The 56,064-nt window shown below is 54.0% G+C and overlaps 1 protein-coding gene and 1 long non-coding RNA gene across 2 annotated transcripts; one reads left to right on the plus strand and one right to left on the minus strand.

Annotated features, from left to right (window-relative positions):
- Positions 1 to 1,272: 1,272 nt before the first annotated feature.
- LOC132336285 (uncharacterized) lies at positions 1,273 to 6,380 on the plus strand. The gene is made up of 2 exons (XR_009488846.1): positions 1,273 to 1,708; positions 2,399 to 6,380. It is a non-coding gene; the product is annotated as an uncharacterized LOC132336285 (long non-coding RNA).
- SRRM4 (serine/arginine repetitive matrix 4) lies at positions 1,634 to 43,160 on the minus strand. Its single transcript, XM_059863617.1, has 13 exons — positions 43,030 to 43,160; positions 24,106 to 24,249; positions 21,833 to 21,913; positions 20,558 to 20,629; positions 18,921 to 18,947; positions 18,409 to 18,459; positions 15,699 to 15,791; positions 14,551 to 14,713; positions 5,934 to 6,271; positions 4,143 to 4,355; positions 3,798 to 3,908; positions 2,616 to 2,762; positions 1,634 to 2,027 (listed from the first exon to the last, which is right to left on the minus strand). The coding sequence occupies exons 1-13, from the start codon at positions 43,158 to 43,160 to the stop codon at positions 1,787 to 1,789; spliced, it is 1,812 nt and encodes a 603-aa protein (XP_059719600.1). The 3' UTR covers positions 1,634 to 1,786.
- Positions 43,161 to 56,064: the final 12,904 nt, after the last annotated feature.

The raw sequence follows: 56,064 nt of genomic DNA on the forward strand, positions 1-56,064 counted from the left end.
GGGGGACCAGCACCAGGAAAGCTCCTGGGAAAGAGTCCCTGACATAAAACTTCCTCCTGTACCACCCAGATGGAATCCCTGCCTGCACTGCTGTACTTTCCAACAGATAACAGATTTATAGGCTTGCTGAGGCGATCATCCAGTTCCACCACAGCAGCTCCTGGCACTCAGCCTTCCTCCCCTTGTTGCTTTGTCCCTTTTCCAGCTGCCAGGGGCCTGTAGGTAATTCTGTAGATGGGGGTTGGGGGGTGGGTTGCATTCCTTTCTAGCCCCTCTCCTCCTGCAGATGGTGGCTGCACTCAGCCCTTTTCTGTAACACTTAAACAACACACACCTCCTTGACTCATTAAGCCCAAACTCGTTAATAATCATGCAGGATGGAAGGGGAGGGGATGGAAAAAGGGAGGGAGGGAAGTCTTAAGCCCAAATTAGCGTCTCTAAGCACCCAGGTGTTGTAAGAGAAATAAACTCCTCAGCACCAGCTCAGCCTGTGCTGGGAGAAGCCTTTGTTACCCGGCAAAACACAGTAATTGCGCAGGCAGCTGGGCTGGCAGGGAGACAAAACCCCAGGGCCCAGGGCAGCCTGTGGCTCCCTGGCAAAACAGGCAATTAGTGGGGGGCCCTTCCTGTTCCCCTGCAGTGCTCCAGCCTCCCAGTAACAAACTGGGGCACCAGTGCATCCTGCTGCAGCCCGGCACTGGCCCTGCAACTGTGCTGCTGATCCTGCCCCAAGGCAGCCAGAGGGGCTCAAGGAGGAATGATTGCCTGGAATCCTGCCTCAAATTGCTGCGTGTTTTGAGGAAGGGGAATTGGGGTCCCCTGGCTCTTGCAATGCCCTTTAACCCTGGGTGTTCTGACTGCACCCCACAACTGCTATCTCTGCACCTCCCTCTGGTCCCACCAGCAACACACTCCAAGGGCAATGCTCCCTGAAGAACCTAAACCCAACCTGTTCTCCAAGAGGAGAAGCCCATGGCCCCTGTCTCCCCTGCATGGCCTGGCCCTCAGAGCACAGCACGGCACCATCTCCCCTCTGCCTTGTACCCCACCAGCCCCAGGTCTGCTTCAGACCTCAGCAGGTGGTTTGCAAGCAATTCAGTGCTGGGGGGATAAAACAACGCTGCTACCTGGTGGGAAAGGGCAGGAGAAAGAGCAAACAGCCTTTTTTCCCCCAGGAAGTACATTGGGAGGGATTTCTAGCCTTCTATTTATAGCAGGGACTGGCTGACTGGCAAAAAATAAATATTTTCTCTGCAGAGTGGGCAGCAGCTCTGGAGGAGAGACCCAAAGGACCTGGTATTTGCCTTGGTGGAGACAGCCATCCCCCCACCTGTCACCGAAGCTTTCCAGCAAACTCCTCCCCAGCTGGGTCTGTCTCTCCAGCAGAAGTTATTTGTTGGTTCCTGGTTTGTCAGAAGAGCAAGGAGCAGAGTTCTTTCCTTTGGACCCGCTGGTAGTACTTTGGAGAGCAGTAGCAATGGGGAGATGGGAGCATCGGGGAGGACGGAGCAGGTCTGTCGTGACAGACCCTCTCTAAAGCACCGACCCTTCTTCCAGCCTGGCCTGGGGAGCTGGGACTGACCCACCCGCTCCGCGCTGGGGCGGAGGGGCTGCACCAGGCGCTCCAGGGCTCTTACTCCGAACCGGGGAAGGGGCACCCGGCAATGCCACCGCGTCAGTATCGGGGATGATTGCTATCGATGGCCAGGTAGGTGGGAAAGAAGCGGAGAATGCCAGGAATGTGGCGGTGACGCCGACACCCGGTGTCAGCCAGCAGTGGCACTCCCTAACGACGCAGGCTGTCGGAGCTGGCTCCTGAGTCATAGCTCCTGCTCCTGCTGCGGCTGCTCCTGGGGCCCGAGCTCCGGCTGCTGCTCCAGCTTCGGCTCCGGCTCGTCCGGTAGCTGGAGTAGCTGCGGCTGCGGCTCGGGGAGCGGCTGAAGCTGCTGTACCAGGAGGAATAGCTGCCGGCGCTGCTGGAGGAGGAGGGGCTGGGACGGTAGTAGGGGATGGGGCGTTTGCGGGCACTGTGGGGAGAGAGAGATGCGGGTTACCAGCAGCACAAGGACAGACTTACTGCCAAAATCTCCAAAAAGCACTGTTCACTCTGGACAATACTCCCAAAAATGTGATTCTGTTTGTTTAAAAGGAAAAAGAGATCAGGTAGCTGACGGGCCTTGGGATTCAACCCACCCACCCCCACAGCCCTGGGGAAATCTCAGTCTGCTGGGCTCTGCTTGATGTTCCAGAGAGCCCTCTGCATGAAGGGTAAAGTCAATAGTTGACTCTCTCCATTGTGGGACATCTACCACAGGGCAGGGTGAAATAAGAAGCCTGTGAGGGAATGCTCTTGGCACCTGAGTCCCTACTCTGACTTCATCTTCTTTTTTCCCTGCAGCTATTGTAAATTGAGACCCTCTCCATCCTCCCTCTGCCTCCAGCGGGAAATCCCCAAGCTCTAGAGGAGGGGTGGAAGGGCCTGCTGATCAGGCTCAGAGATCCAGGTCTCCTGGAGAAACCTCCTCTGGCAAGGGCTGGGACCCAAGGACAGCCCCCACCCCCCCGGGGAGTGCCAGCTGAGCCTGTCTCCAAAGGACGGGACAGCACCCCCTTGCCTTGTGATGCGCCGAGCTTCGAGGTGGCTGGGAGAGTCTCTCCGGCGTTTCCTTAGGGGGGAATAGGAGCGGCGCCGCCGCTGCCGCTGCCGCTCCCGGTGCGACTCCTTCTCGCTGGAGCTGTACTTGTGCTCCCGCTCGCGGTCCCTGCGGAGGCACAGCGGGGGGACTGTCACTGCAGGGGCTTGGGCATGGGTCAGGGATGGACAGACAACGACCTACGAAGGCACAGATGGGCAGAGGATGCTCAGCTCCAAAAGGGACAACTCTAAGCGCTCTGGTGGCGTCACCTCTGAGAGCTCACACAGCTGGACAAAGAGACTGGCACCACTAATTGTGTCCAGGGGTTCCAGTGGCTTTGCACTGCCAAGCTAAGATGGCTTCCAGGGACCTGTGGCAGTGGGTGCAGTCTGTATTTAGCTCTTGCTGGCCGTGCTGCTGGAGCTGGCAGGAACAGCCATGCCAGCAGGCCCCACGTGAGCTGAGGGCCTGGTAGCCCTGCAGGGCTCTGCAAGCCACGCCAGAAGGAGTGCCGGTGTTGCTATGGTTTTCTCTTTTGTTAAATTCCCATACGCGTCAGCACAGGCCCTTCTGTGCAGCGTGGCTGATTTCATACACCCTGCTCAGTGCCATCTGCAAAGCAACACGCTACAGGTCAAGGGCCTGCCTGATCCCTGCATGCAGGAAGTGTTCTCCTCACCAGCACAGGGATTGTCAAAGCCTGCAAGAATCGACCCTGGCAATGTACGATTTTGGGCTGCAAAACGTTCATAGCAGCACAGGTGCTACCAGGAAAATCTGCCAAAGGCATCTCTAGGGTTGAACTGTGAGACTGTTTCCTATGGTGTGTGGAGGGAGTAGAGGTGCCTGGACTTCATTTCTCTCTGCCCTGCAAGGCTGTGAGAACCAGCCTCAGGGTATCTGGCATCTGCCCTCGCAGCAGGGGCCCTTCCCCGGGCCTGACAGCTCTTTGTAAGAGCTGTGACTCTCAAAAGTAGAGTTGTCTTTCCCTGCTGCAACCAGATCCTTGTCTGACAGGGGCTGCAGCCCTGATGCAGGGGCCAGCTGGAGCCTCGGGCTCTGCCCCCCACTCACAGCAGCATGACAGTGATGGAGGCAGGGGAAGTGTGGGGCAGCAGGTACCAATGAGTGGACAGCAGGTGCCACAAGTAGACACTGTACCTGCTACGGCTGTAGCGGGAGTAACTGGGGCTCCGGCGAGGCCTTGAACTTCTACTCCCAGGACTTTTTTTGCAGGATTTGGAGGAATAGCTGGGGGAACGTGAGGAAGACCTGAAGACAGGAAAGAAACATAAAAGAGTTAAAGATGCTGGAGGGTGAGGCTGTACCAGACCACTCCAAATGATGAGGAGGAAGAGATGTCCCATTCTCCAGGGTCTCAGCCCAGCTCTGCGTGGCCAGTTGTGGATCCCAAACTCTTACACCTCCCCCTGCAAGGAGCCTGCCGGCTGGCAAGAACTAGCCACTGCCCCGGGTCACAGAGACAGCCGTTCCAGCTGGCCTTACCTCTTTCCCGAGGAGCAGGACCTGCTTCGGGAGGAGCTGGGCGAGGCCCTGTGGTGCGAGGAGCGGGAGCGGCTGGAGCCGGGGGAGGAGCGGCCCGTGCTGCTGCGGGACGCGCTGCGGGAGCCGGGCCTGCGCGGGGAGCTGCGCGCTGCCGAGGGCAGCAAGGCTCGCTTCTTCTCCTCTGAGGGGCCCAGACATGAGGGTAGGCACGCTCTGTCAACAGACATTTGGATACTTCTTGAAGCTGTGGCTGAACCCCCTGGCCGAGGAGAGCAGCATGCTCCAGCAAATAAATATTCCCATCCTTCCATTCCCTATCTGGAGGTGAAAAGGACCTCTCAGCTTCCCAGGTTGCTGTTGCAGAAGACCCCATGTGAGTGTGTCAGAATCCAAGAGCTCACCCTCCAGGCTCTACCAGGGAGGTGTGGAAGAGCACTGTGGCAACAAGCAGCAGCTCATCTGCCCCATGGCCAACACACCAGAGGCGTCAGGCTGGCAGAGCCTGGTTGGGCCAGCAAGCAGTGCTGCTCCTGGGCAGGGGGTGAAGTAAAAAGTTCTGGAGCCTGGGAAAGGCAGAGCATGGCAGGGCAACGGCTGTGCTCCAGCCTGGCTGTGGAGCAGCATGAGTGGGCACTGAGCAGGCATGTCCTGTTGCCTTTGGACAGCGCTGTGTGAATTCCTCCTCTTCCAGAAGTGCTCTGGAATGAACTGGGGTCAGAGCCCAACAGCCAGGCAGCCTCCCAGCAGCCAGGGCCAGCTGCAATCCCAGCTCCACCCATGTGAAGGCAGAGTTACCCCACTGGAGTCACCATGTGAAAAGTACAGACAGACCTAAAATTTTACCCTCTGACTGAAAAATGAGGCTTGTTCTTACTAAAACCCATTACCTTCACTGCCTCCTGTCACATTCAGTGCTCCAAACCATGTCCTGGCTCTAACTTTCAGCCTTTAGGACCCAAGGGCCTTAGCTGGAAAAGCTCCCTACAACCACTGCCTGAGCACAGCCCTGGGTACCAGCCACCACACTTCAGTGCCCTCATTCCCAACATCCCCTGGCAAAAACCCAGGAATGGGAGGTGGTGACGGAGGCTGGCAGCTACTCCCCTCTCCTGAAGATGACCTGTGGCACTGGGTGGTGGTTGGATGCCCTGTGGCCCCATTGCTGAGCTGCTGCTGTGTTATCCTGCAGCCAGCCAAGTCCTTGCCCCTCCCTTTGCTCCCCACTGGCGGGAAATGCTCTCTTGTCACCCTGCAGCTGTGCTGGATGAGCTGGGAAGAGGAAGAGACATGCTGGATTTGGCTCATTGGACAGGTGAAAGAACAGCCCATAATGATGTTAATGGAAACAAGCCCCGCTTCCCTTCCCCACAGTAGGCAGAGAGGAAGAATTAGCATGGCAACCCCCAGATGCTCCTTTCAGATTGTGCCCAGAAGGGCCAGAGACTTTTTTTTTGACATGGCCATGCCCAGGTGAGCAGGGATGTGCTGTGACCACAGCCTGACCCAGGCCCAAACTCTGCATGAGCCACAGCAATGCCAAAGTACTGACACAAGCAATGTCCAGGGATGTGATGGCTGGGTTTTATCTTCCTCCTCAGGCTACAGTACTGGTCCTTGCTGAGTTCTGGACTCCAGACTGGCAAGACCGTGGGTCTGGTTGGTACCTGCCTGCCTCCAGAGCACAGAAAGCTCCCTGCCAGCTCACCACGGCAACTGGCGAGCGGGCAGGAGACACAGAGCAACAACGTACCAGGCATGGGCTGCCTGCAGCAGCTACTGGTAATCACTGACCTTCGGTCTTGTCCCTGGGCATCTGGAGACAGATTTTCCAAAGCTGTTCCCTTGGTCTGGGAAAAGCAACTGGTGAAGGAATTTCCTGAATCAGAGCTGTTATCGCTGTTGGCCAGTTTGGGCTTCCCGGACGAGAAGGCATGGCCAAAGCCATCATGGACTAGACTTCTTTTCTCCTGGCTGTCCTTTGACCTGGATGAGCTCGTTTGAGTGGAGGGAGGGGAGGAAGTATCGTTTCCTGAGTCATATTCATGATACTCTCCATTCTGGCTGGCTAGGTTGCCAGGCGGGCAGTCTGTTTTGGTAAAGAGGTCAGCAGAAGACCCTGACTGAGAGATCTGAAAGCAAAAAAGCCATTTGGCATTGTTTGAATGGTTTTTGGGGGGTTGTTTTTGGTTTTACTTTGCTTTTTTTTTTTTCCAAATAAACCCAGAAATTTTACCATCATGATGCACTGAAACAAAAGGAAAGGAAAGAAAAGAAACAAAGTAAGAAAGAAAGAAAAAAAAGAAGAAAGGAGAAGAAAACAAAAGCACATATCCCTAAAAGAAATCCACAGTAAGAAGAAACTTATTTTCCCCCTGCTATAATAACGGGAAGATTTAGAGATCATGCAAAGAGTATCAGCATGCGGTTCATGTTAAACAAAAGAGTTCAACAAAGTAAGTGGGCAACCAAAGAATTAAAATAACTAACTAAATTAAAAAATGTAACAGAGGACAAAGCCCTTATTTAACCTTAAAGAGGGGAGGAAAATAAAGGGGGTATATACATATAAAAAACGTACGTAATTCTTGCAAAGAAAACAAAAATGAAACAAAATCTTAGATGAGTGAATTTATTTAAGCTTCCTTAATAAAGTGGCTGAACCAATGTCACTAAAATAAGCAACAAAAAACCAAATCAAATCAAATTAAGGGCTTCTGTACAAAGCAAAAACTGGCAAATAAACAAGCTTATCACTTTGAAATTAAAAAAAAAAAAAGAAAAAAAGAGAAAAAAGAGGGTGAGGGGAAAAAAGAAAAATCCCTTTGGAAATAAAAGGTATACAGATACTTCTTTGTGTGCTTTTTACCCCCTGAAGAAGATATAGCTAATGCGCTCAAGTGACCTCTAATAAATTCCCTGGTGTCTTGCGGATAGCATCCACTTACCCATCAAGAACTCCTCCTTTAGTAGGTAAGGTGTAAGAAAAAAGGAAGAGCGGGCAACATAAGTCCATCATTAGAGTCTCAAATTACATGAAAAAAACATAAACCCTCTCTTCAATCCACACTGCCAACTGTTTGCTGCCTCCTCTATGCAAATGTCATGACTGCTTTTTGTCTGCTCGACTGTCTTCCTTATTATACATTTTTGTTTCCTTCTGCTTTAAATTAGCCTGTCCAGCCTGTTCCTGGAGGCTGATGGCTTGTGCTGAAAGTTGCAGCTTGCACTGAATCCCCCTGAGTTGTATGGAAATGACAAAGGGAACTCAGTGAGGGAAGAAACAAAAGAATGGAGGAGGAAAAGTATCCCCACTGTGTGTCAGAGACCTGTGGGGAAGGAGACAGCAGCCCTGCTCCTGCCAGCCTCTGCAAGGGGTCCAGCCACACCCTGGCTGGGCTGCTGAGCACAACAAGGCAAGCAATGACCCAAACTCACACAGACTGACATGGACACGGCTATTCTCTGGGACCCTGAGCACCACCAAGGGGATTCACATAATTTCAGTATTTTATAGTTCAGTTTTAACTGCACTGGCATTTACCTGAGCCAGCTCAGCAATGTGGCAGCACTGGGAGTGAGGCTGTGTTAGTGCTAACATCTGCCCTCACAATGGGGTGAAAATTAGGGCCCAATGCACACGTCTGCACTCTCATGTGGCCTCCTCCTCTTTCACTCGGAGCCTCCACTCTCCTCAAACCCACCCATGAGGTTTGGTGCAGGGTTCTTAGAGTGTGGACACACAGGTTTGGCTCCCCCCACTCAGGACAGTCCTCCAAACACGTTCCCAGCAAACTGTGCTCCCTCAAACATGTGCATATGCCCTCATGCCATGCTCTGGGGCACACAATGCCCCCATCTATGCCATGCTCTCCACACCAGGGACCTGGGCCATGCCCTCTCCAATCTGGGGCCTTCTGAGCCAAAAAACCACACTGCAATGTTGGTACTATCTCAGGCAGCAGAGGAGACCTGGATCAGCTGTCACACAGCAGGCTCAAGGCCAGTCCTTTTGGAAAGTTTAGTTCTGGATTGGATGACTTTTTCATCCTCAGAGGGGCTGCAGACTCAGCCTGTGTCATGTTTCACATGGATCTCCTTCATCCTATCAGATGGTGCCTCCATATCTACGCTCCTGCCTGTGGCATTCAATCTGTGCCCCAGGGAGAGCTGCTCCCCACCCAGTTCAAGGTGCTAACTGGGACAGGGACAGCTGACTCGGACACAGGTGCTGAACCAGCAGTGACTGAAACCAGAGCAGAGCTACCAACACCCAGAGCAGCTCTCAGCACAGTCTGCACAAGGACGGCTGCCCACAACACTCTGCTGCTCTGAAAACACCTGGAGCTGGAGGATCTCCAAGGACTTTCTGTGTTGCCAGGGAGAGAAGCTTTACTGCTTCTACATAAGGGACTGGTTCATCCCAGCAAATCCATAATGGAGTTCCCCATCTCCACCCCACACTAACTTCTAATTGATGCTCAGTCCCAGCTCAGAGGAATCAGAAGCCCTGGCAGCAAACATGGGAAGTTAAGTGATCCTTCTTCAATAGCCAACTTGCACCTTCAATGCAGAAGCCCTGGTCAAAGCAGAAATGTCTCCCAAATGCTCCCAGCTCGGAATGAGTGGAGACACACATTGCAAATCCTCATTTCAGCATCTGGAACTGCTCCTTGCTTCTTCTCAGCTCTAGCAATTCTCTACTGGTCCTGGCTTACTCCAGCAGAAGCTGGAATGCCACAGGAGCCTAAGGGAGCCAAATAGCCAGCTCTGCTTTTCACCAGTTCTTTCTGAAACTCTGATGCCACATCCAGAGCCCTGAGAGATCTGACCTCTGTGCTATGGACCACTGCACTCTCCCCAGCCACATTCCAGAAGATACAGGATTGCACTTCCAAATAGGTTACCAGGTATTTTTCTTAAAAGATGGATTTGCATTTAAGCTGAATCCTAACCCAGAGACGACCAGCTTTATATCACCTTTACACTTACAGACATAAAAACAGCCTGTGAGGTACTCCCTGGCTGCAGGGGTAGGATGAGCCTGGAGTGGGCACAGGGCTGCTCCCAGGGACACCAACCCCAGCATCACATACAGAAATACCTTCCTTCTGTTCCTTCCCAGTTTAAACTGAAAGACTATTACTGCTGCCAAGAAATACAGCAGTTTCTTGGCATTTCTAAACCAGCTTTTCAGACTGACTCCAGGACCTGGCATCCTTGTTTCTGCTCTGCCTTGGCTGACATCTACCTTCAAAGCAGCAACTGTTGTCAGTATATCACAAAATCTGTCAAATGTCCGGGAGGATCAACAAGCTCCTCTGTAGTTCAACATCTGTGGCAGCAACACTCTGGGAAGAGGCAGTGTGGGTATCAGTGAAATATGGAGCTGACAGTCTGGGTGAGGGCTGGAGGGTCTGCATGGGGCAAGGGAGGTGCCGGGGGGGCACAGCAGCTTCTCAGCCCCATCATCCTGGGGCACCAGGCTGTAGCCACTGGCTTCCTGCAGGCTCTGGGGGAGGTTCTGCCCTGCAGCAAGAGCCAGGACAAGTCTCAGGGTGCTCAGCTTGCCTGCCTGTTCAGACCAATTCCCCATAGTCCCCACTGGATGATCTTGGCTTTGCTCGTGGTACCATTTTACTGTTTCTGAAAGTCTTGCCAGTCACCCAGGATGGAAACAGAGTACCACATCTAAAAACACTGCACGGAGCTCAATTGAATCACAGCATTCTGTGTGATTCTGAATTCTAATGGCTTTTTACTTTTCTAGGGTGGCTTAAAAGAGCCTGCTCTTTCACAAATCTAATTCTCTCTATATGAACATTTGGATTTCCCCCCCACACACAACCCCTAATAAGTAATCAAATAATCTCAGTGAACTTTGTTTCATCCAGCTTTCAGCAGGGAACATACTGCTGCCCTCAAGGGAACCCAGGATATGTATTTATTGGATATTTTTTGTTTCAAATCATTATTTAATCAAGATGAGGGGGGAGCAGAAATGAGGCACTCACTCATATTCCAGACTGTAATTCCAAGTACAATCCCAGACCAAGAAGCAGCACAGTCTAATAGGTTACAAAAATACAATCACTACTCTTCTTCCAATTAAACTGAACAGCTCCATTTACTGTGCCACAAACAGCCCCGGGGTGAGAGATGACAATGCTCAAAGTTGTCTCAGCTATGCAGGGACAGCAGCGTGGCACAGCCTCACTCAGAGCTGCAGGATTTCATCCGTGGGGCTTTTTTCTCTTGTTTTGCAACTCACTTCAAAGCAGAGTTAATTTCTCTTTCAGAGGGGCATAACGTCTGCTTTTCTCTCTTTTTCTAGGCGCTGTGCTAATGAAAGGAGTAAAACACTTGTGTCGGTGACCCCGGCGAGCCCAGGCGGCATCTGCCAGAGCCGCCGGCACGGGGCCAGCACCTGCTGGGGCTGCGGGGGCTCTGCGCCTGCCCTGGGGCTCCTCCAGCTGCCAGAGCTCGGGGGAAACAGCCTCACCTCTGCTGAGAGCCCACCCCAGCTGAAAAGCCAACTTCGGATTGAGTACAAAACCCAGAAGTTCTGTAGGAATTCAGTATTTTTGCGCAGTTATGAGTCCCTGACACAAGGAGCACTGAGTGGGAAGATCCCCTTTTTTTTGGCTGGATGGGGGAGTTCAGGGTGAGGATTTCTGTACCACAAGGGCTGAGTCCCAGAGCAGGGAGGCAGTGACACAGCTGTCCCTGCAAGCCCTGAGCTTGGGTCATTTGGGGCTGGATGGCAACACTGCTGAGCAGCCTGGCTCACCAAAACACTGATGGGGTAAACTCCAGAGAATGCCAAGCAAAGGTTTGTTTTTTTCAAGGATCTTTTTAGCCTGCTGGGGTGCTGGCATTGTATCCCCACCTCAGCCTGAGCCAGGCTAGCACTGCTTTGGAGCAAGGGTTTGTCTTCCACCACCTTTTTTTGGTACCTGGTGTACAGCCCAGCCCTTCCATGGATACAGGCAATGATCCTTTCCCCCCAGCTGCCTCTCCCAGCACTGAGCTGTGGATTTGTCACTTAATAACCAGGGGTAACCTCAGTCCCCCAGCTGGGATGGGAAAACAGGAAAAGAAAAAAAGAGTGCAACTTCCATATTTATGGAAGGTTTTGCCTTTCTGCTCCTGAAAGGCCCTGTCTGCTGTCAAAAACATGCTGCCTAGCCCTGAAAAGAATAGTTTTCCCTATGTAAGCCAAACCCAGGCTAGAAAACAGCAGCAGCAAGCCAATATGCAGGTCTGCCATAAGGTTTCCTCAGCCTTCCAGCACACTCTGTCCCAGTCCCTGCACAGCATTTCCCCATTCTACCTTCCTGCAGACACGAGCACAAAGACAAACAGCATCATTTGGACCAGCTGTACCCCACTGAGCTTCACTGGAAATCTGGCTCAGGCCTGTGATAATTTGTGGCATCACAAATGAGTTACAGTGAAAGCAAAGGAGCTGGCAAGGAAAGTGTATGCACGGTGCAGTTATCTTCATCAGCAACAACAAAGGCAATTAGATCCGTGCCCTGCAGGTATTTATATTGCACTGCTAAAGGAAAGCACAGTGGCACAGTCATCCATCTGTGTCGGTGGGGAATAAAGTGCCTGCAGCTGGGCAGGGGTATTCTGTACAGAAATAAATGCTGCACGTTACCCACAGCTTCTCTGTGCCTGCTGAGGCACAGGCCCACAGTCCTGCTCTCCCCAGGTGCCTCTTGCTGCTGCACGGGATTAAAGGAGAAGGAGAGGGAGAAGCTTGGAAATTCACTGCCATCAAGAAAAGTAGCAGGGAACTTTGAGGTGTTTCTGCATGTCTACATGCATGTGTGGGTGCAGCAGCTCTTGCACAAAGAGGGAAAGAAGCAGGAAGGTAGATGCATAGGCAGGGCACTGTTTTGTGTGCTTTATCCCCCAGCAGTTCCAGGCAGACCTAGTTAGAAATCATGGCTGTTTCATTACAAAGGAACGAAGACAAATAGGGTGGGGAGGATAGTAGAATTTACCACAAAGCACTTCAAATTTTCATAAGTAAAACAATGTAGAATAAAAAACATCTTGAAAAGCAAAACCTTTCTTTTGGAAGTGCTATAGCATTATCTCATATCTCCCTGTATCTCTGTGTATTTTACCCTGATCCTCCTTGGAGAGTCCCTTTCCTTTGGAGATATGACAGTGCATCTCCACAGGTAAGGATGGTTTGGATAGGGAGTGCAACATACCTACTCTCACAGAGGACTGAAACATGGCATTTTTGAATCCTAATTCTGAATTTTTTCACAAAGTCTTTTATTCTCCAGCTTTTTTTTTTTTTTTTTTTCAATATGTGATCAACATATTCTGCAAGAGCACATTTTCATTTCAGGCTGCTCTCAAAGTCTGACAGAACGAAGCTTATTCATAGAGCAACCATTTAACTCATGAAAAGGAAAGGCTTCAAAGGGTTGTGTATAGTCATTAATAAATGAGACTAAAGGTTCCCATTCCATTTTTCCCTTGCCAGTTTTGAGTAGATGATATTTAATGACCTTATTCAGCAAAATTTCAGGGGCAGCTCTTAACCAGGGGCTTCAATTGGAACAAGTGTTTAAATGTGCTCTTGAATGGTGTCCCAAGAGAACGTACTTCTTTTGGGGATAGGAGGACAGTAGTGGCTTTCATGAGTCATTATGCCTTTTAGTCTTTAAAATATTTGCCTAAGTTATTAACCCTTACTAGAAAGAACACAGGAGTATCCTGATGACTTTTACTTTGCATCCACCCCCTGCATCTGGAACTATCAAGCTCCTGTCTTTCCTTCCCTGCAGCTTTTCCATTTGCTTCACTCATTTACCTCGAGTGAAGCAAATGGAAAAACAAGTGCAGGATGCTTGAGTTTAGCTCATTTTAAAGCTTTTAAAATTTTAAATCAGAGTTTACTCTTTCTCAGGAAACAGAACAGCTGGCAGTTGGCCTCACAGGACTTAGGAAGCCTGGCTTCCGAGAGAGGAAACCTAGCACTAATTAAAAACTAGGCTTAGGCTCAAAAGCATTTATGAAAAATAAGCCGCTTGAACTCAACAACACCCTGGTGACATGATGCAGTCTTTGGCTGGCTGGTTCTTTTTGGGGGGAGGAGCTCTGAACTCAGCAACACCCCCAGCTCATGACAATGAGCTTCATACCTTGTTTTTCTTCCTCTGCGTGTGCGTGCACACATCAGCGTGTGGTGTGAGGTTCTGCTCTCCAGGCTGCCTTATAAGGCTTTACAAGCAGTGACTCACATGGCCCCACACGCTCTATAACGAGAGCAAATATGCATATCTATAATGCTGAGAGACAGCCTGTGCCTGTCTGTACCCACGTACAATCCCTGGGTATTTTGATCGGCACGCTGTCTGTGTGGGTGAGTGGGTAGAGTCTCTCCTCTTGCTGGCACCATCTCTCTCCTATCTGATGTAGCTCCTGCGTGTGGCTGAGCTATTTCCAACTGATGACTGGGCCTAAAGGAGAAAACAACTTTGGGGCTTGGAGGACTCTGCAGTCAAAACACCTCTAGCATTACACATCCACACGTGTGGCTATCAGATCCTGCACTACCTCCAGTCCTATGTAGCAATTTCTCTCTCCAGAGTGCCTATCTGATACCAACACCACAGTCAGGGCATCACACCTCTGCTTTACCGCTGCCAGGAACAAAGGGGAAGCATGCCACAGAAAAGGAAGACTGATATCAATCTCTGTCTAATATTTCTCTCCAACTTTTGCTCCCTCAATTCATGCATTATATCATCTCTTTCTGTGTATATGGAAAAACATCCCAAGGCACTGAGCCTGATTTTACCCTCAGATGCACATGCAGTTCCCATTAGCATCAATGAGGGCTGCTCATAACTTCCAAATTTGGCCCCTGGGCTTGTCAGTCCAGAGAAACAGTGATCCTAGAAGGATCCCAATAGTCAGAAAACATCCCATGCCAATAATCACCAGCTCATTAAATGTAAATGTTCCTTCTGTATATGTTTGATACCCTTTTCCAGCCTGAAGGACTAAACTTTTGAATGTAAAGACCAGTGAAAAAGTTCACATCCAGCTGAGCAAAGACTGCATAACAAACTCTTCCCTTTAACATATCGTTTCTGGAGGCCTTTTTTTTTTTTTTTTTTTTTAATGTCCTCAATTCATTATTCATAGGCTAAGGACTTTTCAAGTTTTCCCCCTCTCCAGCCCCACCCTTGGTGTGAAAGTGCTGAAGGAAGGAATGACTTTACATACATTGGAAAACAGCACCATGAATTAATAATACAGTTTAACCAAGTTCGTCTAACATCACTATAATTGAGTTATAAAAATTTCATATCAGAGTTCTTGCCCAGATTCCTCTGGCTAGTTCAAGCAAAGAAGGACCGTGTGTAATACTTACTACTTCCTTAGAAGACAGGAAGCTGTAGAGTGGGAGGGTTTGGCTGGCTTTTTGACTGGCCTGAACCTCTGCAGAGGAGCTTCTCTTTGCCGAGATCTTTGAATGGTGCCAGGAGTGTCTTCGCCGTGCTTTACGCCCTTCCTCCCGAGACCTGGCTCTGTGCCTCCAGGAGACAGGAACAGCCAAAATGTTATTCCTTAGGATTGCAGTAGTGGCCTTTCCCAGCTCCACACCAACCCTTGGCAGGTCTGTGCTAGGATTCTGTGTATGGGAGAATGTCCTTCCACATGACTGCTCTGTGGAGTCATGAGGGAGAGAAAAGGGATGTTTTGCTTTTCTACTTTAAAAGAAAAATAATAATTTTGCATCCAGGCTTTGGACCTTAACCTCAAATTTCAGCTCCAATGCATGATTTTATGGTGGCTCGAGGCAAGCCATGACCTTCCTGCACCATAGAATGTTCCTATGGTGACACACCTCCAAGAGAAAACACACTCTGCTCTTGCATGAGCACCCCTCCAATTACTGATTGCATTCCTCCCCCCACTGATCCTCAGCTTTTCATAAGAAAATTCCCAGTACTTAGGAGGAGTGAAGTAGGAGAGTGGGGGTGGGCTGTTCAAGTGCTTTCAGAGAACATGAAAAATGAAATTATTATGTGTATAAATGACTTGCTATTGCAGCAATGCTGGGTCTAGCACCAGCATCCACTTAGCCAGCCCCAGGACGCATCTGTCATCCAGAGGAGAGATTTTAATCAGGTCAAAGACAATGACTACAGATTGCCATGGGCAAATATATTTCCATTGCTAAGACCATGTTTAAGGGTTTCCTGGGACATCAGCAGTACAAAACCCTTGGGCTGGGGAAGGGACACTAGACTGGAATCAGCTGTCACGGGCTGAGCATCAGCCATGGGGATTAGAAGTGACTGTCAGATCAAAAAGCTGCAGCCACTGCTTCTTGAGGCAAAACCCTTCCATGGCTGAGACCACAAACAGCTCAGCCCCCAGTGTGTGACACTGCTGCTACCAGAATGGGAAGTGGCTGTGCACAGAGAGCCTGGGGGTCACACAGGCTGTGGCAGCCACATCCTTGAGCCCAGCAGGCAGTGCTGAGGACACTGAGCTTGGGAGCAGCGTTGTTACCTGCTCCGGCAGCTGGGGGAGTGGGAGTCGGAGCTCTCTGAGCGAGAGTGGCAGCGGCGATGCCGATGGGATTTCCGGCTGCGCCCACGAGAGCTTTAAGAAGCAGAAAGAAAACCAGCATTAGGTTAGCAAGTGGGGGGATGCAAGAGCCAGTAGCTGAAGGCTGAGGTCGATAATGTTCAAATCAGAAAAGAGGTATGCCTTTTAAACCGAAGAGATTGCTGTATGAAACATGGCACAGAACATCAAGGCATGAGAAATTCTCTGTCCCGTCATCGCTGCAGTGACATCTTCCTGAGATCTCTGCTACCATTTTACACACAAGCTATTAGGTTGGCTCTGTAGCATGCTGGGGGAAGATTTGTGGACAAGCATGTGGGAGTGCAGCAGCCATCACCAATCCTTTCAACACTTTAAAGAGCCATGTGCTTGCCTTTCATCCTGCAGCTTACCCTGTAACAGCCAGGCAACTGCCCAAGACCTTCCTGTTGCTGAGCCTTGAGGGAAGCACATCTCTGTGTGCAACCCATCACAAACCTCCAGCCCTCTCCCTAGTCCTTGTTAAAAAGCAGGTGCAGAAGGACAAGCTCCAAGTGACAGAGTACACTCAGCAGCAGCCAGCCTTCCCCACCCTCTCCAGGTGGGAGCACTTAGCCAGTCCTGTGGGCAGCTCTCCTAAGCACAGCCTGCCTTGTGCACAGTTCCTGCTTGAGAGACAGGACCAAATCCCTGGCTTCTGACAGCTGCCCAGTCACTGGTGCTGCCTTTTCTGACAGGGCCTGAGGACAGTCCTCAGAAAACTGTGTGTAGGGGACAGAGGGCCTGCTGCAGTTCCTTTGCACCACCAGGCTGTTTCTCATGGATCACCTGGCCCTGTTACCTAAGAGCTGTAGTTGTCCATGCCAACAGCTGAAGGCCTGGGTGCACAGAGCAGGGTGACAGGCTACCTGCCACCTTCTGTGCCCCATCCCTCCCATCTTTGTTCACCACAGCAGTTAATTTAGGTCTGGAAGCATTTCCATCTGCTCAGACTGGCATGGCTGTGCCAGCAGGCAAAGCTAACTGTGGGGTGAGCTGGTGGGAGCAGCCTGACTTCATGGCCACACTACACAGGCACTGACAGCACAAATAAAACCTGCTTGGACAGCATTTAGCAACTTGCTGGTATAAAACCTCAGCAAATAATTGCTTGAGAACAGCAACTCCTTTAAGACAAAAGGGCAACCTCCAGGGCAATTCCTTCAACTCTGCCTGGCTGTTTTCTTTGATGCTTTTCACATCCAATGATTCTGTTTTTCTTAATCTTCACATTTTGGGATCCTCCTTTCTTATTTCCATGCAGCTGAAAGCAGCACCGAACATCTTTCACTCATATGGTGGATTTGTGTGAAAATCCCTGAGTTTGCCCTTCACCCCCTGCACCAGTCCCTCCAATTTGTCTTCCCTTCCTGCAGAAAGGAAAGCTGGTCCTGTGTGATTTAGATAACCAGTTGCTCGATGCAAAGATAAGTCAAAGCAGTGTGATTATACAAAAATCCTCATGGGATCCATCTGATCCACGCCTGGGAGCAAAAGATTTGCAGAAACTGGGAGTGGCTGAGCTCTGATTTGCCAGCAGAAAAATGAAGCTAAAATGCCTTGTCTGGTTTATCCCCCAAGAGCAATTCCAGCAGCTCTGGTTCCCTGAGGTCAGGGCACACCAGCAGGACATGGATCTCAGCTTTAACTGCACTGTTAGGGTACTGCTGTGTTAGGCTGGGGAGATGCCTCCTTTTACAGATAACCTCGGAAGCCTCTCTTTTACCACCAAGGTTTCTAGGTGCAGGGCAGCCTCCCCAGTCTGAGGGGAAACTGAGCTGAAACTGTGCCACTTAATGTGCAGAAATCTTAGTGAAAAGGAGACTGGCTCTCTGCATGCAATGGAGATGGCCTGTGCAGGCAGTATCCCAAGGCCCAGCAAAGCTGACCAGGGGGTCAGTGCCAAGGTTCAGCCCCAGGACTGTTACCTTGCTCTGAAAGCAGGTCAGAAGTCACAAGTTCCAGTTCCCAGAAGACAGAGAATGAAGGGAAAAACAGAGGCAGCTTACAGTCCTGAGCAACAGTCCTTCCTTCATGAGGAACCCCATTTTATACCATGCCCCTCGATTATGTGTCCCACAGGACAAGGCTTGTGCTCTGCTAACACTCCAGGGCTGAACCTCAACAGCAGATTTTTGCAAACTCCATTCCCTCCAAGCAATCCCTTCTCTTCCCCTTGACCCCATTCAGATCCTTGGCTGTATTGTACCTCATGGGTAGGTCCTAAGGCAACCACCTAGAGCAGCAAACCAGGAGTTGCTGAGGCCCTCCCCAGTAAGGGTGTGCCAACCTGACCTGTTGGCAGGTCAGTGTTCAGCCTCTCACGCTTCCCCCACCAGAAAAGCTGGAGCCTTCTCTCTGGACTGTGTGAACAAGACTGTGCACATCCGTGCAAGATACACAAAGTACAGAAAGAGGTGTCACAAAAGAAAGGCAGAGGAAAGCTCTCCAGCCTCTACAAGCCCTCTTCCATTCCAGCAAAACCAGAATTGCTGGTTTTAGCTTCAAAATGCTCCTGAGAAATGCTCAGAGTTGTGCCGCAGGTGTTAGCTCCAGGGGCCCCACCACATCAAGCACTTCCTAGCCCCACACTGTGCAGGCAGGGCAGAGAACTCCATGAACCACTACTTACTGTTTTTTGTGTTTTCTTTCTTCCTTTCTCTTACTTTTGGGGCTTGAAGAACTAAATAAGAAATGGCTAATTAATTTGGAGATTTCTGTTCTGATAAAAAGCTGCACAATCACACACAATCAATGTTACAGCTCAGTTGCCCAAGAGCATGCAGTAGAAATGAAAGGGGTTCATGGTTGTCACAGCACAGGGGGTCTGAGTGCCTGCTGACAAATCTGCTTCATGGGCTTGGCCAAAACCCTCAAAGGGATCAGCCAACCTGGTGACTTTGCCTTTTTCCATAGAGAAAATTAGTACTTCTTGATAATGTATACACACATACTGGAATCAGAAGAGCTCTTCCAGTCCACACCTGGGGAGTCAGCAGACCCACATGGAATGGGGGGACCCAAGGGGATTTCACAAGGAAACACAGAAGAAATGTGTTCTGCCCCCAGTCAATGAACATCAACCTTGAAGAGACCATTAAACTCTTATTTCTAAGGGACCACCCACACTTGCTCAACTCTTACCTGTGCCTTCTCTTCTTTGACGACAACCTGCAAGACACAAATATGTACATTGAATATAGGGTCTCTCAAAATTGGAAATTTGAGTCCAAGACAATGTGTTTAGGCTCAGACTGAGCACTAGGAAAAGACCTCATGCAGCAGAATGGTCCTGCCTCTCCTTTAGCCAGCTGGTGAGGGAGCAGCTGAGAAATGCTGGTGTGGCAGAAGGGACCAGCACACCCTACAAGTAACTGAGAACATGGTCCTCAGGAGAAGTCTTTAGAGAGATCAGATACATCCCCTATCTCTGGTGGGTCCTTTTTCTCTGCTACTGCCTCCAGTTTTGCATTGCATGTAGAGGTGGGTCCATTCCCTGGTTTTCTGTATGAAAGACCAAATAGCAGTCAAGGGAAAAATCCTCTCTGTGTAACTCCAGAGCAGTCTCACAGCCAAACCAGCATTGTGGCCCTGTCTTACCTCCTGCAGCACCCCTGGGATGGCACAGGAGACACCTCTCTCATACAGAACACCCTGGTGGCATGGAGGACACATCCCTGCAGCAAGGCCTGGCCCCAGTGCACTGCACACCCCACTGTCTCTCCTCTCAGCCTGGAGCACAACACCCTGCAGAACACACGGCCTGAATTCCTGCCTGGAGGGGCTGTGAGTCTGGCACAGCCACTTGGGCTGTGTAGCTGAAATGCTACCAGGAGTCTGGAAACAACCTCCACTGGTCACTAATCCTGAATGGTTCATTTCATGCTGTCTTATGGGACCAGCTCCAGCTCATCCTTGGCTTGCAGGGGCATAAATGGCTACCAAAGGTTCTAAGTCAGAGTCTCTGACCCAGCACTTCCACCAGGAGATGGCATCCACAAAAGAGCATAAGAATTCCTCCTTGGGAAGGAAGTCTTTTAAAGAAGTTCCCATATGTTTCTCCTTCTCCCTTGCTCTTTGGAAATTCAAGCTCAACTTTTCACCTTTTCACCCTGTTATTCACTTTTGGTAGCTTCTCTCTTTGGTTCAATATATTATAAACACATGAACCTTCTAAGGGAGATGGAATCCACTGTTCTCATCAAATATTGGTTTAGCAGCTGAGAGAAAACAGTGAAATATTTGCAATTTTAAAATTTAATCATGCTCTTTGAATTAAAAATGGACTTCAGAAGGGGAAGGTGGAAACAGTCACTGGGGCTGGGAGAAGAGATTGGGATGGGTGTGGGGAGTTGGTCTGAACCTGTTTCTGGTCCTGACACTCTCTGTAGGCTGGGGAGGGCTGGGGAGGAAGGGATGGGGACCAGCACAAGCCCTGGGCACTGATCCCACTGGCATTCCAGAGGATGGACACACGTGAATAGAAGAGCAAGGACAGCAGGCTGAGGCTCCACAGACCTCTCAGTGATTTGGCTTGTCCCCCTCGGTGTCCCCACACCCCAACAGTTCCCCTTTCTCTGTTTGCACTGGTGGACACCCCATTCCATGCCCTCCCAGCCCAGAGGGACTCGGGCTATGCCTCCCCTTGGCAGTGCTCAGAGCCTCATACCTCTCAGCCCACTGGGACCAGCACCTGCCTGGGCAGCAGTGCCTTCACCCCTTCTCCAAACCCCCAACAGCCATTGCCAGCCGGGAATTACATCTTCAAGGAAAAAAAATACCTGTTTCTTTTTCGCTTCTTGGAGCTTTTCTTCTTCTTCTTCTTCACAGGTGAAGGGCTGTAGGAGGGAGACCTGCGGGGGGCAGAGGGGCATTAGGGACCACAGGGCTGCTCACAGCCATGCTGGGCACCCCAACACTCACCCCACCACCAGTGGCATCTCCAGCGTGGAAAGTGGCTGGGGCTCCTGGTAGGAGCAGGATGAGCCCAGGGATGGGCCCAGGGAGGAGCCTCAACCCAGCTCTGCTGCCCTGAGGGGAGGGCGAGAAGATGGGGGCACCTCCCTGGGCTGTGGAACCCCCAGGCCCTCACTCCTCCGTCTACACTGACCCTTTTCCCTCACACCCAGCTGAGAGCTGCCATCCCCTCCTGTCCCACACACCGCCATGGCCACCCTCACATCCTTCACTGACCCTTTTCGCCTCACACCCAGCCAAGGGCTGCCCTGCTTGGCCCCTCACACCACCATGGCTCCCTCATGACCCTCTCCCCTCACACCCAGCCAGGGGCTGCCCTTTCAGTCCCCTCATGGTGCCATGACTCTCTCATGATGCTCTCCCTTCACACTCAGCCAAGGGCTGCCCTGCCTGTCCCCTCACACCCGGCATGGCTCTGTCACACCCAGCCAGGGGCTGTCCCACCTGTCCCCTCACGCCGCCATGGCTCCCTCATGCCCCTCTCCCCTCACACCCAGCCAAGGGCTGTCCCACCTGTCCCCTCACACTGCCATGGCTCCCTCATGCCCCTCTCCCCTCACACCCAGCCAAGGGCTGCCCTTTCAGTCCCCTCACGCCGCCATGGCTCCCTCATGCCCCTCTCCCCTCACACCCAGCCAAGGGCTGTCCCACCTGTCCCCTCACGCCGCCATGGCTCCCTCATGACCCCCTCCTGTCACACCCAGCCAGGGGCTGCCCTTTCAGTCCCCTCACACTGCCATGGCTCCCTCATGCCCCTCTCCCCTCACACCCAGCCAGGGGCTGCCCTTTCAGTCCCCTCACGTCGCCATGGCTCTCTCATGACCCCCTCCTGTCACACCCAGCCAGGGGCTGCCCTTTCAGTCCCCTCACGCCGCCATGGCTCCCTCATGCCCCTCTCCCCTCACACCCAGCCAAGGGCTGTCCCACCTGTCCCCTCACACCACCATGGTTCCCTCATGACATTCTTCCCTCATACCCAGCCAAGATCTGTCCTGCCCATCCCTCACACCACCACGGCTCCCTCACACCCAGCCAAGGGCTGCCCTGCCTGGCCCCTCACGCCGCCATGGCTCCCTCACCTCCTTCTCTTCTTGCGGCCAGATTTCTTTTTCTTCTTCTTCCCCCGAGCCGGCAGCGGCCGCTCCCCATCACACGAAGGGCTGAGGATGGGGAACAAGACCCAATAACATTAAAAATAATAAAAATGAACCCTGAATGGGCTCACGTGGGACTCTGGCATCACCACCTCAGGGACATGGGGCAGCCAGGTCAGTGTTCATGGTGGGCCAAGGGTGAGGGTGTTGCCTCATTACCCTCTAACAAATTATTTAGTCACAGTTTAAACGAACTGTCTAATAGAGATATAACAAGACAGCTCCACCACAGCAATGCTGATTATTTAAAACATGTTTGCTGAGGTTAACGACTCCAAAACAGATTTATAGGTTTTGTTGCTCTTTGTAAATATGCTTTAAATAATTAATTGGCATTTAATTTGCATACAGTAATTATTGCAACCAGATGCATCTAACTATAATAAAGACTTGACACGTGTTAAGTAGCAATTGATTAGAAATATATATATATTTATTGAGACACTATGGTAATTGAAGGAGATATGCATCTCTTATACAGTTGTTAAACCTTGAAAATAAACCCTCCTGCAAATTAATTTCTTCTTTAAACATATGATGCTGAATCGTGTTATGTTTCAATGAAAAGCAAATACCGTGGTTAATTAATTCAGAGCACTGGGCTGAAAAAAATGACAGATACTCTGTGGCTACTCATTAACTAAAGCAAATGCTTGTAAAGACAGAGGCAGCTGGTGGCATCCCTAAATCAGCCCCAATCAGCCATGTGCATCTCCAAACAGATCCACAGGTCCCTCTGAATCCCCAAATGGATCCAGGACCAAGGTTTGTGGGGGCACAGCACACTCCCCAGTGCCTCTGAAAAATCACTGAGGGTGCTGGGTTTGTGCCTCAGTTTCCCCACTTCTCATCCTGCCCCTGGGAATAGCCAGGAGCAAGGAACGGGTGGAAGCAGCCCCATGGCTGGAGAATGCTGTGAGATCTTCACTACAAAGCTAAAAGGCTAAAAATTGAGCAGTTTTCTGCAGCAAGAACAAACATTATTGCTAATGAAAGTACTAATGCAGAGCAAACGACACTTTGGGGGGGACACTCAGACTCCACCACCCCTCAACACTTGATCATCCAGGGCTTGAATTACCACTGAAATTACACTATCATAAAAACTCAATTGCTTAGTGCTTTTCATACACTTTGGGAAAAAAAAAATAAAAGCTCTACAAAATGAAACTGCAGGCTAATGCTTCAGTTGTGAGCTGTGAATAATGAGTGCTTCTGGTGCAGTAAATCCAGCGTGCAAGCACAGCATGGCCCCATGGAGCACCCACATCCTCCTCCTCACTGCTCCTCCCAAGGATCTCACGGATCAGCAGCAGCACCGTGAGAAGGATGTGGCACACCTTGGTGGCCCTTCCACCTCAATGCAGACAGAAATGATGCATTTTCCAGGATGCCTCATTGTCACTGAGCTCGAACACCTGCCCAAAGACACCCAGGGACACGGCTGGGCACTGCCACAGCCACGGGAGAGCAGGGAGCAACATCAGAGCCTGCAGCCCCAGGCGCTTTCTGCAGAGCCCTTCTCCGCTCCCCAGATAAAGTCTTTTGTCTTTGATGTGGCAGCTTTCTCCCATGCACTGATCTGACTTCAATTGTTCCTCCGTGATAACAATCAAAGTCTAATTAAAAGTGTGCTTTAGATTATTGTTCTGGTTGGCCTGAAATCTGAAGATATGAAATGTGCTTTCTTGCTCTTTCTTTCCAGCATCTCTAACTGAACGGAGAGGCTTTAATCCCAGAGACGGCTGAGCAGGCAGGGCTCAGAGACCCCAGCTGCTTCATTTACAACGTTTCATTCATTTTTCTCCTCTCAAGTGGTCAGGGACTAACGACAAGCTGATAACGAGGCCGTGTCCTAATGAAGGCAGCGCTGCTGAGCTGATCTAGCCTGGGGAGAGGGGAATTGCTGAGGGCGATTCCCAGCAGACCTGGTAGGCAGAGGAGTGCTGGCAGGTCTTGGAAGGCTCTGAAGGAGGCTGTAGGAGCAAGCCCTGGAGTAGAAACGAACTGCAGGTTTGCCCCTGCAAACTCACACAGGGACTTCATGCGATTGCACGCATTTTCTGTGCGCACACACAGAGCCATTGAAGCCACCCCCAGCTCTCACAGACCACAGAGGGGCTGAGTAAACACCCACGGACACCTCCCCTGCCACCCCCGTGTCCCAGGGCGGCCCTGCTGACAGCCCTGGCTCGTACCTGCGTGACCTGCGGTGGGCATGGTCCCGTCTGTCCCTTCCCTTGGCACAGCCATTGGTGCTGGCGGGCTCCCTGACCACGCAGCTGCTCAGCTTCTCGGGCCGTCTGTCCTCCGCAGGGTACGGCAGGCAGCCGAGCGTCCCACTGCCGGGGCAAGAGGTGACAAAGAGCCATCAGGAGCTGTCCCTTCAGCTGGGGAATCTCCTTTCCCTTTCGCAGGCCGGAGCTGTGCAGCTGCGAAGGAGAGCTGCAGGCTGCTCTCAGTGCTCCCGCAGGGCTCTGGAATGCCCCGTTCCCAAGCCAAGCTGCACCCCAGCCCAGGCATGCTGTGCTCATTGTTCAGGCAGAGATGCCACGAGCATCGTGCAGCCAAGGAGCAGCTGGACAGCACAGGGCCAGATCCAATCCAGTGGGAGCAAAAATCAGGAGCCAGTCAGGACATCTTTGCCTTCATTGTGGGGTTTAGATCACCAGCTCTGCAGAGACAGCACAGATTTTGCACTCTGATAAGAAAAAAAAACCCAAAACCCTTTCCCATTTGAAATGTAGTTTTCCAAACCTGCTAATGCCTCAAAAAACACCTTAACTGGCAGCAAACTTCCTACAAATAAGATGCTGGGCTTGTGAACACACCTGGTCCTGCTGACAGCTCCACCTTGAGAACCTGGGACAGCCCAGCAGAGTTAACGGGAACCACCCGGGCCAGGTCAGTGCCGGCAAGAGCCCTGGGAGCTGGCAAGGAGCAGAGCAAAGGCAGGGAAAGCATGGAGGGAGTGGTTTCTAAGAAACAATGGGGCTTGTGCAAGCTGAAATGGAGAAAAGAAGCCTCTGAATGGAGAAAACAAACCCAAACAAGTCTGCGTGCAGACACTCAGGAGGAAACTAAATAGGTTTCTAGGCCCTGCAGATATTTATTTCAAAGAACGAAAAGATTAATGAAAAGCCATAAACCATCCCCAGCAGGGGTGCTGAAAACGATGGGGTTTAGTGTCATCCAGAGCATTATGGAACAGATAAAGCAAACTTGGGCATGTCCAGGCCCAGCCAGGCTGTGGGGTGATACCCAGGGTAGGCTGGGCTCAGCTGGCACTAAGAGTGTCCCCATTTCTTCCCATTACCATTTTAAAGCCGATCCCAGCACTGGGCTGTGGGTGCCACTTTAGGGCCAGCTCAGCAAAATCCTGTGGCTGTGTCGGTCACCAGGCCTCCCTCCTCTCCTTGGGGAGCAACACCCTGGAGCCCTCAGGCCATGTGGATCCCAGCAGAGCAGGAGGAGGCTGGGATGTCCCCCTGCCAGCCCTGCAGCCACAGTGACAGGTGCTTTGGCTGCAGAGATCACCACAGCCATCACACATGAGCTGTGGAGACAGGAACAAGGGCCAGGGCCAGGTGTGTGCTGCACATCTGGGCATTAAGTGGGGGCAAGAGGGTGGTTAAAGAGCCATGGCACGTTAAAAAAGCTCCAATTAGGCATGGCCAGAGCCTTGCATGCCCCAGGGAACATCCTGCTGCCTGCCCCAGCCATGAATAACACTCCTTGGGGTTGGAGTTGGCACAGGAACTCCTGCAGAAGGGTCACCCCTCTCTTCCCACCTCTTTTTTCTCTCTCTACAAGCATCCACCTTCTCTAATAGCCAGCTCCTCCTTGGAGCCTGTTTTGTAATGCCTTAACATTTAAGGGTATGCACAAATAAATAAAAGGGACAGGGATCAGTGGGGGGAAGCTGGGTGAAATGTTTCTGGCCCAGAACATGCAGGAGGTGGATAATCCCTCCTGCTTTAAAAAGTCTGTCATAAATTCCCCAGTCGCTTCCCAACATCTCCATTATTTTTAACCACACAGGAAGCTACATGGTTAATCATTTTCTGTGTGCCAGCTAATTGGCTTGTGGCCTTTCCCAAACCCCTTTTAAGAACAGCCTTCTGAGGCTCAATCATTAGGATCCATTAAAAACGTCCCAAATTAATGACCTGTGCAAAGTCTGAGCTGGATGCACTCCAGCAGCAGAGGCAGGAGGGATCCTCCCCAGGCTGGCAGCAGGCTGGAACACCACTGCCAGGACCTGAGCACAGCAGGAAACATCCTTGTCACCCAGCCTCTAATGGGATTTCCAGGTCCTGGGGTCAAAACATAATGGCCTCGAGGCAATCAAGGACTCCTGTCCTGCAACGTGCCAGGAGCCATTTCTTCTGGGCTTGGAAGTAATTATTGATGGAAATAATTATTCTCCAATTCCATCACAGGCTGGCTTCCATTCAACCAAATGTTCTCCTCTGATGGATGCTGAGAGTCACTAATGCTTTAAACTGGCTGGTAATCCCCTGGCGTGGAGCTCCATAGACATTGATTGAATATATATATATATAAACATTTTCTTTTCTTATTGTCTTTCGTGTCTTTCATGACTGATATAAAAGTGATGCAGTTTGGTGTGAATGATCTCTGTGGCCTCAAAGGAGGGATTATCACACCTTCCCTGCTGTTTGTGCCTGCAGCAGAAAAGAAGAAGCCTCTGTGGGTGTTTTTGCTGGAGCTGGCCCAGGGAGAGCAGCGGGGATGCTCAGCAGGATGCTGCTGGGAGCACGGGACTCACTCAGCTCCAGGGGGTGTGCCAGAGGAGGCAGGAGGAAGAGGAGGCAGGAGGGGTGCCCTGCTGGGGGGCAGCACTACTCCTGCACTCCTAGTGAGGCACACAGCCTCTCTCCCCACTGTGTTTGTCCCTAGGGATGCACTCACTCCTGGCCACAGGCAGTCAGACCAGGACAAGGCAGCTGCCCACCATCCCACCTGCCCTCCAAGCTTCTCCATTTCCACTTGGCAATTCAATCACTTGCACTCATGTTTCTTTTCCCTTTCTTTCTCCTGTGCAGAAACCCAGCCTGTCCATCAGACCTGTCCAGAAGCAACACAGCTGCTCCTGATGGGACCCCCCCCCCCCATACTAGGGCACCTGTGGGCTGCCTGCCACCCACTCAGTGCAGAACATGCCCTGTGCACTCACCCACCACAGCTGGCTCATCCTGTCCCTTCCCATCCCAGCAGTCTCTGGTCCAGGAGGGGTCTTTTGGGCTCATGGCAAATTTTGCCAATGCTGCAGGGCTGGAAGAGAAGCAGCAGGCACACAGTGCCCTCAACTCTCCACCAGCACAAGCCTCTCACAGCCCAGCTTGCCCACCTGCACTGTGGTGTCAGATTTGGGCTCTCACATGTATTCCCTCTCTAACAGAATGTGTTGGCAGCAGAGGGTCATGATCTATTGCCTACCCCAATACAAGTGATGCAGGAAAGGAACCCAAACATTCCTTATTTGAAGGTGGATGAAACCACCATAAACCACCATGGCCACACGGAGGAGAAGGGATGGGTGGCTCTTTGCTGCTGGCAGTGCCCTGAGGCCAGCCCACTCTGCGTCCCTTGCCTGGGGAAGGGATGTCACCCCCAGTGTGTGGGGACACCATGGAGACCAGTTAATGACTGTCCTTGCCCTGGCACTGCCCACAGAGGATGGGACAAAGGCGCAAAGAGTTTGCTGCCTCAGGGAGCAAACTCCCAAACCATGCCCACCCCTCCATCCTGGGCTGCCATGCTGCCTGCCACAGCCAAATGCCATCTCATCAGGCCATGACATGTGGCACTTGGTGACACACGCTGCTCGGGGAGCTGAGCCCAGTGACACCCATGCAGTGACAGCAGTCAGGGGGCTTTGCTGTGCACTTGACATTCTCTGGGTGCTGCCATCCCAGGCACTGCCCTCCCCTGCCCACAGGCTCCCGTGTCCCAGCCCAGCTCCCCTGGGCCTGCATCAGTCTCCTGTCACAAAGCTTCCATCAATCAGCCCTTCCCCACAGTAACTTGTCTCAAGAGGAGACAAAAGCAGGAAAATTTCTCCCTGTGACCTTTCGGCTGCCAGACCACAGCACCAGACCATCTCCCCACTCAACTCTGTTGTCCCTCACCTCCACAGGATGGACCCCAGCAGTTCCAGCCATCGGTGGCCTTGTGCAGCCCCTGTGTCCTTCCCAGCTGCCCTGCAAACAGCAGTGTAAGCAAACTGGAGCTGGACCATGCTAACGAAGCAGTTTTTGGGGATTTTTTTATCCTTTATTTTCCTTTGCACATGCAGCTGGGTTGGGTGCTGGATGCACAAGCACTTCAGAGGCCCTGGGCACTGAGTGCACTTGGCAGACCTGCACTGGCAGCACTTCCAAGGTCAGAGGATTTGGGATAGCCAACACAGAAACTTTACTACATTCCCTGCTTCAGCCCTAGCTGGCTTCATGTTCCCAACATCTCTACACCCCTCAGTGAAAAGGCAGGAGCAGCTTCAGCCAACCAAACCCCCAAAAGAAAAAAAGCTAAAACATCTCTGATGAGCCTAAAAGCTGTGAATGTTTCACTGGCATTGAATGATGAAGGATGGACACCATGCCTGGAATTGGGAACATCAGGATATGGCATCCTGAGGGGAGGCTGGAGAAACTCCTGTGCCTGCAGCTGCTTGAAACCAGGGATGTTCTTGCTATGTCTCCTGAGTAACATGCAAAAAGTGCATGGACAGGTTAGAGAATATCCCATCCTTCCTCTCCTTTCCTCACCTGGAGGTTTTGGCTGTGCAAGAGAGGGCAGTGGTGGGTCAGGATCCCCACTCTCCCACATCCCTGCACTGTCTGCCACAGCCACGTCACGTGTGCTTCTGCCCTGGGCTCTAGTGAGGGTGATCTGAGCTGCTCAAAGTGTTTCTAAAATCCACCCTTTGGGCTGAGAAGCTTTTTGGCACCAGCAAAATGAGCCTGTGATTTTTCTCTCTTGCTCTCCAGCTTTGCTTATCTGATTGAAAAAGAAAATGGTCCGACCATTCCCTTGTCCCCCGAGAGGGAGGGGACAGAAAAGACTGTTGTAAAGACATTTCCCAGCAAAAACTCCAGCAGATGTGTTTATGTAAAGCTCTTTGAAATAGGCACTAAAAATACCTCTTCAAAATTAGGAGATGAGGAATATTGTGAGTGCTTCCCACAAGCACACACACACACACACAAACACCCAAGGCAGGTTCTTTGCCCACCTCATTCAACCCGTTATTATTAGTGCAGCAGGAGCCCTGCAGTTTGTTATTGAAAATTATAATAGCAAATCACCGAGATATTTTCCTTGATTACACAGACTCCAAGCCAGTTCAATTTTAATCTTCTCCCTGCTATTTTTTTCTGTGTTTCAGCAGAGGCACCAGCTGCAGAAAGACACGTGGGTTTCTTGAGGCAGTTCAAACGCACAAGAGAAACACAATTCTGTACTATACATTTTTCATAAGATTTTTTGCCAGTTGTGACTCTCCTCCCCCTCCTGCTCCTGGGAACCCTGTGTCCTGGCACAAGCCTGGATTTGCCTCCTTTTCCTTCTTGCACTCCAGAAAGGTTTAACGACCGCTCTCAGCACATCCCGGGCCAAAAAAGCAGCTTGGCTCTTTCTTTTCCAGCAGTTGATTTACTATGCATGGTTGGATCAGAACAGAGGAGCTTCCCTGCTGGAGGAGGCCCCGCTGGCGGCGCAGGATCAGTGCCAGATGCTCCGGGGGATGCTGTGAGGTGGCAGCCCACGGGGAGGGCTCTGTCCCGGGCACCAGCTGGCAGCGGCGGCGGCTCCCGCTGTGCAGCAGGGGATGGACAATCCCTGCAGAGGGAAAGCTCCACGGGGGAAAGCCATTCCGTGAATCGCCTTCCTAGGCAGGCTCAGGCAGGAGGGGGAGCACAGCCTCTCCCTGCTCTCCACGGCTCGGTCCCCTCCTCCCCAGGGGCACCAGGAGCCCCATCCCCTGTCCCCTTTCCTTCCCGAGCACCTTGCAGGGCTCCGTGTCCCTTTCCCTCGCTGTCAGCGACTCGGGATGGCTCTGCTGACTGCCTGCCAGCGACAACAGCGAGAAACCTGAGGAATATGGCACATGGTCACATTGTTTCTAAAGAAAACCTGGACTGCTGCCCCATCTCGAACGGTTTCTGCGGCATCTTGTGCCTCCCACGCTGCCGGCTCGGAGGTCCCTGCGGAGCTTCCTGCCCGTCAGCACCTGCACACTGCCGGGCCAGGCTCGCTCTCAGGGGGACAATCCTGTGCCTTTCCTGTCCTCAAATCCTCCTCCTTAGACAAACACCCTGCGGGTTCCCATGTCTGTACAGCAGCCAGTTTTCTCCTCCATCAGGAAATATGACGAGAGGAGCTTTGGTTGTTTCAGGTGCCCGCAAATGCAGACAGAAGTGCTGACAGGCTGCCCCATGGCACAGTGGTCTGGCACGTCCCTGATCCATGTTTTGGGGGACACCAGGCTCCTGGGTGACCCAGAGGCCTAGGGCTGAGAGCTTATGCTAAATCACACCATAACCCCACAGCCACTCTCCTCTCAGCCGGCCCCAAACAGCGCTCCCGGCTTCTTTCCTTGCCATCACCCCCAGGCAGCCTGCAGCAGGGGTGAGCTGACAGCCAGGCATGGAGGCAACCTGGAACAGCCCTTGCAGAGCTTCGGATTAGGAAAAGTCTGGATCTGAGCTCACATTTCCCATGAAACACTTGCCCACAAGCAGCACAGGGCAAAACCAAGCTGGGCAAAGGTCAGGACCAAGGCACTGGGAGGGAGCCCAGAGGCTGTGGTTGGGCACTTCTCAACACAGCACGGCGAGCCAGAAGCTGAGGATGATGCTTAATGCTTTAGGAAGGGTTTAACAAAAAAAAAAAAAGAACTCATGGATGCCCTAGAAAAGAAGTGCTTTGGCACTACCTGCAATATGATCAGGCTGGAGAGCACCTTCACACCCAAGGGGCTGCACAGTGCCAGCCTCTGCTCCTGGGACCATCAGATGTGCCTGCTCCCCCCATTGTCCAAACCCCATGCTATTTGGCATGGCAAACAGCAGTGAAATAGTGAATTTGCCAATAACAACTCATTAAATTTTAATCAAATAGGGAATGGTAAGCACACAGTTACCCAAAGCTCCTGGGAGTACTGAGAGATCACTTTAAAAATAAATTAGTAATTAGGCACTTTGGAAGCAGCAAGGAGGTGGCTGGAGAAGATCCACTTGGAACAGCAATGCTTTCTTTGCCACTCATATGAAGTTCTTCCTCCTCTCCCTTAATTTTCTTCCTTTGAATTGTCACTGGAGAAGGGGAGAACACACTGGAGGTCCCAGCACTCAGGTAACTCCAAGAACACAACCTGTTCATGCAGCTGCCACCTGCCTGCAGAGCTGCCCTGGAAATGCCTGGCTCAGTCTCTCTGCTGCCCCATCCATCCACCCAGGCTGGGGACAGGGACACCCAGGTAACCAGATGCTGCTCATAAACCAGCCCCTGAGCCACCCCATGTGCCAGTACACAGGCATGGTGCTCAGTAGCCTGTGACTACAGTACAGTGATTCCCAAGGGCTCAGGTTGAAATGACTCCAACGTTAAAAAATGCTCAAATCCCCCAGGACAGAGTCAGGAGTGCAGCCAAATGGATGTCTCCAACTTGGGTGCCAAATGGGTGTCCCCAGCCAGGGGGACCCCATCTGGGGAGGGTCTGGTGAGGGGGGTTCCCTGGCCACCCTTCTCTTTGGGACTGGTCTCCTGAACATCCAGCCCCCTGTGATGTACAGGACTGCACTGCCAGGGCCACCCTGGGGCTGGGAGGGCTCCATGACACCGTGAAGAGCAGATGTCCCCACACAGAGAAGCGTGGGCAGAAATTACCTCCCGTGGAAAGGAATTAACCAAGAGATTTCTGCTGCTGAGCAGTGAGCCTGCAATGATCCCAGCCCAGCAGGGGATGTGGAAAGTGGACTTTAAACTCCCACCCTCACTTACTGACAGGGGTTTTTTATGGCCAAAAAGGGCCTTTGCCTCCATGTGTGTGCAGTGACAGCTCAGCTGGGAAACTCCTGAACTGCAGCTTCATGGGTGGGAGTGTTTGGTTTGACTCCAATCCTCTTTCCCTGTAACACCCCCTGGTCCTGTGGGAAACACCTCAGTGGTCAGGCTGGCTGCCCAGGAAGGACTGGTGAGGAGGTTTTGAGTAAAGGAGAGTTTCTGGAAGGGAAGACAGGGCCTTTTCTCCTCCCACTGTGCTCCAAGGTAGAAAAGGCTGGTATAGCTGTGCCATCCCTGCCACACACAGGGCTGTGGGGTGCTCAGTGCTGTGTGGGAGTCAGAGCCAGAAAGAAACCTCCTGTCTGCTCTCAGGTCCCCAACCATCCACACCACACTGCAACTGTGGCCACTGTTTTAAATCCCAAAAAAGAAAAAAATGGGATATTTTTTGGCTTGCGGCTTCCTAGGGGGAAGATTTGGAAGAGGCAGGTGAGTCCCCCTGGCAGACCCTGCCAGGACGGGCTGCAGAGAATCAGAATTTCAGTTTCCATCCCATCCATCTTTAATTGGGTGTAATAATAATTTTATTGCTCGCTGGGATTTGTGAGGCTGAACTAATATTTGTAAAATGCTTTGCTATCCTCAGCTGAAAGGCAATCTAGAGTGGCAAAGCCCTGGTGTTATTCACATTTGGATAATCCAGAATTATTCATAAACAAAATCAAGATTATGCAAATATATTCATTAGTTCTCAGAATACCTCCAGGAAAATAGGGGAATTAGTTTTGTTAACAATTATGTATTATGTAAGTGTGTGTCTAAGCACGCACAGCCCCGGTGCTGGGGCACATTCACCTGGGACTCATCCTGGGATCCCAGAGGGCTGGAGAACAAAGGTTTGGCCTGTACAAAGCTACCACCTCAATTTTGGGATATCCTCATTCCCCACAGCAAATGCTAGCACACAGCACAGAGCCCTGTGCCCTGCCAGGGTCCCCCTGGCTGCCCCACTGGCACCCCCAGTATCTCCTCTGTACCCTCAGAGACAGCCCACGTGTGAGCACCATCACCTTACCCCCCAAGCCAGCCTCCCCTACCCCAATGAGGGCTTCCACAGTACATGCAGGGCCAAGAGGCTGTGGATTTGGGATCTGGAGGCAGCCCCCTCACCCAGGGCCTGCCCTTTGTGCCCAGCACAAGCCCTCACACAATGCCAGCTTGTGCCCAGCCTGGCTTTCTGCAGTGTCTGACCGCGTGTTTGGGATGTGCTGGGAAATGGGAGATAAAGGTGCAGGGAAAATACTGCATGGTTTAATTAATGCCACATGCCTTTCACTCTATAGGTTGTGTGGATGGTTAATTATTTTTATAAAGAAAATAATTAGTCCCAATCAAGGCAGAAGCTCTCCAGAATTACAGCTCATTAACCGCTCTCACATTTTTCTGTTCTATAAAAAGTCATGTGGTGCTGATGAAGATTATAGACCCTTGGAATCAGCATTAAATACAAATTCAGACAGTGTTACCATCCTATTACCATCAACTGCATCGACTTGGCTTCGGTAATTGCAGCTGGAGATGAAGGGCAGGGATTTCTGCTCCACACAATCTCTGGAAACAAGCACCCTGCCCATCAGCTTGCCACAAACAATGTGACACCAAGCCCTGACCGGGCTGAGTGCAGCCCTAAGGAGATGACAGCCACCAAGGAGACAGGGGAAAGCTTTGCTGGGCATGTGAAGATGAGGAGTGCTCAGGCTTGCTTCAGCTCCTGTTTGCAGTGGGGCTGCTCCTGCAGACAGCAGGAAGCACCCTGAATCTGCCCTTTGGCAAAGCCACCAGTCCAGTGGATGCAAAGGGCCAGGAAATGCAGAGGGGACAAGGAGCAACCTTTAAGCACTGGGATTATCCTCATGGGACATGGGGAAAATAGGGCATGGGGGGATGCTCTTGCTGGGGATGGGGAAGCATCTGCAAGCATCTCCCTCTGGCTGTGCTAGTCCAGGCACTGGTCCAGTTCTATTGAACGTGGCAGAGACCTCGCTCAAAGCCTAATTGAAAGAAATCACAGCACATTAAAGGGAGTTCAGGTCGAATCAATACCAAAGTGCTGGGGAGGGTGAGCAGGGGGAGCAGGGCACTGGCTGAGTCCCAGTGCCAGCTCTGCAGGCAGGGCACAGGCTGTGTGCCAGGGGCTCCACTGCCTGCTCTTCCATCACGGGCAGGCAAGATGAGACTTCTGTCCTCTGCCCCATGCAGGACAAACCTGGCAGCAACACAGGCTGAGGGCTGGCTGTGGCAGCCAGCAGTGGGGAGGGGTAGGGGAGCCACAGGTCCTCAGGATCCTGCTTTTTAGTTTCCATTACTCAGGGATGGATGTGCCCTGGGTGGCATTCACAGCCCAGAGAGCAGGCAGCCAGCACTTTGGACCATGAGCCTCCACTGCAAAGTTAACCCACCCATCCCCATGGCACAGCTCCTGGGCACAGGGCCCTTGGGCATCTGAGCCCTCTTGGGGGGACGAGGAAATTGGGGCTCTGGGTAGAAAAAAGCACTTGTGGTGAACTCCTGAGGCAATGGGGGAGTAACTACTGCCACAAGACAGCACAGAGCAGGAGCTAAAACTTCCACTGGCACGTGCTGCCAGCGTTGTGCCTTTGGCTCTGGCCCTGCAGGTGCAGAGATGCTCCTCATTCACAGTGAAGGCAGGGATACAGACAGGGACCTTGGCAGCCTGGAATCACCAAAACATCCAAATCCCCTCCAAAAGACATGAAGAACATCCTTCACCTTCACTGACTGCTGACCCACATGTGGGAAGTGTTTGGGAGAGCACAAGGACTGGTTCAAAACCACACCAACACCTTCTCCAGCCACCAGACAGAACTGAATCCCTTCATTTGGGGATGTCTGGGGATCCTAGGGGAGATGCATCCAACACATCCTGTGCCCTGCAGAGCTCAGCCCCACACAGGGACTCCCAGGGGCCAGAGGAGGTCACCAGGAGACCAAGATGAGGAGACACAGGGCACAGCCAGGCCCACAGCCCGTGGGTTCCACTGCTCCCCAGCAGGTCAGGCTGCAAACCTCCCCATTTCAGGGGTTACACCACAGCTCCCTTTGTTCCTCCTCCACTGGTGGTGCCCACCCAGACCCCCTGCACCTCCCTCTCTGTGGCATTATCCTCCTGCCCCTCTGCTCTGCTGGCCCTGCACCATCACCCTCTAACCCTGCCAAGGCGTGGCTGATGGACAGACAAAAGCAGACATGGAGTAGAGGTGAGGGATAACCACAGAGGCTGTCTCACACACAGGGAAGGGCAGGTGACACATGACAAGTTTTGTTGCTTTGGGGTTTTATTCTCTGTAAGTTGCCAGTCTTGGAATTTTCTGGAGAAAAAAAACCCCATCCCTTCAAAGAAGTGCTGAAGCCAGTTGTCTTGCTTGTCCCCATCATAACAATCCTGACCAGGCTCTGATCAGAGCAGGGAGGCTTGAAGAGGGCAAATGCTTTATGGAAATAAGTTCTCTGAGTTAAAGCACCAGCCTCAGGAGTAGATCTGCCCAAATCCCAAACTGCCTCCTGCACCCTCTGGGCCACAGCCATGTCCATGCCCTGGCAGAGCAGGGCTCCTCTGCTGGCTGCAGCTGATGGAGCTGTGGAGAATAAGTTCTGTTATATTTACATGCTCTTACAGATTGGTGTTACACTTGCACAGCTTTGGTGGGCAAGGGATTGTAGGGCAGCTCCAGCTGACCCACAGATTAATGCAGCAGGAGCTCTTTAACTGTGAAATCTCTCTTAATGCAAAAATATTTCTCTTGCTGGGCAGTAGCTAATTCTTCATCCTGACAGTAATGTAGCTGAAATCCCAGCCTCCTGCCCCACTCTGTTCCAGTCACCCTCCAACACACGTGGGCACAGAGATAAATCCAATACAACCAGCCCATTGCCAAAGTGCCATCAAGTTCCTGCTGGAATTTGATGTTAATGGCAGTGCAAACCCATTTTCTCATTGCTGCCTGTGGGTCTCAGAGCATTTCAGCCACCCTGTGGGCTGCGAGACGGGCACCTGACCCCAGCCCTGAAACCCAGAAGCAGAAAACCCCCACAGCCCATACCAGCAAGTGACAGCCTCCCCTGCCCCAGGGAGGAGAGAGAAGAGCAGCCCCACAGGCAGCAGGACCCTGCCCACAGTGTCCCCTCTGCCCACCCAGGGGTGAACGAGGAGATGCCCCCAGGTGGGGCTGGGCAGCAGCTGCTTCTTCTTCCATTAATGACGAGACATAAATTAAACATGCAGAGTTAAACAGGTCATCAGTGGAGCCCCAGCCTCGCTGCCTCCAGACCAGAGACTCATTTCAGCCCGCCTCAAACACCAGCACAGTTTTTAATAGAGTTTATTTTGCCACTTGCATTATTTTTTGTAAGCCCTTCCTGCAGTCCCTGCTGCGTTGGCAGGGAAAGCGTTCCCGCCGCGTGCGAAAGAAATGGCTATTTTTAAACTGCCCGTGTTTGTCAGCGCTTTCAGCTCGAGTGCCTGGTGGAGGAGGCAGTTTTGCAGCACCCGGTGTCCCGCAGAGGGTCCTGTGGCCTTTGCCAGGAGATGGTGGCACAGACGTGGGCACTGTGCCTGGCCACGCTGCCAGGAGGGGATGGTCCAGCCCGCTCACCCCTGGCGTGTGCCAGATCCACACCAAAGCCCTGACCAGGGTGCTGTGCTGCTGGGACCCACCACTGCCACCAGATTTCAGGCATCACAACCAATGTGCCTTTGCAGACACGTAGGAAATCATCAAGCAAGGCTGCAAACACAAGCTGGCTCCCTTTCGCCCTGCCCTTTGCTGGGAATGCCAATCCAGGCATCAAACCCAGGCCTGTGTTCCAGCTGATGGCACCACCAGGGATCTGGGGCCAGAGGAGGACCCAAGGGAGTGAGAGCTGTGTGTGGGTCACAGAGAAGAACTGTGGGTCACAGCAGACCCAGATTCAGAACAGCAAAGAGCCTCTGGGGGCTCTGGCAGAGCAGGGGCTGTGGCAAAAGCCCTGGCACCTTCTGCAGCTGAAACACTGGTGGGATTTTCTGGCCCAGGTCAGGCTTTGCAGTGATGAAGAGGTTTCAGTGCCCATAGGTAGAAAATGAAAAAAAAAAAAAAGGGAAAAAAAAGGAGAGAAAAGGAAAGGGTGTTCATGCATGAAATGATTTCATTTCAGTGACACAGGGGGTGCATTTGATAAGTCCAGCTTATAGAGAAATGGAGGTATAGAAAGGTACAGCCACCAGCCATGGAGATGTGGGAAGGGGTAAGAATAGGGCTGAGCAGAGAAAAATCAGGCCAGGGAAATCTCCCAAGTCCAGGGAACCTGGTGAGAGAAGGGACCCCTGACACACCACAGAGGCTCTTTCTGGGGTCAAGCTGCAGCAGCACAGGCTGTCCCAGATGATGGGGGCAGGACGGTGACAGCAAGGAGACACGAGCAGCCACAGGGCCTGGCGCTGGGCAGAAGCTCCTTAGCAATCCCTGTCATCAAGGTCATCACTGCTATTTATTATTTAGGGCCTCACAGCCCTAAATATTCATTAGCAGGACTTTGTGGGAGGGGTGTGAACGCGTGCATGGGGTTCAAGTGTCCTGCTCTCCTGCCTCTCCAGGGATGGGATGAAAGCAGGGATGGGGACTGGCTGGAACTGGTGCTGCTACCTGAGCCAGGCAAGGATGAACTGCAGCCCTGCAAGACCCTAAATTGTCATATTTCACCCTGGCCTGGTTCTCCACACTCCATAAAAGAGCCTCACATGAGTGCTGGGAAGCTGCTGAGGCAGGGAGGGGACCCCATGGTCAGCACAGACCCCACCAGTGCTACCCTCACAAACCCAGCACCCCCAACATCCACAGACAGGGGCCTGCCTGGCAGCCAGGCCAATGTCTTCAGTGGATTTGATCATGGGTGAAATCAAATATTTCTACAAAACCATCCTCCAGCCAGCCAGTGGAATCGTCCTCCCTTTTGCTTACTTCCACCTGATTTCATCCCTCATCTAAAGAGATTGGATACGGTGCTTCCCTGGCACAGCGGGGACACCACAGGCTCCCCCTTGGCCAGAGCTGGGGCAGCAGCAAATCCCAGCTTTAGGGAGACCCTTGTCCTGTGTTTCCTCAGCAGCTGCTGTGGCCCTTCACTCTCAGCAGAAGGGCCACGTTGTGCCCATGCTCTTTCTGGTGAGTGTGGGAGCTGGACCCATGGTTTGGGCCCCAAGCAGAGCTCAGCAAAGCTCTCAAGTGGACTTTTACAGGTGAGAAATTACCAGTCCCCAAAATCACAGCATTTCCCAGCGGAGAGGCCAGCAGGGCCACGGCGCCCAGCACCAGTCCAGAGCAGAGGCAGATGGACAGGGACGGGGGAAAGGAGGAGGATGAGGATGATGAAGGCTCTGCGAGCAGCAGGGAGTGGGTCCTGCGGGCGTTCCCAGCTCTTCCCCTCACTCAGCTGCCCCCAGCCCCCCGGCAGTTCCGAGCTGCCTAATTAGCTCTCCCTGCTCCCAGCGCCGTCCAGCTGGAGCCGGAGGGCAGGGGCAGACAAAAGCCTCGCTATTGACAGCCCCTCCGAGGAAGGGGCTTTTCTTTTCCCCCTCGCTTTTCTTTTCAAGCCCCTCTCCCCCCGCCTTGGGCCGGGGCCACGGGCTCATTAGCACTCGGGCTCGCTGGATGGAGGCAGCAGATGGCAGCCAGGCGGCTGGCGCGGCCGGCCCCGCCGCCGCCTCTTCCCGCGGAACAGATGCCCGGCCAGCGAGGGGGAGGATTAACGGGACTGGGGGGCAGCGGCACGGCAGGGCTGCCAGCGGGGCTTCCTCCCGGCAGCACACCCCACTCCCTGCCGAGGGGCTGCCGGCCCGATGGGGACTCGCGGCCGCCAAAGGAAGCCGGAGGTTGGGATGGCCAAAAGTCGCTGCAAAGGCCACAGGAGAGCCGCATCTGCTTTGTGCGCTCGCTGGGGTACCGAGACCTCCGGCACTGCCGAGCCGTGGCTGCTCCTGCCTTGTCCCAGTGCGGCGGGGAGGACCACGTCACCCTTGTCCCGGCACGTTGGCAGCAGCACCCAGACTCCTCTCCAGGATCACCCGTGATGGCAAACTATGGCTTAATCCCACTTCAGCAGCACATCCCTCCCCCTCCGTGCACGGTGCATCCCGGGGGATTAAGGGTTAAAGCACAAATCCCCAGCGCTGCCCTGATGTGACCCACTTAGACCATCTGGCAGGGAGGGATGCAGGAGCCTCCTCTCCCCAGCGCTGCCGGCGCTCACTCGGCATCACCGGCTGCCCCAGGAGCTGACACCAGCAACCGCAGGCCCAGCCCCGGAGTGCCCAAAAGTGGATTTTGGCTGAGTTTCTGTGGACAGGGCAGCTCATGCCAACAGTACTGTGGCTGGCGGTGTGGCAGCAGAGAACTAAACCAGCCCCAGAATCATCCCACCAGCCCCCATACTCCCACCAGCTCCAGGACACCCTGGAGCACCTCCTGCCGGGATGTTCCCAGGTCCCGGCACGGGTGCTGGTGGAATTCTCAGCAGTGTTGGGAGAAGTCGAGCTTCCAAGTGGGACAGGGCTCCCAGCCCGGCGCTGTGCCTGAGGTCACGGCCAGGGAAGAAATGCAGACAAAAGCCCAGCCCAGAGGGAGGGAAGCGGATACTGCTCTGGGGCTGGGCCAGAGCACGGTGTTCATACTCATCCCCAGAGGCCGGTGGCACCTTAACACAGCAGATTTTTAAAAGCATTTTCAGTTCACCAGAGCCAAAGCCCCATCCTCATGGTCCAGTGAGAGAGACTGAGGGCCCCCTGGTTTGGCAGAGGAGCTCAGGGCAGGGTAGGTGAAGCAGGTCCCTGTCCCTGACCCCATCCCTCCCCAGCACACTGGGCATAAAACGCCCTCAAATCCCACACTGGGATTTTGCACATGCTGGAGCAATTCCCCTGCAAAGGCAAGCTCTGGGTCAGCCGCAGCCTCCCCTCACCACGCAGTCCCTCACCCTCAGCTGCACAGCAGAGCCCCACCAGGCCCTGTGTGGGCAAAGGTTAATTGGAAAAGCCCCTTTCCCCATCACCTCAGTTTTTCCTTTCACTCTGCAAACTGGTCAATAATCCATTTACTTTGGCAGAGCTGTGCTCTGGGCACAAGGCTGTCTGGGGGCTGGATTTCATGCCCCTCCCCAGCCCCAGCAGGAGGGAAGGTATTAATGTACTGTTTTGTTCCAGGATGAACCCTGGGTTTAGCAAAGCTTTAACCCTCCCAACCTCCAAGACAGCTTGATGGGAATTCAGATGGAAGATGCTTTACCTGCAGAAGCAGCAGGAAGGGACTGGTGAGGGATGGGGCAAGAAGAAAAAGCATCACTTTCTGGGCAGGTAACCCCACTGCTGCCCCACAAGGATGCAGGATTGGGCCCTTAGCCATTCTCAGGGCACCCTGCAGGATGCTTTGGGCTATGGACAATGGTGGGGGGGGAGGTCCCTGGCAGGACCCCCAGGGTGCAGCTGAGCCCCTTGACATTCCACGAAGGGCACAGGCCCAGCCAGCAAAACTGATGGGAGGTGAGCAGTGCTGGCCTAGAAACCATGGCAGCATCTCCACTGCTGTGGGAAGCATGGGGCTGGATCCAGGGCAGGGTGTTTGCAGGGGACCAGCTGTCAAGTGTGGGAGAAAACAGGAATCCAGATGGTCATCTTAATATTTCATTTGGCTAACTGGTTTCCCCATCTCCTCTCTGGCACCACAGTCATTTGCTCTTAAATTAGTCGGGAGTATCGTCAGGGAAGAGAGGCTGGTCCAAGCAGTGGCGCAGCGAAACCTTCCGGAAAAACAAACCCAGAGCGGAGCCAGGCAGAGAGACCACTACACAAGGAGCTGCTGCAAGCCTTGGGTCTGTTCTCTCCACGGATAGGGAGCAGGCTCTGGGTACTGCTGGACTACGAGCCTATGGCCAGCTTGGGGACATCACTGTGCAGCCCAGCGGGGACCCGCTGCAAAGCCCCCGGGGGTGTGAGATCTGGCATCTCAGAGGCGTGATCCTGCCCAGACGGCAGCTCGGGCTCCTGGCAGAGCCCCGTGGGATGCGAGCCGAGCCGGCAGCACCGATGAGAAGAGCTGGGAACCACAGCATCTCTGTCCCCGCAGCCTTTGGTGGCAGCCCCTGGAGCGGCAGAGCCCCCTCCGTGCCTGGGACAGGGCGAGCCCAGCGAGTGCCCCGCGGAGCCCGGGGCGAGCCCCGCCGGGCTGGCCCCGCTCTGTGCCGCTGCCACACCGCAGGGAACATTGCCGGGCCCTGCAGGACACGCCGCCAGGGGACAAAAGGAGCCGGGCTGCACTGACCCGGCAGCGGCGTGGCCGGAGCACAGCCCGGCGTGAGCACCTGGAGCTGCTGGTGCCCACCACAAACCACAGCAAAGCCGAGCTGGCGGGGCTGCTTTGCTCTGTGCCAAGAGCTCCTGCACTCTTTCACTCCCCCCGGAGCTGTCACTACCAACAGCACGGAGAGGTGCTCACGTTTGGGAACTTTTTAATGGATCTGCAAACACCCTGAGCCGCAGTTCTCAGCCCCACCACGATGTCTGCACCATCCAAACTGCTGGCTAGATAGCGTCAGGCATCATTCCTGGCACCCAGGCTGGCTGTATTTCCCCAAAACCTGAATTTGTTGCCTTATTGCACCTCCAACTGCAATATATTTAAGCTCACTCAGGAACATCCAGGCAGGAGTGTGTGTGTGAGCCAGCCCTCAGCCCTTCAGGTGCCGGCCATACCCGATGCAGGGATGGAGAAAAACACAGAGGTTCCTCTCCACCACAAAGGCTGAAGCCCTGCAAACACTCCCTGTGGAAACAAGAGTTGCTCTTCTCAGCTGGAGGCTGAACCCTTGCTTTTCCCATTTTCCTACTCAGATTAATGGAAATCAGAGAGATTGGGAAAATTCACCCTCAGCAGCTGGGCTGAAGAGGCAGAAGGGACCCCCAATCCCCACTGCTGCTGTGGCTCACAGCCTCCACTGGCACGGGAAGCATCCGAAATGGCTCATTCCAAAGGATCTCTCTCCTCCCTAGGAGAGGCTGAGCCCCCAACACCCAGCCTCCTGCAGACCGAGCCCCTCTCCTCTACAGACACAGCACCTCCACAAACTTTGGCTGGCTCCCCACACCAGCTGGGCAGAACCCAGCAGAGGAAAAACAGAGCAAAGAGAGAGGAGAGCCAGCAAAAAAGTCCTTTGTTTATAAAAGCAGCACAAATAGGATATTATTAACAAATACTGAGACAATCAGCAAAATAAAGCTGGTCTACATGAGAGTGTGCATGGCTGTGAGGAAGCCACATGGACCTTTGCCTGTGTGACAGCCTGGCGGAGAGGTTCAAGGGGTACCTGCAGCCCCCTCATCTCTTTTCACAGGTTTCTCTTTTGCTCAGCCTCTGGCAAACATGGGGGCATCGACTTTCCTGGAGCAGGAGGACAGAACTGGTACTGGGTGAGCGAAGTCAAGGCTGCTTGGCTGTGGGACGTGGGGGACACCATCCCAGAGCTGTCCCTGTCCATGGCAGTGACCAGGCTGCTTGCACTGTGTGTCCCTGGGGGATACCAGCATCCCCTCGGTGACAAGGCAGGGTCCAGCCCCAGGGGGCTGTTTCCCTCCCCAGGCTTCACCTTCCTAAGGGTTGGAGGTGGAGGGGTGACACAGAGACAAGGCCACCAGCAGGACACACAGTCCAGGGCTCTGCACAGTGAGGATGGAGCTGGTCACACTTTCCAGCAGATACCCCCCACCACTGCCCCCTCTCTGTAGCTCAGCTAGAGCTTTGCAGACCCTCACCCTGCCCCCAGACACCAAAGTTTCCCAAACCTGCTCAGCTCTGGAGCACAGCACCTGCCCAGAGAGGGGGCTCAGCCAGCCTCAGACATGGGGAGGGTGCCCCGGCTCCTCCAGCAACGAACTGCTGGTGGCGGGGGGACACACTCAGGACTCTCCTTATGGTGGGAAGGGGATCAGAGGTGGAAAAGGACGCGTGATCTCCCAGATCCCCCTCCCTTGCCCCGGTAGCCCTTACCTGGGCAGCGGCTTGCGGGCGGTGATGCTGGCCACGATGATGCTCTCGGGTCGCGGCGTGGCCACGGCTTTGAAGGTGCCTCTCCAGAACTTCTCGAAGAGCTGCTTCTCGCCCTGCTGCACGCCGGCCATGGCCCCGGGACCCACGGCCAGCCCCCGGCCGGTCCCGCCGCTGTCCGCGGTGCTGAGCGCTACATCCCCCGCGCCGCTCGGCCCGGCCCGCAGCCCGGCCCGCTGCGGGGAGTGCGGCCCCGGCCGCCCCCGCCTCCCGTTTTGTGCCGGCGGGGCGGGCAGAGGGGCCGGACCCGCCGCCGTCCCCTCCCCGGTACCGCCCCCGCCGCAGCTGCGCCCGGAGCGGCGGAGCCCAGCCCGGGGAGGGGGCGGCTCCGGGGGACCCGCGACCCGCTCGGGTCGTGTCCGCTCCCCCGCACGCCGCTCACCCCGCCTGGGTGGCTCCCGGGGGGCTTCCATCTCCTCGCAGCCCCCAGGACCGTCCGTGCGCCATCCCCATCATTTCCTTCCCCAGCCGCGAGGCCGCTTCCAGCTCGCTGCGGGATCGCGGGCAGCGCTGCACTTTGCCTTTCGCAGGGCACAGACCCTCCAGGGCACAGCGAGTCCCCGTCCCCCGCAGAGGCTGCCAGTAGCCTCCGTGTTTGCCCAGACCCGACCAGACACACGTAAAGAAGGGAGAGCCTGGAGCCACAGCTGAGGAATAAGGCAGCAGGAGGCCGTAGAGACCGCTCTGTAACTCGTCCATACCGAGACCCATTTGGGACAGAGAATTCGAAATACAACTGCCCTTCCACCCCTCTCCACCTCCCTTCCCATTTAACTGGGAAGGGGCAGGGATGGAACATGCAGTTCCTCGGCTCCAGCGCAGTGGCAGGCTGGGAATCCCACAGTGGGGTCCCAACCAGCACAGAAAATAATCCTCACCTTCCAGGCAGGATTTGACCCGCCAGGACTGGACGCGTGGGGAGGGAAGAAGAGCTGGGGCGGTGCAAGTGCAGCTCTGCGATTTCCCTCAGCCACTGCGCTGAGTACAATTAAAAACGTCTTTAGGAGAAAACGTTTCTTCTACCACACGCTTTGAAGCGCAAGTAAGAGCTGGTGACCTTGGATGAATGAGACTGTCTCTATTGTGCCTCAGAAACCCGCACGATGCGCTTATGTAAGCGGCGGGGGGATAATGGAGCCGGGAACAATAGGCGGTGGGAGCCGAAGAAGAAGGAAAATCATGGGGAAACTTAATCGCTTCTTTGCGACAAATACAACACCAGCAGAAGGCTCGTTCTGGAGGCGTTGTTTGCCAACTCCTCCTTCCCTGCCCCGTCTGTGCCGCCGGTAGCCGGGGTCAGCAGCGGTGTCCCCGCAGCACCGGCGGCACACGCGGGCTGGGCTTTGTGCCGCGGGGCACGGGCGGCTGGGGAGGGATGCTGGGGAAGCGGCAGCAGCGAGAGCGGGCACGGGTCCAGCAGGGCTTATAGAAACACTGTCAGCTCTGCCAAACAATGCCCAAAAACCCGACAGGGAAGGACAGCGCTCATGCACGGCGCAGAGATGCTCGCTGGGAGGCTGCTCCCCCCGGGAAACCGCCCAAGGGAAAGGCCGGCGCGGAGCTGCTGCTCCAGCCCCAGGGCACGCTGCACATGCCGTGGGCAGATGTCAGAGCGGGGATCCTCCAGGGACAGTCACAGGCAGGAAAGGGCAGAAGGAGCAGGAGGAAGGGTTTGAGAGGCTAGAGCTGCCGCGCTGTGAAGGCACGGCTGGGGAGGGCACACACAGCAGCCCCAGGACAGCCACCAGGGGCCCAGTGCTCTTCTGCAGCTGGGCAGGGACGGGGACTCCCCACCTGACCAAATCCAAGCTTGGTTTTCCTCTAGCCCTGCCAGTCATTTCCATAGAGCACAGGCTGCTCGTTAGGAACCCGTTTCCCCTTCAGAGCACATTAAACTCAATAAAAAGAGATCAGGTGTTAAGTACACACACTCCCCAATGTTGCTCTGATTTGTTGGTGACTGACCCAGACGTGGGGTGAGGGTCAGGCAGGAGCCCCACCGGCACTGTCAGCCCCAACCCTCCTCTGGTGCCTCATTAACCACACAACCTGCAAGGCATCACCATCCACTGGGCTTTGCAGGATGAGCCCAACCACCCCCAGCTGCATTCCGGGGCATTTCACCCCCTTCCACCAGCGATCTCTCGAATCACCCTAACATTAAGTCCCAAATAAAAGGAATAATAAATGTTTGCACTATTAAATTAGCAGCACGGGTGGTGTGTGGGCAGGAGGAAGGCTGCCATCATTACAAGAGCCCCTCTCCTGGTGCACCTTGTGGAGACATCAGTGAGCCAATTAAGCAATTGGCTCGGTTAACGGAGGCTCCCAGGAATAGACTCCCCTGCTAGAGAATAACTGCGCAGTAATAAATTGTCTCATAAATAAACAGCCTGAGAAAGCATTACAAGATACCCAGGAAAAGCACTATATCACAAGCAGAAAGGATGCTGTGTGCATCTGGTGTGTCTGTTAACCCATGCCACTGCAAACACTTCTCTGAACTGGGGCTGGTGTCCCTCTGGGGGCTGTGGGACTGGTCCCATGGGGGTGGACATGGCCACAGCATCCCTGGAGCCCCCACAGGTGCTGCCTGCCCTGTGGGACCACTTTGTGCCAGGAGCACAGAGCCCTCAGTTAGTCACCCATGGGAGTGCCATAAATGCCAGCCTGGGTTATTTACAGCAGTGGTGTGGGGCTCTGCCAGGTTCAAATGTTTGCTATAAACTGTAGCAGAGCAAGTGAGTCCTGGGATGGAAACAGGGAAACTGGGACTTAAAGGATAATTGCACTTTTTCCTCCTAATCAGGACCTATTAATAAAATATAATAGTATAAAATAATATTAAATATAAAAACTGTCTTCCTTAAAGAGCTCTTCTCTCACTATTTGGGGTTTTTTTGGGTGACACAAAGGGCTTCTCCCCTGTGCATGGGGTGCTGCAGACCGGGATTTCCCCAAGGCTGCTGGTCCCTGCTTGCCACACCTGGCTCTGCAGCCCTACAACCCCCTGTACCCCACACAACACCCAGAACCCTCCTGACCTCCCAAACCTCCCCTCAGCATCCAACCCCCCTGGGAAATGTGAGAGGGACCCACCTGGCTCAGGAACAGAGGAACTCCAGCCATGCCTTCTCCTGCTTTTCCCTCTTCCACATTTAAAGGGCCCCGTGCCCTCATCCCCTCCCACACACAGGCTTTGATTTTGAGGGTATGGAGAGAAGAGAGGGGTCCCTGCTCTGGTGAACACCCATTGTGGGTGTTGGGCTGCTGCTGAGAAGGACAAGCCCAAGGGAAGCAGGGATCATCAGGAAGAAGCTGTGTGTGTGCAGGAGGTACCCCAAGGGAGGGAAAGGAAAAAATGTGTTTAGCAAGGATTAAGTTTTAATCTGTTCCCCCTAGTAGGGAGAAGAAAGCTGGGCTTGTCCTGGAGCTACATAAATATGATAAATGCTATAAATGCTGAGCTTTGGTTTGGTTTTTCTTCTTATTAGGCTTGTACCCAGTGGGAAGAGCCAGAACCTGGTTGTGCTCAATCCACCCCACTCCCACCTCCCCGTGCCATTGGCATGGTACCACTCCACCCATTCCCCAAACAGATTTACTGGGAGGGCAGAAAGTCAGTAATTATCTCTGGAAGCATTCATTACATCAAGAGTCAATAAACAAAAGCTGTGAGTGCCCTCTGCTCGTGGCACTCCAGAAGCACCTACCAATTATTCCCTTGGCTCTGCCCTGCCTGCAGGAGGGGGGGTCCTGCAACACACTGCCTGTTTTGGCCAGGCAGGAGGAGGAGCAGGAGGAGGAGGAGGAAGAATGACTCTCTCCTCTGGAAGCTGTGGGAGATATGGATGGACACTGAACTGGTTTGGCCATGGACCCATCCAGAGGATGCCCAGTGGGGCTGGATCCAAGCTGGTTTTCCCAAGGAGTGAGTGGGGAGTGACCTGCAGGGTGAAGAAGCACCATCAGCCACAGGACAATGTGCACTGTGTGCCAAGCTGGGAACAACCCTCAGATGGTGGCAGGACACTGCTGCTGGAGCACCTTTAGCCTGGTAAATGCATTTTGCAGAATCAAACTGTTGCAAGAGGGAATTCACCACCCTTCTAGGGCTAAATGCCTGTTTTATGGCCTTTTACCCTGCAAGGCTCCTGGCTGACCTCTCAGGGCAGAGCCCAGCACCCAAGACCCAAGTGTCCCACTCTGCCTGATCTAGGTGCATCCAAGGTCAAGGTACTTGCTAGAGGTGTCTTTCTTTCTTTTTTTTTTCTTTTTTTTTTTTTTTTTTTGTCCTTCCACCCACAGAAAAGTCATTTCCACCCACAGGAAACCCAGGAGTGCCCATGGCCCTGGGACAGCTGCAAGGCTGTGCTGGCCCCTTGGGCACAGCATGGTGGCAGTGACCACCCTGTCCCCTCCCTCCATCACCTTGCCCAAGTTTCTTCAGGCAGTAAATAAGGGCAGTGGGAAGTGGAGCTGCAGCTTTCCCTGCAGAGTGCCAAGGCTGTGGGGGCACACACTGCCCACAAGGGCCATCCATCAGTGCCCAGCTCGGGAGCTTCAGGATGCTGGACCTGGTGTGAGGGGGCTGCTGGGGCTGATATTGGGGTGAGGACCTGTGCTCCCCTTTTTGGGTTGATAAAGGATGGGGATGCCCATGTCCCCTCCATCAGCACTGGCCCCACTGTGCCTGGCAGGGAAGAGGGAAACCTGTGGGGTTTGAGTGTGAAAAACCACGATGGGAGTGGCACCAGCACAGGGTGGGACACCCCCAGCCAGCCCCTGGATCTCAGGATACCTCTCCATCATCTCCAGACGGACACTAGATGCCTCTCCATCATCTCCAGGTGGACATCAAGGACCTGCCAGGCCTGTGTCCCCCTCCCCAGGACCAGGCGTGTCCCATCCCGCCTTTCTGTGCTGGCCTCCGTGGAAGCAGCCGGCTTCTCTGTGGGCGGGAGGGGGCTCTGCAGCTCACCTGCCCACGCGTCTGCTCCAACAAAAGCCTTTTTCCCCTCCCTGCTTACCCAGCGAAGCCGCCCGGCCCGGGTATTTCGGCAGAACGAGGAAAAAGGGCGCAGGGACAGGGGCTGTGAGCGCTCCCAGGCAAAGCCATTGGCAGCCGCCGGGAAGAGCAGAATGAAAGAGCAGGAGCAGAGGGAGGCAGAGAAGCCAGGCCACGTCCTTTTCTTCCCTGTGGCTCTAAAAAAGCTCCAGACTGGAAAGGGGGATGGAGGGTTCGAGCTGAAAATATGATTTTTCCCCTCTGAGTGGCAGTGGCCGCGGAGACGAGCCGGCCCCGGGGACCTCGCGGCAAAACTGCGCGGCGCCGCTGCTCCCCGAGCGCCACCGTCGAAAGGTCACACACGGCTGGCACAGGGGGACCGAGGGGACAGAGCCCGCAGCCACATGTGTCCGAGCAGAAGAGACAGGGCCCGGCTTTGCAGAGCTCCTCGCTGGGCTGCGGGGGGCACAGGCAGCTCCTGACCGCGGGCAGAGGGTCCTGGGGCCCCGAGGATTCTCCCCGGAGCTGGGGAGAGCAGCGCAGCTCACCTCTCTCTGCCCTCGCCGCTGGCAATTAGCAGCCTCCACTCACACGGACAGCACCGCTGGAGGTTGGAGGAATCACTGCCAGCTCGGCCGGGTCCCAGCCTCAGCTCGGGTCTGGCTGGAGGAGGCAGTTGGAGGATGCTCAGCACAAGCTCGGGCTGCAGAGCAGGAAGACATCGGGCTTTTGCCTTCTGCTTGGGAACGGTGGAAGGAGTCAGACTCAGCGTACACGCCCTCCTCCAAGCCAGTACCGAGATGTTTCCATTCCTGGCTCAGCCCAGCTCCTGCTTCCCTTCCTCCAGCACCTCCCTGCACTGGACCAAATCAGGGGCAGGAGAAGCTCTGAATTCCCCAGACTGCTCGAACTCACCCTTCACCCTTCCTTGGCCACTCCTTGCACAAAAGTCCATCTCCCTGTGGAAGCTGAGATCTGGGTAAGGTGGGAGAGAGACAAGGGGCAAAATCCCCACCCTGTCACTTGGGATTCAGATCTTAAAACTCATTTCATGAGCCCCCAGGAAGATGCTGCCCAAGACCAAAGGTATTTAACCAAATCTGCCTGGGGAACACTGATGGGACAAGTGGTTTGACCCCATGCAATCCCTTCTCGCTGAGTTTTTTCCCTGGATTTTTTCCCCCTCTGGGTTATTGTGCTGGGGCAGTGGGAGGAATGGACAGAGGAGCCTCCTCAGCCCCTGCCACGCAGGGCTGCCCACACCACAGGGGGATGGAGCAGGAGGGAGCAAAGTGCTGCATTTTGGCTTTTATAGACTATTACTGATAATGGAGAAGAACAAAAAGGCTTTAAAATAAAGCACTCGAGGGCGTCAGCCTAAGCGTTAAATAGGCTTCTGCTAAAATGCTGCTTCCACTGAAAAAGCTCCCTGATTTGGATTGGAGACATTACCCTGCTTGGGAGAAAGCTGGAGCTCTGATAAAGCCAGGGGCACAGGCAGCCCCATCCTGGGAAAGGGGCTCTGGTGCTTCTCCTGTGGGTGGGATTGCTCCCAGCTGGCATTCAGGGTGCTCCTTGCTCAGCTCACTGCCCCCCATGCAGAGGTGCCTCAAGAGAACCCTAAATTTTAGGCTTCCCACCCGTGTGGAGAGCAGCGCTGCCCCTGTAAAACACACAGAGCATTTTGCAGTGTTAATGGCCAGCACAACTGCTAATGTGTAAACTTTTACTGCTCTGGAGGGTAAACAGAGAGTTTGGGGAGCAGACACTTCCCATTAAGATGCACTAATGAAACGTGAAAATGTTTTAGTGTGCTGTAATTTTATATATTTTTGAGAGCAGCTGCAGTGCTGTTCCATTTGTGGCTAATTTAAGCACAATTAAACCAGGCTAAATTACAGCCAAGTATGCTGCAGGAACTGATGTGACAAGGGACGTGTCCAGGGGCCCCAAATCTCGCTGACCTTGCTGTCACTGTTCAGGCTGCTTCACAAGCTGGGTCAAGAACTGACAGCTCCTGGAGCTCGCCCAAAGGTCACAGCAGATCCCTGAGGACAGTGGGATCTTCCAGCCAGCGTGGGGCAAGTGCTCCAGAGCTGTTGGGGGTATCTGGGTGTGCCTGGATCTTGGAAAGGTCCTCTTCCCTGTTGTTGGGAGCTTGAATGAGCTGTAGCAAACCCTTCCTGCTTGGCCAGAGAGCCCCACTCCCTCTTTCAGCAGCCCTGATGTCCTTCCTGGGACATCTCCTCAGCCCCCACTTACCTGGTGAATGCTGAGGCTGCATCCCACACCTCACCCCAGCTGCCTCCTGGGGAGGCTGAATCATCTCAAGGAAAAAAAAAAAAAAAAAAAAAAAAAAAAAAAAAAAAAAAAAACCCACCCAAAAATCTAATTTTTCTGGAGAAGGAAGGAACTGGTGGGATTTTGTTCTTCCTTGTGGGTAAAGGCAGGAATAGAATACCTAGAAGCTGTGTCGTGCCTGCTGGTATCACCTCAGTAGCATCCTGAGCTGGTGGCTGCACTGCTGGGACCTGGCTCCCCTCAGCAGGGATGGAGTCCCACAGCCTTGGGTCCTGCATGGTTTAGGGTGCAGAGCCTGTTCTCAGCAGTTTGGGGGTGCTTTTTACTGCTCTGGTTAGCTGAGGATAGCCCTGCCCCAGTGAGGATTGCTCCCAGGCTTTCAAAAGCACCAGCAGCCAGCTCAGGGCTCCTGCAGCCCCCGGCACAGGAACTGCCGCTCTCCCAAGGGCTTTTCCAGTTGATTTAGGCAATTGCTGTAAATCCCCTGTGGCTACTGGTTTCCAGCTGAGCCAGGTTAGACCCAATTCAGCTCAGGGAGAGCAGTGCTGACATCCTCCCACAGCCTTTAGGGATGCTCCTGTTGCCTAGGGGCATCACGTCCCTGCAGATCTGTCCCCCACCTCTCCCCATGGCAGATGGGCAGGCTTGGCACAGGAGCAGCAGAGCAGCACAGCAGGGCCCAGCATGGCCAGGATTGTCCTACTCAGCCTTGCTGCAGGACTCACACTCCCCTTTCATCTCCTGGGTGCCTCTCCCCAACACCTGGGGCAGAGGGAACACCACCCACTGCCCCTCAGACAGCCAGGGCTGCTGGGGGAGGTGACTCCGTGCCCTCTGCCTTAACACCCACCCGGGGTGGGTGACAGCAGAGCCACCCACAGCCCCCTCTGCTCCTGCTGCCTCTAACAAGCCCCGTTAACCAGGCCACGCCTCATCAGCTCCAATTAGCGGGCAGGTCGTTCCCTGAGCCTCAGGCAGCTCCCTCGCCCGCGGCCGGGTGAGCCTCGGCATCCCCCGGTGCTGCGGGTCCAGCCCCCGGCAGGGACGGATGCCACAGACCCCAGCTCTGGAGGAGGCTGCAGCCAGGCCAAACCTCCCCAGTGCGGCCAACAGCTCCGCTCTAATTAATCCAATTACAACGCTGCGTTGGCGGCGCAACCGGTGGATTAATTGCGGTTCGTTCCAGGTAGATGGAGGCGGAAACGCTCAAACTGGCTTCTTGTTTGTTGTTAACTGTGCCGAGCCCGGCCTCAAAGAGCTGGAGAGGAAGGAGTCCTGCTACCAGCATCATCCTCGGTGGGACAGCGAGGAGCTGGGTGCCTGCAGAGCCCCTGCACTGCTCCCAGAAACAAATCCTTGCCCGAGACTAAAAGAGTAGGGGGACGAAGGTGGAAGCAGGAGTATGAAGTAAGAGGCTGCTTGCTCTCAGACATGTATATTTATTTATTTATTTATTTATTTAATAGAATAAAAAGGAGATTATTGGAAACAACTGATTGTTCAGACTGTCAAAGAGATGAAAGTGTCAGGAGTAAACAGATGCCGGTCACGATTCAGCGCTCATTAAGGCAGGAGAAGGATTCATTTCATATGCATGATTAACTCCTGGCCACTGATGATTTACACAGCAGATGATCAAAGGAGAATTAATTATTGCACAAATCGGGCTGCTGCCAGCCCGGCCCCTGTCCCTGACGGTGCTGCCTGTGGCACAGCCTGTGGTCCCCAAAACGAGGACAGCCCTGGCCACCGCTGCCCCAGGCCGTGCCTGGCCCGGCCGGGTGCTGTTTGCCCCCCCCAGCTCTCAGCCCATCCAGCCCATTTCACTGCCTGGCACCCCGAGGATCCTGGGCTGCACCCCCAGGCACCATCAGCATCACTGGGGATGTCCAGCTCACCAGCAGGCAGCCCAACCATCCCCTTCCCGTAAGAAGTAATTAACGCAGGGAAGGTGTTTCTCCACTTGACACTTTTTCTTTCCTTTGTGATTGAGCCTCTCTCCGTTACAAATCCACGCTGTAATTAAAGGAAGGAACTCCACTCCCTTCACCTGATTTATTTTTTAACACCGTTCCCTTTTGATCTCGTTTCTCTCTTAATTAAATTACTAGCCGTGAATCAACACCACTACCAAAGCTGCTCTGCCTCACTCACTTCCCTCCTCCGAGAAGAATCGCCAAGAGTGACAGGCAAACTGCAGCTCTGCTCGAGCTGGGATTCCATGAGAGCACAGGGGCTGCATCCTGCTGGGCCCACAGAGAGGAAACAGGAACCCCAGGCCCAGGTGTGGAGCAGGGAGCAATGCTGTGGGATGATTTCACAGCCAGTTTGGGCCATGGCAGGTGATGGAGGACATGGGGCAGCTGGAGAGGCATCACCCTTCTGCCTGTGCCTGCTCTCAGGGAAGGGAAACCCTGTTGGGATGGTCCATCTTTGGGAACGGTGGGCTGTGAGTCCACAAAGGCCCTGCAGCCCCCACCAGCTCCGGGACCTCAGCCCACCTCCGAGCATCCTTGGCCCGTGTGGTGCTAAGGATCCCTCGATCCACGCATCCCTCCTGCACCACGGCACCCCCGTGCCCCCCAGGCCTGCTCCCCTACACCTCCCCTCCCAGCTCTGCGGCCAGCACGAAGGGACAATCGGATGTCACCGCCTGACCCGGAGAGCCCCGCGGCACCCGACCCGGCCCTCCTGCGGTGCGGGAGGGCCGGGAATGCCGCGTGTCCCGGAGCGGGGTGGCACCGTGACTCCCTCCGTGCAGTCTGGGGGGTGACAGAGCTTTTAATGAGTGATAATGGTGGTCTGCAATTAAATGCACCGTTCTCTTGACTCATGACTGCAGCAACACCAGGACAGCAGGAATAAATCAGAAAGGGCTCCCAGGGGCCTTATCCCGCTGGAAGCGTCCCCTGCGGACAGCCCAGAGGGAGGGCAGGGGAGGCGGCAGAGCCACCTCTGCCTCATCCCCTCATTGAGTGCAAATGAGCCTGATGCCAATTTAATGAACTGCTGATGACTATCGCCTTTATTTTTAAATCTGAATTCCCGCAGGAGTCACCTTCAGCAGGGAAGCAGCCCCTCCCCAGCGGCGGCAGCGGGGATTGATTGCCTGTAGCTGATTAGCAATTACACCCGGCGCACTTCAGGGGTAAATACCATCATCACCCTGGGCTGGGCACGGGGCGCTGGCACATTCTGGGGTCCCCGGGAGCCTGCAGGGATGGGACCCTCGGGGGCCACAGGCACCTCCCGGCTGGAGGGGACAGTCCTCACATCATTTTCATCCCAAAGATTGTGGAGGCTCTGTGTGGTGGACTGAGCTCACCACCTTTCCCTCCCCCAGGATAAGTCTCTCCTGCTGCTGCCGAGCTGGTACTTACAGGCATTTATGAATTGTGTCTTTAATACGGCGCTGGAATATTTGCCCCATAAATTCTTAAGATCAGATTTATGGATGAGCTATTACTGACATCACAGACTATTAATAAATCGGTTAAACCTACAGAGAAGATTGTATTCCCCCCATGGCACAATAAGCACGTAAAAAGGGCCGTAAGGCGGCACAGCAGCTGCGGGTGATGCTGCCCATCCACCGTGGCACACGGGCCATGTGCTGTGTCCCCCGGGCCACCTGCCCTGCCCTGGAGGCCACCAGCCATCCCTCCCCGAGGGCTGTGGGATGCCGGGGCTGAGCGAGCAGCCTGCCCGCTCCTCAAAGGCAGGATGGCAGCACATCCCCGTTTCCCCGGAGGCGGAGGGGCTGCAGGGGAATTGCAGTCAGAGTCAGGCACTCAGGAGGGTGGAAGGGACACAGAGGACGCTGCTCCGAGCGCGCTGCCTCCCCTGCTCAGGAGAGGAGCTATTTGCAGAGCGAGTGCGCAGCTATTTCTGGGAGAGGCTTCATTGAGAAAAGCCATCTGGAGAGAGGCGGCAGCGGAGCCGCGGCGCCGGGAGCAGCTGGCCCCGCAGCTCCGGGATCCGCTGCGTTCCCAGGGCTGTGATGCACAGGGAAAATGCGGAGTCTTTCCTCATTCCCAGCTACATCAACTGGTTGGATATTGGGATGTCTTGTCCCTAATTCAGAGCAAGAGAAAGCTGGTGGTTTTATCCTCACTCCCACCCTCGGCAGGGCTGTTCCCACCCTGGGGAGATGATCAACCTTCCCATTTGATGCCTAAGATTTAGGCAGACAAGACCGGGAGATACCCTAAGACCAGATCCTGGTGCCATCATGGGTGATAGGAAATGTGGGATGGAGGGCTTGAGCCCCACACCAGCTCCTGGAATGGGGGTACCATGTGAGACCTTCTTCCTTAAGTGAAAGGGGCTGTGGAGGGCAGTGGCAGGAGGAAGATCCCACTGCTGGGAAGCCTGGCCAAGGCATGGGGCTGGGAGCTGGTGGGCTGGGAGCCAGTGGCTGGCAGTGACCCCACTGCAGTGGCCCCACATCCAGCCTGTGCCCCCCGGTGCCACCAAGCAAGAGGAGCTCTCCACGAGTCAGGACATGGCCCCAGGAGCACAGGGGGAGATAAACAAACAAAAATGCAATGTTTTCTTCCACCACCAAGTTTCCATCAGTGCTGGCTGGCTGGGTTTGATTAAACCTCTCATTTATTACATTTTGCAATATAGTTTCACTACCAGATTAAAGGCACATCAAAGCCACAGGAAGGGTCCCAGCACACCCAGTTCCCAGAGCTGCACAAGCCATGGCAGGGTGGGCTGAGGGGACAGAGGGACACAGGCTGGCCCTCCAGAAGCTTTTCTGCAGCTGGGAGTGCAGCCCTGTGTGGGTGGATTCCCTGGGGATTGCAGGTAGGGGCATCCATGCAGCTGGGAAAGGGCCAGTGCAGCACTGCAGATGCTCCTCCAGCACTGGGCTCACTGAGACATGTCACCTGCTGAAGGGACACCCACGGGCCACGGCCACCCAGCCCTCATGTGCCCCTGTCACTGAGCAGGACTGTCCCCAGGGCACACCGAGCCCCTGGGACAGCAGCTCTCCGTGGGTGCCAGGGTGATGCAGTCCCATCCTGATCCAGCCCAGCAGCAGCTGAGGAAGAACTGCTGCAGTCCAGAGCCATCTCCACGGGGCAGTTTCACCATGCAGCCGTCGGGGGCTGCCCCAGCGGGCTCTCAGCTCTCTGCCTGCTGTTCAAATCCACTCCAGCACTGCAGCTGCTGGGCTGTGCAGCCTCTCCTGACACCAGCCCCGCTGCCGGGCACTTGAAAAGCCTCTGAGTAAAAGAAATTAATAACAAAGTGAATTGCACTCGAATGCAGCTTCTGCAGAGATAAAGCAATGGCAGGGGAGCGGTGGAGTGTGAGGGAGGAGTTTAACCTCCCCTCCCCACAAGCCCAGGCACTGATGGATGATGACATTATCACAAAACCAGGTCAGATTAAGACCAAAACAAGGTGAGATCCACCAGGCTTCCTGCTGGGGTCCTCACCGGCGGGGCTGGGTGTCAGAAGGCTGACAGCAGATGTCAAATGTTTGATTCCTGAGCAGGCTGGCTTTCCTTCCCAGCCCTGTGATTGGAAGCTGGGAGGGCTGGAGCTGCCTCCTGACACCAGTGGGGTTCTGGTGGGTCTCACCCAGCAGCCAGCGATCGATGCTCACCCCTGAGCCAGCTGCCTCCAGGTTGGGGGTGTTTGTTTGCTTCGTG

This window comes from Haemorhous mexicanus, chromosome 19 (genome assembly GCF_027477595.1).
Source record: "Haemorhous mexicanus isolate bHaeMex1 chromosome 19, bHaeMex1.pri, whole genome shotgun sequence".
NCBI lineage: Eukaryota > Metazoa > Chordata > Aves > Passeriformes > Fringillidae > Haemorhous > Haemorhous mexicanus.

What these genes read in the sequence shown, in the direction of transcription:
- SRRM4 (XM_059863617.1), bottom strand. Translation starts at nt 43,160, where the DNA reads ATGGCCGGCGTGCAGCAGGGCGAGAAGCAGCTCTTCGAGAAGTTCTGG. An exon ending in GCCCGCAAGCCGCTGCCCAG is followed by an intron (nt 24,250 to 43,029) that starts GTAAGGGCTACC and finishes TTGCCCCGGCAG; the next exon opens with TGGGACGCTCGGCTGCCTGC. An exon ending in GAAAGAAAACACAAAAAACA is followed by an intron (nt 15,792 to 18,408) that starts GTAAGTAGTGGT and finishes TGCTTCTTAAAG; the next exon opens with CTCTCGTGGGCGCAGCCGGA.